Source organism: Adiantum capillus-veneris, chromosome 26 (genome assembly GCF_014529385.1).
Source record: "Adiantum capillus-veneris isolate H3 chromosome 26, ASM1452938v2, whole genome shotgun sequence".
NCBI lineage: Eukaryota > Viridiplantae > Streptophyta > Polypodiopsida > Polypodiales > Pteridaceae > Adiantum > Adiantum capillus-veneris.
This window is the reverse complement of record NC_140956.1, coordinates 103,315,514-103,387,602: the sequence shown is the minus strand read 5'-3', so window position 1 is coordinate 103,387,602 and position 72,089 is coordinate 103,315,514. Positions and strand designations below refer to the sequence as shown.

Sequence of the window (72,089 nt, the reverse complement as noted above, 5' to 3'; positions counted from 1 at the left end):
TTCATTTCCTACAATCTTACCCTCCACTTTTGCATTTTAAAACTTGCCCTTCGCTTTTTGAAGTTTAGATTAAATGTATTAATGTAAGTTTTTTTTTTTAAAAGTGGGCAGTGATTGAGACATAGAGGCCTCTCCTTCCTTGAAAATTTTAAGCTCCGTTATATATAATATAGAAGAAGACTGTGTGAGATTGTGTGACCCACTCCTCAACAGATAGAAAAGCAAATGTGAGCGCCTACATAAACACTTAGTTAATGCCCCTTTCACTAAAAAAGAAAAAAACAATCCATCATTATATTGGCTTGCCATTTTAAGTGGCATACAAACTTTCTAGATACCTTCATGAAGATTTCATAGCACCACCTTGTGGCACACAAAATTGCCAACCGTTAGAATTGGTGTTCGAGCACTAGTGCACGAACCAGATACGAAGATATTGACTTGACCAACATGCTGCAACAAATTTGATGGTTCCATTGCCATGCATTTTATTTTAAAAAAAGCTTGCTTCAGACCTTGCACCATGTCCTCTTCCTTTTCTCCTGCCTCGTGGGACCCCAACTAGTCTTCACCGTCTCGTGTGATGCCTACTGGCCTTCCTTTCTTCTTCATTTGACTTGCTTGATTACATTTTCATGCTTGCAAAATGTCAATGAGCCTTTGTAACACACACATCAAACCATAGCCCATTGTGAGAATTTTTGAATAAACTCTTAAGCACTCCATTTGGCATTAACTTGCCTACTCAATTAGATTGAGAAATTTTGAGATAATTGGTGTGCAGGAAAGCCCTTTGTTTCATTTCTTAAAGTAATCCTTAATTATCAATGTCATTAGAGGCTCTAAAAGCACCAACTACATTTAAGTGTGCGACTGTGTGTATTTGTATGTGTGTTTGCACATTGGTGGAAACCACCCTTCGGACAAAAAACAAGATTTTTTTGTTGTCCACTTGCAAGCATTAGAAGCTTCTTCCCACTTACGTTCAAAGGGAATTGCTCGTTATCATCGACTCATGCTACTCATCATCAACACGCACCTACTACAACTGAATGCCATGTACCAGCTTGCCCTCATAGGCCAAACGTGCTACGTTGCCCTAACATCTGTCGAGCTCTTGTTCTTGTCTATCAAGCACCCCTTCCCATGCCCACTACTCCTTGGCCTCATAAGCCCCTTCCCTATTGGTGCTTTTTTCTTTGGCATTAAGGCTAAACGATAGTTGAACAATAGCATCCCAAAGGATATCAAGCATTAAATCTCATTAAAATTTAAAAGCCTCCCAATAACTCAAATTTACATGGTGAGAAATCTTCATAGATTTTTTGGTTCTAAATCCCATTATGAATGCCATATTTGAGCTAAACAGACTCTACCCTACCACACTCTAAATTTATAAGGGGTAAGATGCTACCAAATCTATTTGGTAAGATTGCCCTACATGCATCATGTCTACAAAAAACATCAACAAATTCAATGGCGTCAAGTTTCACTCCAAGTAGACCAAACTAAAGTGGGTGCTCATGAAGAAGGACCTTTGGAGCATTGTAAACCACCATCCCATTTGGGGGATGCCTCAACCTGAACCTTAAGTACTCAACAACAAGCCAAAGATGAGGAAGCACTTAGAATCATCATCATGGCCCTAGAAGATGACTTCATCCACCACATTGATGATGCTATATCCTCTCTTCATGCTTGGAAAACCCTAAGCATCTATTTGGAGCTCAAGGTACGCATTGTAGATGAGCCTTAAAATCTAGCTTTATGGTCTCACCATGGAAGATCAAGATGTGGTGCTAGCCTTATCAACAAACTTAAGAGCATTTTAAGCCAACTCATTTATGTTGAGGTACAAGTTCTAGACAATGATAAATAGCCATCCTCCTTAAAGCCCCACCAAGTAGATTTGATAACATTGTAATTGTGTCAGTTATTGCTTACTTGATTTTGAAAATTCAACAATCCTACCAATGAAGTGGTAGCCATCAAAGAGGTAAAGCTTCACAAAACCTAATTTTGTATGCTCATCAACAAAGAGAAGTATCAAGCCTCAAGACCAGCCTTAAAAAGGCTAATGGAGCTACCATGCATGCAAACTGAGAGCTCAATATCCATAAATCCAACGTATAAACTGCACATGTGGACTTTACAATATAAAGTTGTAGATGAAGCTTATGCAAAATAGAATGCTTGAAGAAGAGGATAAGAAAGATAGAGAGAGAAAGAAAGAGAGAGGATTTTGCATGTGGTAATAGAGAGGTTAAAGCAAGAGTTGGCAGTGAAAGAGACGTGGGTGCCTCAAAAACCAAGCACAACTATGGATGCTTTGGTAGAGCAGCCAATAAATACCATGGGTCCTCCAATTTACTTGATTTTGGTGGCACATACATTCTAGCAAACGATTTATTTGTAGCTCTTGTAGAAAACAAAAAATTCTCGAGGATGAGAAGTATCTGTAGGAGTGTATCCAAGTTAAAGTGGATGACATTTTGACTACATGGAATGTGAGTTAAGGGTCTTACATTGTCATAAAATCTAATATCTACCTATCCCAAATGATTTTCTCGTATTGAACTAATCATTTATTGTGGAAAAATGAATGGGAACAAGAGTTAAAATACAAATATGTGCTTTTAGACTTATCTCAGCACAGGATCAAGGGAGAGAAAGCTATATCTCATTGAGGATGACCTATCGGAAGGTCCAATGAGAATTTAGATTCGATTAAAACATAAAGGTCTTGCTCTTAAAAGAGGAAAAGGAGGACATTTGTCCAAATGCCAAATATAAGAAATTAAGGTTTTTCTCTTAAAAGGGGAAAAGGTCTTTCTTTTAAAAGAGGAAAAGGAGGACATTTGTCCAAATGCTACAATTTAAGAAATTAAGGTCTTTCTCTTAAAAGGGGAAAAAGGAGGACATTTGTCCAAATGCTACAATTTAAGAAATTAAGGCCTTTCTCTTAAAAGGGGAAGAGGAGGACATTTGTCTAAATGCTGCAATTAAGTAATTAAGGTCTTTCTCTTAAAAGGGGGAAAGGAGAACATTTCATTAGGAAGAGGATGGGGTCTAGGAGGGCCTCTTTATTTGCCATGAGATTATAGAAGGAATTAACATTTTGACGAATATGTGTATGCCATGTGTGCAAGAATGGTGGGTGTGTAAGACATGTGTAAGAGTGGTCAAAGAATGCACTTTTTCCCCCCAAAAAGGAGGTGGAAAAATTTATGATTTTTGGTCTTCCATAACTCTTACATATGATCTCCAATTTGAGCGGAGATTATAGATCTATGATCTACACGCCGATCTCCTCCCATAGATATGTTACATGATGAAGGAGTACGAGCGGAAGTGCGACGCGAGAGAGAGTGCGAGAAGAAGAGCACGACGATATGGTGAACTCGCTCTACTGTAATGTGTAGAGCATAGTGAGTTCTTATTAGGTTTTAACAAAAGAATATATGTACATACTTGGCGGCCCGTCCACTTATCTGGGCGACCACATTGGGCTTTATACCCCAACAACCTCCCACTTAAAGTCCAATGTGGTACTTTAAGTGTGAGAGAAGCTCCTATACAAGCTAATATACAAGAGATGTAGAGAAGTGATGTACTACCCTACACCTAACTGCTTGCGAAAATGCACAAAGCTCTCTGAGGGAAGTCCTTTTGTAAGTAGATCAGCAGGATTTTCTGTGGTGTGAACTTTGACAAGCTGAAGTTGCTTATCCTCGAGCATTTCCCTGATGAAATGATACTTCACATCCACATGCTTTGTCTTTGAGTGATAAACTGGATTGCGAGCCAATTGTATAGCACTTTGACTATCACAATATAACACAGGCATCTCTTCTTTGATTCCCAAATCTGTTACTAGTCGATTAAGCCAAATTGATTCTTTGCATGCCTCTGATGCTGCAACATATTCAGCCTCTGTAGTAGACTGAGTAACACAATCTTGTAATCTAGAACGCCATGATACTGCTCCACCAGCCAATGTAAAGACATACCCTGACGTAGATCTTCGGTTGTCTAAGTCACCTGCATAATCTGAGTCTGTAAAACCCTTTACACTTAGCTCCTGACTCCCATAGCATATACGCATACTCTTTGTAGCTTTCAGGTATCTCAATATTCCTTTCACTGCCTCCCAATGTTTCTTGCCTGGGTTTGACATGTATCGACTTACTACTCCCACTGCAAATGCAATGTCTGGGCGAGTAGCAATCATTGCATACATCAAACTACCCACTACAGACGCATATGGAATCTTATCCATTTCAACCTGTTCTTCCTCAAACACAAGACAATCTTGTTTGCTAAGTTTCACATATGGTGGCAATGGAACACTCAATGCCTTTCCCTTCTCCATATTGAAACGTTGCAAAACCTTGTCAATATACTCCGTTTCAGATAACCAAATCAACTTCTTTGATCTGTCTCTCTCAATGCGCATACCAAGTATATGACTTGCCTCACCCATGTCTTTCATGTCAAACGATTTTGCCATCTTTGACTTCAAAGCTGAAATTTCTTCCAAGTGCTTGCCAGCAATCAACATGTCATCCACATACAAAATAAGGATCAACCAACAACCATCCTTAGCCTTCTTTGTATATAGACAGTGATCGAACTCACTAAGTTTGTAGCCTTGAGAAAGCATAAACTTGTGGAATTTATGGTACCATGCCCTCGGTGATTGTTTTAAGCCATAAAGACTCTTTAACAACTGGCATACCCAATCTTCCTTGCCTTTCTCAACAAACCCTTATGGCTGCTGCATGTAAATTTCCACATCTAAATCACCATGCAAGAACGCTGTCTTGACATCCATTTGGTGCAACACCAAATCTAATATGGCAACCAATGCAAGAAAGCATCTCAATGTAGTCATTTTGACCACCGGAGAGAAGACTTCATCAAAGTCAATGCCTTGTTCTTGCTTAAAGCCCTTGGCAACAAGCCTTGCTTTGTACTTTGGCTGACTATCATGAGCGGTGATCTTATACCTGTAAACCCATTTACAGGGTAGAGCCTTTTTGCCCCGTGGTAATTTAACTAGCTTCCATGTCTGGTTTTTATGCAGAGCTGTCATCTCCAACTGCATGGCCAATTGCCAATTCTCGGAGTCCTTCATTTGCACTGCTTCCTTGTAACATGAAGGCTCATTGCAATCAGTCAACATGACATAGTTCATAGATGGAACAAACCTATTAGGAGGTCGCGTGACACATCCAGATCTACGCACAATAGGTGGCTTAGGCTCAGCCACAACCTGTGGTTCCAATCTATCATGTCCTTGCTCCTCTTGAGCCCTGACATTTTGTCTTGCACGTGCAGGTCCATCTTCTTTGGAAGACAACTCTTCTAATCTCCTCAACCCTCTTTGGTTTACAATGATATTTGGATTCATTAAAGTAAACATCATTGCTGCGGACAACCTTTCTGGATTCGGGATCCCAAAGTCTGTACCCCATCTCACCAGAATTACCATAGCCTAGAAAGATGCACTTTCTACTCTTTGGCTCAAGTTTGTTCCTAAATTCCTTTGGAACGTGAGTATATGCCTCACAGCCAAAGACTCTGAGATGCTTGTATGAGGGCATTTTGCCTAACCATACCATCTCTGGCACTGAATCCTTCTGCAAAACCTTGCTAGGAGATCTATTTACAAGATGAAGAGCTATTGATACAGCTTCAGCCCAAAACCCATTTGGCAGCTGTGCATTAGACAACATACTTCTGACCTTCTCTTGTATGGTCCTATTCATCCTCTCAGCAACACCATTTTGAGGAGGATTGTAAGGAGCAGTAAGTTCACGTTTTATACCTTTTGACTCACAAAAGTCCTGAAAGGCCTTTGAAACATACTCTCCACCATTGTCAGTGCGTAAGCATTTAAGCTTCTTGCCACTCTGATTCTCCACAAGTGTCACAAACGTTTTGAAAACACTAAACGCTTCATCCTTGTGCTTGAGAAAGTAAACCCATACTTTCCTCGAGTAATCATCTATAAATGTCATAAAGTAAGAAGCTCCCCCTAGAGATAGGTTAGGCATAGGTCCACACAAATCACTATGAACAAGTGCCAACTGTGTATCTCTTCTACTGCTTCTATGCTTATGTGGCTGCTGTGTTTGCTTACCATACAGACAATGTTCAAAGAATTCAAAATCATTAAATGAAAATCCAGGCAAATAACCAGAACGAGACAAGATTTCCATTCCCTTCTTGGACATATGTCCTAACCGGCTATGCCACAAAGAAACGTTCGGCTGCTCGGTTACATTGATTACATTTTTAGAGACATTTGATACATAAATCATGTAAAGTCCTCCAGACTTTACTCCATGTGCTACTGTCATAGAACCCTTGGATATCTTCCACATGTTCTATCCAAAAATGGTGACGTAGCCAGCATCATCAAGTAAACCTGTGCTGATCAAGCTCTTTGTAATTGCGGGAACATGTCTCACATTCTTCAGCGTGAAAGAAGAGCCATTTGTGAAACTTCAATTGAACATCTCCAACACCTAAGATCTCACATGTCTGCCCATTGCCTAGCCGAACATGATCTTTAGTGGTCACATAAGAAGTAAACCACTCCTTGTTTGGAGACACATGAAGTGATGCCCCTGAGTCTATAATCCAGTCACTCAGTGCATTTCCATCAGATGCTGTAAGAAGAGCTGAGTCCATTGTATTCTTCAAGAAGTAGATGTCTCCTGACACTAGACTGTCATCCTCTGCAACAGTGTTTGTCACATTTATTTCTTGAATCTTCACTGAGGACTTGTTCTTCTCACCATGGTCTTCAGCTTTCTCTTTGCCTTTTTCTGCTTTCCATTCTCTGCAGTCTCTTTTCATGTGACCCTTCTTGCCACAATGGTAGCATTCTATGTCACTCTTGCCTTTAGCACTGCGGGACTTGCTACGAGACTGATTCCTCTTTCCACCTTTGTACTTTTCTTTGGTCCTTCCCCTGACAACTAAGGCTGTTCCTTTGCCTTTGTCCATTGTCTTTCTATTGGTCTCTTCAGTAAGCAGACTTCCTTCTACACCTGCTATGTTCAAACCATCTGGAGGTGCAGAATTACTCAAAGCTGTGCGAAAAGTGTCCCAACTTTTCGGCAATGTGATCAACAGGAACATAGCTCTAACAGGTTCATCAAACTTGACACCTTGAGCTGACAACTGACTATAGATTGTGTTGAATTCATTCAGATGATTGGACATAGGTTTCCCTTCTTTCATCTTCAACTCAACAAGCTTCTGAAGCCAGTATACCTGTGAAGCTGCACTCTGCTTCTCATAAAGATCACTCAGCTTTAACCATGCTTGATAAGCCGACATCTCGTCTGCTACATTGAAGTAAACGCTTTCTGCCAAAGTCAGCATAATGGTAGAAAGTGCCAATTCATCCATTTCGCTCCATTCATCTTCGTCCATATCTTCTGGTTTTATCCCCTTGAGCTTTATAGGTTTTATCTGCTTCTTTTGTACCAACACGTGCCAAATCTGCTTCTTCCACAATGGGAAATTGGTTCCATCCAGCTTCTTGATATTGTAAAGAGCGGTGTCTTGTGATCCAGCCATAGCTACACTTCACAGTAGTTTACTTTTCTGGGAAAAATTCGGCAGAGTTTCCCCTGTAAACTGACCTCTGAACCAATATCAACCTGTCAAATGAACCAAGAAAGCTTCAGATTGTGCAAAAATTTTGGCAGAGTCTCCTTTGTAAAATGGCTCTGGTGTACTAAAAAAACAGACCAAAAAACAGCTCAAAAAACATTGTCTCTCTGACACTGTAAGCTGCGGGTAAACCTGTTCTGCACCTGTACTGTCTCTCACTGTCCTGTCACTGTCCTATAAGCATAGACTGCGACAATGCCTCAACGGCAGTAAAGCAAAGATGCAATCCCAACTGTCTAACTCACAGTCAATACATCCTAGCTGCCTATCTAAGGGTGCTCGAGGGATCGCTCCAAGACCTGTATCATCGAAAGGATCTCAACATTCGAGAATCCCCCAGCTCAATAAAACCTCACTCGACCCTCAACAAAGGCTGCAGTAAATCTGACAGTACATAGACTTCCCACAAAGTCATACATCCACAAATTTCCCACTGTATGCTATAACCGCTGCCGCGGTTGTTTGCTGCGTGACTCACATCCAGCAAACCCTCAACAGACATACATCATCTCTGACAATACATCCCATGTGGAAGTACCTGCAATGTCAAGATGAAATCTGGAATATCAAGCAGCAAACACAAGCTACCCGATGAACTAGTGGATGTCGCCTACAGTCTGTGTGTAGATGCGCCCGTGTCGTATGTGACACGCCTCCAAGAACTGTGAGCCGTTCTTCGATGTGTAGACAACCACAAATCAGCACTCTGGGAGTGTCGATATCCTCAGCACCTGCAGTCGTAGACCGAAAACCCCAAATTTGCAGAGTCGGATCTACACCCGTCGAGACCACGTAGTCGAAAATGGCCTGCACAGACCTTTGTCGAAGCCGAACGGTGGCCGAGATGACCTCATAATGAAATTCTGAGAACACCAGGCCCTTCGGGCTATCCCACGAGATTTGGGGCCCTGTCTTTTCCTGTCGAATTTCACTCCAATCTGAGCTGGTGACTCTAGCCTCCTGCAGTGCTGTCCCGAGCCTTGATCTGAGCTCTGATACCAGTTGAAGGAGTACGAGCGGAAGTGCGACGCGAGAGAGAGTGCAAGAAGAAGAGCACGACGATATGGTGAACTCGCTCTACTGTAATGTGTAGAGCATAGTGAGTTCTTATTAGGTTTTAACAAAAGAATATGTGTACATACCTGGCGGCCCGCCCACTTACCTGGGTGACCACATTGGGCTTTATACCCCAACACATGATATGGTTTTGCCCACTAGATTTTAAATTTCATTTCGAGAGGGGAAAATTTGAATTCAAATAAACTAGCCGTATTGCGTGTTTGAATTCAAAAGCTATCCTTTGATTGCTTTCTTAATACTAGAAGTTTGAGTCCCTTAAACTGCCAAATAAAGAGGCCCTCCTAGACCCCATTCTCTTACTAATGGTTAATATGCTACAATTAAGTAATTAAGGTTTTTCTCTTAAAGGGGGAAAGGAGGGTGCTTGTTCAAATGCTACAATTAAAAAAGTAAGATCTTTCTCTCAAAAGGGGAAAGGAGGAAACTTATCCAAATGTTACACCCCTTGCTTGTTACGACTAGAACCATTCATTGGCTATCCCAAAATCTTGAGCCAAAGAGTAAAGTAGCAAAATCTAATTCTCTCTCTCTCTCTCTCTCTCTCTCTCTCATATACTCCACAAGCCCCACACACACTCTCCCATTTGTGTTGTGCACACAAGTAATCTCCTTCTCCAAGCTTGAGAAGTGGAGAGTCTACACAAACACCCTTGGATGTGGAATGCAAATCCAACCAAGAGTTATGCTCAAGGCGATGCTTATTGATCTCTCGATCTTCATTATCACTATACTAAGTTATGCTCTAAGAGTGTTTATATGTGAGGAGACTACTTCTTTCTCGTTGAGATACATCTTCTTCTCTTCATCTTCCTAACTCTCTGCTAGCTCTCTCCACCTTTGAATGTGTTTGAGGTCTTGGAATTGAGGCCCCACACAAGTTGATGTTTTTGCAAGTTAGTTACGGGCATAATATTGTTGCATGAAGCTTACCATCTTCATGGCATCAAGAAGGTCTCAAGAAACACAAAACGTGTATTATACCAAGTCTCTCTTCAATGGAGAATCTATAATACAAAAGCCTTTTGGAAGGGGGGAACGGCTCCAAGTAAATCCGGTCCTCAACTGTTGTCAAGTTCTCTAATTCTCTCTCTCTTTTGCAAGTGTTGTTCATGCGAAGCTAACTAGGTATAATGTTTATTTTTCTACCTTCAGTCAAGTACTCTCTTTATGTTCATTAAGAATCCTCTTAAGGAACTACTCACTATTGTTAATTCAATTCCGCTACAATCCATGTTATTAGCCATATTTCGTTACATACACTATACCAATATTATCTACTTGAATCTAGACAAGTCCACCAAAGACTACCACATGCCAAGATTGCCCTATCAACTTATTACAAGAGAGATCTTGTTAATAAAGGAAAGACTTCAACCTCAATGTCCAATTCACACAATCAAAGTCTTATAATGAAGTGTCATTGAACTTGACTAGGATACCAGCTCAATTAAAACAAACTAGTTACATCGAGAAAATTTTGACGAGAGCCAAGCCCAAATGCCAAATTATTCTATTGTATTGCTCAAAATTTTTGCTTTTGGTCCACCCATCCTTCTCACCACCAACAAACAAGGCCCACAAAATGCTACATCGAGGAGACATTGTAAGAGCTATTTAAAACTTTAAGGGCATAGTTGATCTAACTTGTATTATGATAAGAAAACTTGCAAAGATTTGAATTGCTTGTATCTAGAATTTTAATGATGATCATTAGACATGTCACCCCTCCACAAATTTGGATTGCTTGCATCTAGAATTTTAATGATGATCATTAGACATGTCACCCCTCCACTTTTTTTTTTGAAGGATAGGAAAGGGCTCTCATGGGATCCGCAACACAAGAAACTAAAGAATATCACAATGGGTTCAATTCTTGCTTGTTACTTCTTAGTAACATTTGAGGAAGCTTTAATACATGGTACTTTGAAAGATAAATCCAAATCTTCTCAATTTGTAACCAAAACTTTTAGAGACAATTTGTAGCCTACCAGTCCCAAGAATAGGAGATTCCACTACATGTGATCATTTGGGATGTAAAGACTCATGAGATAATAAAACAATACATAAAATTCATTAAGTACAACACTGCTCAAAAGTGACATCATCTCCAGGAGCATATCAAGATCTCCTCCTCCACCTCTTTTCAAGAGGCATTTATCTTGGATATCCATTTTTTCAAAGGAGCCTCTTTTGCCACTTATGGCATACTCGATTCACATTGTCACCAGAAGAGCCTCAATTCCAACAACTATATCCCTTGGAAATCCTGGCATCCCACACACTAAAAAATCACCTTCATACTTTTGGAACTTAAAAGGTACATCATTCGAGAAAGATCGCTTTCAGGCTTCATCAGTATCCGCAACCTTTTCTTTTCTAGACTAAGGGAAAAAGGCTACCCCCCCTCTTTGTTGGAAGCTTGCTTCTGTTTTGTTTCCTACAGCACCACACTTTCTCTCTTCCAAAAACTTCAAAGAACCAAGCCCTCACCTACCATTGTAAAAACTCCCTTTTCACCCTTTACTCGCATACTCAACCTCTCCCTCTCCATTAACAAACCTCTCTCTAGGCTTTTCAAAGCTAATCTCGAGTTTGCACACCTTCCAAAACCAATTGTGTGTTGGCTTAACGCACCTAACCTTGTTTCCCTTCTCTCGGAGAAACCCAATCGTGCCTAATGTTTTGTTTCCACTTTGGCTAGCTCCACCTTGCGTACTTCCCCGTGTATATTTTCCCTCTTAGAATCCTTCCCAACCCTTGTCTTAACCAAGAACCATAAACTTTGACTAGCCTCCAGCTTTGTACACCTCCTACCAAATCCCTCTCTTTTTCCCTCCTTTTTTGCTAGTACCTCCTATTAATTTGGGTTTAGTAACTCACCTTTACCTGCCTTATCCTCCCTTGAATGCAGTACTTTGTACAAAATTTTGATGAACCATGCCTCCCTACTTATATCCCCTCCTTCCTCCATGTTTTTGCACCACTGATGAACTTATCTAGCGAAACATGTTTGGTGTTTACATGGTGTTAACCCCCCCCCCCCCCCCCCCCCCCCCCCAAACCTTTTCCCCATCTCTCTCACTCCCTCTTTTTGCAAGTTTCGCTCGCTATGAAAACTTATTAAATCACTTTGATTGATTTTAAAACAGAGCACTACACATTTTACCCTATATCATTTGGTGTATATTCAAGAATATATTTTTCCACTTAATGTGGGGCTTCTCTCACTAGATTCCATTTAAAAGAGAAGTGACTAGGAGGATTGCACGAATGAAGCAAAAGATTTCCAACATACACTCTCTTACTAATAAAACACAGCTATCAAGCACTATAAAGAAGGAAATTCAATAAAGAGAGAGTGTCAATCACACTGCTGAGGAATAAAGGCTTAACAAAATATGTATGTGAGCTAGCATTTGGAACCCATGAATGTATTTCAAATAGTGGGTTTGGACAAATATGTGACAAGTTTCCTCGTACATAGTTTCCATACATTTTTCCCCTTCGGTTAGGTTTCAAGAAAATTGAAGTTTGCAATCCAAGGAGTAGTGGTTAAAGAAAATTACTGGTTGACTCGAGTGGATTGTCTTGATATGCATGGGTTGGGCTCAAGTTAGAAGCATAGGAGGTATAGTTTTTCAAAAAAACTCATATGGGAGAGGTATGGAGTCATGCTCCACAATTTTTCTCTTGAGTGGAACATCTAAACCATATTTGGGAGATTAATGCTTGTGAAGAGGGGGAAAGAATTCTATCTCAAGTGAATTTTGAGCTCGAGGAGGACAAGAGAGCTCACTTTTTGTGGGTCTATAGAGAGAAAAGAGATAAAGAGAATTCTTTTGGAAAAGACATGTCTTGACTTGAGTTTTTTGGGGTGCTTCATCTTTATCTATCATAGGTGCATCCTCAAATGTCAAAGGCTTTTAATTTTGAGACTCCATAGACATAACCAACTTTCTCTCCATCAAAATTCACAAAATCAAAGATGTTTTGAAGCTCCAAATCTGTGGTTTACATTGTGTGAATGCAGTTCTCTTTGTGCATATGGAGCTTCAAGTTTCATGGCTATGTTTAGCTTTTTCCTCATCACAAATTCCATACATGAAGGGGTGAGTGATGCTCAAAATCTCTAGTTTTTTTGTGTGTAGAAGAATTGTGGGGCAAGAAAGTGTTCAATCACCAATTTTTACCCCTTACATGGGCAAATTGGTGTCAACTCCATTAAAATTACGTCTCCATGTGAGCAAAGCTCCAAGCTCCATAGCCATGTTTAGCATTTCCTTCATCACATTTCACAAAATGAAGGTGTTCTGAAGTTCCAAATATTTGACTTTTTTGTGTGCAGAAGAAACATGGTAAGAAAGTGTTCAATCACCAACTTTGTTTTGTAAGAAAATATTGCTTTTGAAGGTTTTTTTAAAGCAATGTGCTGCTTCATTTTGTAGGATAATGAACAAATATCACTTCCATTTTTCTCATGAAATTTAAAATTGAGAGGAGTGTCTCTTTTGAGTCACGTCTATCTTTTCTTATCCTTGTGTATGGAGAAGGTGAAGGTTTACAAATATGGTGATTGCCTCTTCATTGTATGGACATATTGAGAAGTCTGTTTTTTTTGCTGTTGGATTTTGAGAAATCCACAAACTACGTCAAGGAGTTTCAACATTAGGTTTTCAAGTGAGATCTTTTCATTAATTGTCACTTGTGAAGTGTGTATGTGTGTTAGAGAAGGTCACATACTTGCACTCTTATAACGTCAACCATGCACGAAGTTGTGCACCTTCTGATAGTGTCATGTCACTGGTGTATCTGTCTTGAATAATTAAAAAAATCGCTGTTGAGTAACTATTTTTTATCGTTGTACGTTGCGTCAGCAAACATACTATGCTATTTTTCAAGACCTAGATATTGTTTCATTTAACAATCAAGAAGGTTCCCTGGTTTGTAGAAGTGTACACTAATTGCCTCACCAGATATGCTAACCTATTTAACACCAAATAGTAAGTGAGGTCTTGTTGTTTTTGAAAGAATTGCAAATCAAATGCGTTACCAAACACTATACTACTCTTCATGATCTTGCTGATACTCTTCTTCACCACTAGAATTGTGTTTCTTTAAGAACAAAGGTGGTCAAAAAGTGGTGCAAACATGAAAATCTTAAATCTGCACAATATTGACACAACGATGGAAAAATGAAATCAATGCAGTCAAAAACCCATTGGATGTTAAAACTACGATGGTATATGAAATCCATGCTTATCTTGTTCTGCTCACAATCAATGAAGGACCCCCTACTTGGGTGTTGATTTTCTTGAAAAGTCTATGCCTCTACATCGTGCATAAGTCTACACACTTCTCTTTACATCTTTTTATCTGAAGTTCCAATAATCAGCTTGGCTAGCAGCCAATTTCATACTACTTGCCAAGGTTTCAATCTCATTCCTACAACAAATGAAGTCATTTTGCACCTCTACAGAGGCACGCCACAGCCTACCTACCGTCTTCTAAGCTTTGTTCCAGCCATGAGAGCCCTCCTCATGACTGACAAGGCAGTGACACGACATAGAATCATACATTGTCACGCAAATTTCATTGCAAGGTTTCAATAAGATGCAAGACACAATCATTTCATTTCGTCTGAAAAGTTGCTACGCTCTGATCTATAACACACCGTCATCATTATATGTTGACTTCCTTTGTAGAGCATTTCAATGGCATAGGTTTGTGCCATTGCAACATCTTTCGACTTCGGAATGAGACTAAGGCACACCTCTGCAATACATGTTAGCTTGCGTCTCAATCCAGGCGTAACTTTCGACAGTTTGAAAAAGCATGACAATTGCAGAAATCGGTAAATTTTGCAAATGAGGAGCCACTAAAAAACTATACATATCACTTACATCAAGATGCAAACAGCATTCTCTGATCAATTTTCAGGACTTCGTGCTTAACTCTGTTGGAGTAGTTGCGTATTGAAACAGAAATGATGTGCTGCTTCCTGAGGAGATCTTCAGGATTGCATCTGCTCAAGCCAATCCTTCCTCTTCACCAGAGAGAAGAAACATGAACTTCACAATATGCTGTACTATATGCTGACAGATTGATTCTGCAGTAATATATATACACACTTCATGTTAAGAGAGCAGAAAATCCCATGCTACTGATGGAAAATTATGTAACATGCTATTTATGCCGAAACTGGGCAAGATGTTCCGGGTTTTTCCTGCACAAAAATTTATAAAAATGGCTGTGTTAACACGTTACTCTTTGGATTGAAGTGCATATACTAAAAGGATGTGGACACATTTTGCACTTGAGTACCTGTAGCAGTTTTCACCATACTTGCACAAGAGCTTCTCCTCTCTCTTCTTTGCACTAGCCTTTGGCGCCTGCTGCAAATCTTCGTCTTCATCAGCTTCATCAATTTCATCATCCTCACTGAACTCTTCCTCATCATCCGCATCATCACTCTCATCTATCGGATCTTCTTCATCATCATTTACGATAAAGCCACCCAAAGTCTCGTCGGCCTCATCCTCGTCTTCTTCTGACTCTTCTCTTCGACTCTTAACCTTCCTGCCACCAGTTTGCTTTGTTTTGCTCATTGACATGTCTCTGATCTTAGATGTGCTTGGCTCATGTGCTCGTAAATTCAAGTTGGCACCCAATTTGCGATCCTTTGCACTCGCAACAGCCACCTCCTCTTGTTGATCATCTCCTCTCCATTCTTCATCATCCTCCTCTGTTCTTGACTTTCTGTTACGTTTGGGAGTACACAAGTTCTCAACATCGTCATCACTTGAAAACTCTGCGTTAGCTGCGGAGGGGGGCCATAACCATCTGCCTCTATTTGCCCTGCGATTAGTTTTGTACTGATCAAATTCTGATCCCTCTACTAAGAAGCCAAACTCTGTCACAGCAAAGGATATGAAATGAAGCGTGAGATGGTCAAAAGCAAGAAGGCAAAATATAATACAAAATCCAATCAAGACACTCGCCGTCTTCATCACAAAAGCGCAGTGATAGTGTGGAAACAAACAGTATTCTAAGAGAGACTCTACCTTCTACAGGATCAATATTTTGAGTTTTTAAGAAACCATCTTCTCGTTCATGAACCTCTTGCAGAACGTCAGACATATCCGCTGCCTCTTTAGTCCGCTCATCCTGCAGCTTCTGTGCCTGTTGCTGTCGGCGCTCAAGAGCTCGCTTCTGCCTCCGCGCTACTGCTTGAGCAATACCTTCTTCTTCATTTGCAATATTGTCTCTATTTTCTGACAAGCATCTGTTTGTTGAAACCTCTGAATGCGATGTATCACAATAAACACTTGGTCCAGCTACCTTTACGCTTTTCCTACCTTTCCACTTTTGCAGCAAGTCATCTTCAGCAAGGCTTCCAGGCATGTCTCTGATAAGGGGGCTGAGACCATCCGTCTTTCCATCTCCTCCTTGAACCGTAAAAAACTGAGGATTTTTTAGAGATAAAGAAATTTTATCCCCAACAAACATAGTATCCTTCTCTCCCTTCTTGAGAAAAACCACTTTCTGAGTATCCCTTTCACCCCCTGTTGATTGTTGAATATGTAAAAGACAAACAGGATTTGCACCCAAGACTTCTATCAAGAGTCCATATAATGAAGAATCTTGAACTGCTGAGCTAGATTTCTCCCTTTGCTCCTTTAAATCCACCAAAATTTGATCACGTGATACTGTTATATCAGATATTGCCAAGTCCGAACCCCGGCCCAACTTCCTCTTGCAACCACTTGGTATAGAGACAATGCAACCATTTTCTCCAACTAGCTCCATCCTATAAGCACAAGATCATGATAAGTACATTTTATCCAGGATGAGAATTCATCAAAGAAACAAAGCTACGTAAATCCAATTGTATCCAGTTTTTTGCCCTAAACTGAAAACCATCATTATATTAAAGCAATAACTACACTCCACAACTATTTTGAGCCACTAATACTACTTGTACGTGGATGTTGCTTAGTACAATGCTGAAGCTGGACATATAACAAGAATGTCCTCATAAGAATGCTAAAATTCCTGTTTGTAACAAAAAAACATGCAGCAAATTTTCCCAGAATCCTTAGTATTTAGTGGCTACAAATGGGCACAACCATACATCACAAATGTCATTTCTTATTATCTATCAAAAGGGCAACAAACACACCTATACCTAGATGAATCCAAGATCTAGGAAGAGCCCAAATTGTCACACACTGATGATGTGGCAGTACAGACAGCAGAGCAGTACGGAACCCCCTGAAATTGCGTGACATGCTAACGTGGCAGCAGTACGGATTTCCGCTGGTTGGTGCTGACGTGCAAGCTGTATGGATTTCCGCGATCCACGCTGGCAGCTTTTTGGGACCTGAAGCTTTTGAGTTTGCAGCTTTTCATGTAATTGCTTTTGAGTTTGAAGGCCAAGGGCCTATAAATATGAACCCAAGGCCACTTATTCTCTCAGTTTGCTGACCAACAACTGAGCAAAGAGGACCCTCGAACTCTGTAAATTTGCTCAAGCATTAATATAAAAATAGATACCGAAAGGGGCGCCAGATTTTGGGGCCGATACCTCTAGGCATGGAACTATGTTGGGCCGTGTCGACTCTATTTTAAACTGTGATAAAGTTTGTGAAGTGTTTTTAAGTGATTCTCTCGTGTGTCGTGCCAAATTTCCGACTTGGGGTGTCCAAGTCTGTAACAGTGGTATCAGAGCTCAATCGATTCTCCTTCCACCAGGAAATCCAATCCTTTTACCACGACACACATGGATTCAAGTGACAAATCCCGCAAGAGTCAGACGAACCCACCCCACAATTCCAAATCGGGTGAAAGTACGGGAAATTCAAATGGGCAATCGGAAGAAGAGTAGGGGTCTCCACGGCGTACGAAGTATGAACAAATGGAGATGCAATGTCAATAGCGCGTTGATGCTTGTGCTAAGCAGATGCTACAGTATTCGAAGGATCCCCAATACGCAAAAATTTTGACCCGGCACCCGATTGATAAGATGCATTCCCGATGGCGTACGGCCATCGATTCACCATTAAAGTCCGCATTGAAGAAACCACTTGTCCCACGGATGTACACTGAAGATGATCTTGATGATGTGATCAAACGACGAGTCAACCAAATATTGAAGACTACGACGCATTCAAAGAGACGCAACAAGGGAACTGATTACCCTAGTTATTTTGGCCGACAGTCTTCTTTTGCAAATGCACGAAAAGCCAAGAAGTGTGTACGCTTTGAGGGTGTGTCCAGTTCGTCCTCATCCTCTTCTAATAGTTCCGACAGCTCTTCCTCTTCTGATTCCAGTGATGAGGATAGAAAGGCCAAGAAACGACGAAAGACCCAGAGACACGGAAAGAACAAGAAGAATGCCAAGAAAAGCAGATTCCATCGAATATTTTCTGAAAGTTTTGAGGAGAATTCATCCTCTTCTGAGAGTTCAGACTCTGATGACCAGATGTTTCATTCAAAGAGGAAGCACTTTTATAGAGCCAATCAACACGACTTTCTCAAAGATAAGAGCAAGACGACCAAAGAATTCAAGGAGAGTGGACAAGCACTAAAATTTGATGCCTTTTCAGGCTTTCGAGATCCTCACGAGGCCCTTGCTTTTATTCAATAGTTTGACATAGCTTTTTCTGGAGGCCGCTACTCAAAGCACTCCAAGATCAGGAGGGCAACATCCTATTCAAAAGGAAATGCACGCACATGGTGGTCCACACTTCTGTTACAAAAAGAAGCACAGACAAAGTGGCTAAAGTTCAAGAGACTTTGTATTTCCTCGTGGCTCACTCAAGAGTCCGAACGTGACGTGATTACCGCTTGGAATCATTGGCCAAGGTAGATACTTTAGATACTTATTGCAAGAGATTTTGGGATGTTTTTCTATCCACCTCATCTTTTAAAAAGATCAGTTTTAAGCAACAAATCGAGCAATTTTGCTATGAACTTCCCAAGATTACTGCTTATTACACAAATCTGAGTCTATATAGCAACTACAGGGACATGCTAAGCAAGCGTTTGCTATGCATTCAGGCAACTCGACTTATCCAACATATCAGAGAAGAGGAAAGAAAGATGCACGTTCTCGACTGACAGAGGAACAGAAAGACGAATACCTCAAAACGGGGAAGTGCTTTGATTGTGGGGAACAAGGCATAGTCACAAGGGACGCATTCCGGGACGGGGGAACGGGGGACGGGGGACGGGGCTGAAATGGATTTTTAGTGTAAAAAAGAGAGCGGGACGGCAAGTGGGGACGGAAAAGTGGGGACGGGAAGCCCGAAAAAGGGCGTCCCCTGTTACTATGGAACAAGGGCATATATATATGCACAGTGCCCCAAAAAGGCACAAGAATGAGAACAACCAACAGACTATACGCGAGGAGATACTCGCTCCAGAACAGATACTGGAAAGGGAACTGAAAAGGATACTGATCAAGAGGAAATGCAAGGTGCCAAGTAAACAAGAGCTTGATCCAGTAAAGAGCTAAATGATTCATCATATTGAGTCAATTTTTGATGCTTATAAAGAGGAATGTGAAAATGAAGAGTCAAAACTTGCGGTGATTTCAAACCCAATTATACCTAAGGTAAGACATTCATTTAAATGACGATGGGGATGAAGATATTGTGCCTAGGAGTCACTTTTCAAGGACTCACTGGGCTAGAGCACAACGAAGACTATTGTGAAGCTTGGTGACCATTATGTACTCAGACGACGAGAGTTGTATAGCCATTCCGAGGAACCCGGTGTTCCATGCCCTGACCAAGCATATTGAGATACAATACCATTTTGTTCGTGAAAAGACCAAGGATGGCTCTATCCGACTAGAGTACATCCCGACTTCTTCACCAAACCTCTTCCATAGGCGACATTATCCTCTCATGCCAACTCCCTTGAACTCGTTTCCCGTCCAAGAGCTGAGAGGGGGTGTTAAGAGTTTATATTCGTGTCCGGTGGTAGCTTCAGTATCTCCCAGGAGCAATTTAGGGAGTGAGGGTTATTCTGTGGTTGTGCTCGGCCGTACTTGAGGTAGACGTACCTGTTCACGGCGGTGCACTTCACTGTGTTGCTCACCCGGTAGGTTGGCATGAGGCAAGACCTCCGTTCCTAGGGTTACCCAAGGTCGGTGTGTCTAGCTCTCTGCATTTCTGCTACTAAATATGTGTAGCAGGTCACTTTCAGTGAGTTTACATATTTATTAGCATTTTCCGAGTCATTTAAGGTCATGGGGTTTTCTGCCAGGAGGTAGGGCAATTTCCCAATTGCCTTATATAGTAGGCAACCCCTCCCCTTGTATTCTTGGTATGTTGATTCAGTGCAGAGATCCAGTGTTTGGGGCACTCTCTCTTCTTCTTCTCTCTCTAGCGTTTCTATTGTGCTAGCGTTTTGGTGTACAGACGACCAACCTCTCTCTAGCATTTTCTCTCTCCACAGCGATCTCTCTCCTCTGACGCTTTTCTCTTGTGATCCCCTCTCCTCTTACTAGCGCTCCCTTCTCTCAATGTGTGCACACCCTCTTTGGTGTGCCACTACCTATGGTGTGTGCTCGTGCCCGTTCAGTAGGCGGTGTCACGAGGAGGTGTATTTTTCCTGTTGCCTTCTCTAAATATGTACTACATATTTTTATTTATTTTATTTTCACTTGTTTTCCCTGGAACCCTTGAAAAGGTGAAGGGGACATTGCATGGCCAGTGTGAAACGGCTACGGCCGAACAGGTTTGCACTATGAAGAAAAAAGAACACAGATGCATCCAACGACTAGAATGTCACTGTGCACACGAGACCGACACCCTGTAGGCCCCAAAGACTCGCGCCCCTTTCGGTATTTCTTTATTCAATTGAAAATAGACGATCCGCACACTTGGATCACACTCTCACAAAGCTGTCCAAACCTGGCGAGGGCTGAAAACGCAGGTTTTTGACCTGATTTCGGCAACATAACGGTGCCAAAACCCCTGTAGGTCAAAAGTACCTGTCTAAGACGGATTCCCTCGCAATTTAGGAGCTTTCTGGTGAACTGTAACAAATTTTCAGCATGCTGTAATTCCTTGTTTTTTCCACTATTTGGTGCCCGAAACCCGTACACGCATCCCAAGGCTTTTCTGGGGCTCCCCTCGCGTTCTCTTGCAGTTTAGGTGCAAAACCCTAAACCTGCAGAAAAACACAACAGGCTGTAATTCTCTGTTTTGGATCGTTTTTAGCGGAGCAAACACGTCTACACGTGTCCCAAGGACTCCCGCACGCAATGGGACAATTTCCTTGTAAATTGGACAAGTTTTCGTGCGAGGAAACTCTCCAAATTCGCGATCTTTCGCGATGGAACTGCGCGTATGAGTGGGGGATTAGCAATTAGCTAATCCGGTTCCTGTTCAGAAGGCTCTTGCCTTGGCAAACGCGCATAAAACCCCCAAAATTGTACATGATCTTCTGAATAGCCCAACTAGTGGGGCATTACCATATGTGCAAAGGGAAGAGAGAGATGCACGAGAGCAAATCATCACGCTAAGTGAGACAACGGAGAAGGCAAGCTTTCCATTAAAGCTATAAACTTGCACTCACTACCCACACAGACACTGTAGGTCACATGAAGCAAAAATCAGCCTCCACTTCAAAATGGGCGTCCCCTCTTGCTGAGGTGTCCTCCAAGTTCCTCTCCTTGTGCCAAGTGTCCAGTTTGCCCCTTTGAGTTAATTCCCTAGTTCCCACCAACTTATAAAGATGTAACTGACTTGCCGAGTGGCCTAGATTTCATTTGGCACACACAGGCTTCTATACTCATTAGAATTCAGTGTCCGACCAGTCCCAGACTGACCGACCTAGACTCCCAATGGTGTAACGTTAACATGTAATTGAAACAGTACCGCCCTCTATTGTGTAGAGGCTGGTTAAATGGTTCCGGCGGTACGCGCTAGGACCTTGACAATGAGGAGATCCATCGCAATAGATACGAGATCTATTGGCTGCCCGTTCCCAAGAGGAGGTTTGCTCGCAGTTGCAGACAAGTTCATCACATGATTCACCCTTTTCCGTTGCACCTTTGACAGTCCCAACCAACCCTCTCAAGGGCCCCCCACACTGTTGTCGATGTGGTGCTTTTGATTGTGTAAATGGAATGTCCCGCGGTAACTCCTCAAGATGAGGCACCTCCGGGGCTGATTTGATGCACCTTTGGATCCTTCTCGATGTGGAATTGTGGATGTGTCACAAAGTGATGACGTGGCGGACAATAGAAACCTTAATTTCTGCCAGAAACCCTAAAATTCCTGCAAACCCTAATTTTTGCCAGAAACCCTAATTTCCGGAAATCGCGGAGGCTGAAAAAAAAATGATGAGCGATGCGAATTTCGCTTTTGAAGAGAATGCTTTTTTTTAACAAAAAAAAAGGAGAACTTGAGAGAGAAGATCTTTTGAGCTCTTATGCTTTTTATTTTAAAAGCTTTTGGGGCTCTGCTTTTGGGCATTTCTTGTACCTTTAAATATGTGCAGAGGGCTTCACTTCTCAGAGCATCTGGACGCAGAGTCTGAGAGTGAAACCCTAGCCACACTCTTGTACTTTGATCTGATTAATATAAAGAGAAATACCGAAAGGGGCGCCAGTCTTTGGGGCCAATATCTCTAGGCACGGAACTCCGCCGGGCCAATGTACATCTATTGTGATCTATGACTTGTTTTGAAGTGGTTATTTGGTGCTGTCGCCGTTGATTCTTGACTTGGAGTGTCCAAGTCTGTTACAGTGGTATCAGAGCACGGCCGATTTCTCTTCTACGGGAAATCCGATCCCCGAATTTTTTTCCGCGACACCTATGGCTTCAGGCAATGATCAGTCGACTCCCTCTGCATCTAGAGATGTGGGCAGGGATCACAACGAAGATTCCGGCACGGAGTATGGCCCGCCTAGGCCTACTCCAGCGGAGCAGCGAGAGATGGAGCGTCGAAAATTGATTGATGATGCAACAAAGATGATGCTCAATTTTGCCAAGGACCCGAAGATGGCAAAATATATGAACCAGACCTCTTTGGAAGAGGTACAGACAGAGTGGCAGAGACCACAACACCACTCCCGAAACCCGCTCTCAAGAAATCTGCTACCTCCGAGAAATATACGGAGAAGGAACTGGAGAACGTAGTTGATGCATGGATTGCTCAGCTTTTCGACGTGCAAAAGAAGGACAAAAAGCACGGCAAAAAGCAGAAAAAAGGCACTGACTTCCCGGGATATTTGGGTCGTCAGTCGACATTCGACAAGGCAAAGAAACTGAAGAAGCGCGTCAAGTTTGAAGGCCTACCCAGTTCTTCTTCTGACAGTTCTTCTAGCTCTTAAGACTCGAGCAAAGAAGACAGGAAAAGCAAAAAGCGAAGCAAGAAACAACGTTTCGAAAAGGCAAGGAAGTCTAAGTCTCGCCCAGTGAGTGACACTTCTACAGAGGACTCGTCTACAGACACTTCAGACTCTGACAATGGGAACTTTTATGCGAACAAGAAGAATCTTTACAAAGCCAACCAGTATGACTTTCTCGAAGATAAAAGCAAGAAAGTCCGAGAGTTTAAGGAAGGTGGCCAAGCACTTAAGTTTGATACTTTTTCGAGATACTCCGATGCTTCGAAGGCTTTGTCTTTTATGCAACAGTTTGACATCGCTTTCGCGGGAGGACGCTATTCAGAGCACTCCAAGATTCGGAGAGCTACCTCTTACCTTAAGGGGAATGCTCGTACTTGGTGGTCCACGCTTCTTTTAAACAGGAGTGCGCCAGTTAAATGCCTGAAATTTGAAAAGCTTTTTGTTTCTTTTTGGTTGACGCAAGAATATGAAAGAGATATACGAGCTGCTTGGAACCATCTTCGGATGACCAAGAAAGACACAATCAATGCTTATTGTGAAAGATTCTGGAGCTCTTTTCTACCCGCCTCTTCATTCAAGAAGATCTCATTCAGAGAACAGATTGAGCGGTTTACCTTGGGTCTACCTAAAGAGATCCGAGATCACTGCTTGGAACAGAAGTCAGCTTCTATTCAAGAGTTGATGAGTCATGCGAAGCGGGGCTTTGCCATTCACTCTAGCAGTCTGACCTACCCCACAGATGAGGCCATGACACAACGAGCCGAACAGACTTCTGGGAATGAAAGTAGAAAGAAAAAGAGCAACCCAGAGAAGAAGGATGCACGACCCAAGCTTACTCCTCAGGAGAAAGCTCGCTTCATCAGGGAGGGGAAGTGCTTTGGATGCGGGGAATATGGACATATCTCCGCGAAGTGCCCTAAACAGGCACCGAAAGAACAGAATGATAAGAACGACGACAGGCCTGAGAGTTCGAGCGCAGCTGAGGAACGTGGCAAAAAAGGCAGATAGAAAAGCAAAACTGGTACCACATGGCGTGGGACATGCACCGAATCTAATGAATGAAAGTACAAACTTTGCCGCTTTTGGGGCAAAGTAAAGGATCAGGAAGCTCTTTTGAAGGAGCCAAGGCCAACTTCTTTTCACTTGGAATTGGCGGCTCGATTTGGAATTACGCCCGACAGACTGACACCACAAGCGGAGGTAGTTCGACTAGCACCCGGATGGGATGTTGCATTACACCGAGCATTGGCAAACTTCGTTTGCAATGACAGGGTGGTTCAGGGCACGCGAGTGACGTTCTACTCAGATCCCTTGGTACCACAAGAACTACGCCGTGGTTGACTACCGAGCCGAGAAAGCGACTTTGATAAATAAAGGGCTTAGAGATTGTACTTGATGAACTTCAGTTTCTTACTCATTCTTTTGGGAGAGCACTGAACGATGGATAAAGGTTGAATATGTTTTGACCTGATCAAAAGAACGCCAAGATTTTTCTCCACACTCATGCCGATTGCTTTTCAGAGGGCCTGAAGATCAAACCATTGATCTAATACCTTGAAGCACGCCACCGAACCGGCCACCTTACCGTGTGAGCCGAGTACAGAATGAAAAGATTATGAACCCAGTGAAAGACCTCTTGGAAAAGGGTCTTATCCAGCATAATACTTCACCGTATTGCTCTCCACTGTTGTTGGATTTGAAGATAGACAGATCTTGGAGAATGTGCATCGATTATAGAACTCTCAACAAAATCACCATCAAGAACAGATTTCCGATTCCTAGGATCGATGATATACTCGACAGGTTACAGGGATCCTCGTGCTTTAGCAGGATTGACTTGAAGAGTGGATATCATCAGATCCGAATCGCGCCGGGAGACGTCTACAAGACAGCCTTTCGGACGACTTTTGGGTGATGCCTTTTGGCTTAACCAATGCTCTTGCGACATTTAATCGGATGATGGACATGATTTTTTTCGAGGGTACACGCTATTTGTTGGCACTTTCTTTGATGATATCGTTGTTTTCTCCAAGAATGAAGCAGAACACAAAGATCATATGCTTCAGAGATACATTTTTTTTGGGAAATTTTGTCTCAGCAACAGGAGCGCAAATGGACCCGACCAAGATAGAGACTATCCGTGATTGGCCCAATTTGAGGAATGTCCATGAAGTTAGAAGCTTCTTGGGACTGTGTTCGTACTACAAGCGGTTCGTACGAAAGTTTGCACAGGTTGCTTCCCCTTTGCATATCTTGACACAGAAAGGAGTACCTTTCTCGTGGGGACCCACAGAGGTGACTGCCTTTCAGACATTGAAAGAGAAATTGACTACAGGAGCTATTTTGACTTTGTCGTACTTGCAGAAGTCATTTGAAGTATACTGTGATGCTTCTGGTCGTAGTCTGGGTGCGGTCTTGATGCAAGAAGGCCATGTCATAGCTTACGAGAGTCGTTTGTTCTCTAGGCTGGAGATGACAGCACAGATTCATGAGAAAGAGATTTTGGCGGTTATCCATGCTCTTAGTCAGTGGCGGCACTACCTACTCGGAGCGGATTTTACTGTCTTTACAGACCATCAGAGTTTGCGCTACTTCTTGTCACAGAAGCAGCTTTCGGAAAAGCAGATGCGGTGGGCGAACATCTTGTCACAGTTTCACTTCCAGATTGTCCATGTCCATGTGCAGGGACAGAAGAATGTGGTGGTAAATGCTTTGTCTCGGAAACCGTTGGTTCTGGCTATTTCCGGGATACATCATAGGAGCTTCGAGGATATGGTCGATCAGTATGCCACAGCTGCAGATTTTGCAGATATTTTCACACGGATACGGGATGGGGAGACAGTAGTGGGATGCTCCCTTCGGGAAGGCTACTTGATGAGAAAGACTATGTTGTGCGTTACACAGCCGTTGTGGGAAAAGGTTATGACTGAATGCCACTGTCCACCTTTTACGAGTCACCACGGCATTGCTACCACCATGAAGGGGGTAGAGAGATACTTCTTTGGGCCGAGACTCAAAAAGGACGTGGAAGAGTTTGTGCGTAGTTGCTTAGTATGCCAGAACGTCAATTTTGACAGGCATAAGGCACAGGGATTGTTAAAGCCTTTACCCATACCCACCCGCCCCTGGAAAAGTATGGAAATGGATTTCATTTTTTATCTCCCGATTACACAGAATGATCACGATGATTTTCCGATTACATGGCACGTCTAAGACGATTGTCTCCGACAGACACCCCAGATTTATGAGTTTGTTTTGGAAGGCAATTTGGGACAACATTGGCACGCAGTTGCAGTTCTCGTCATCGTTCCACTTGCAGACTGACGAGCAATTTGAGATTGCCAATTCAGTGATTTTAGATTTAGTGAAGTCTTGTATCTCGGATCAGAAGACTCAATGGGAAAAGAACTTACCTTTGGTGGAATTTGCCTACAATAACACGATACACTCTTCGACGGGGAAGACGCCTTGTGAGATTGTTGAAAGTGCTGCGAAGGTTCCATCCTTTCTGAGCACGAAAGATTACATATTTGAAGCGGATGAATATTCGCGAGATTTGGATACCGCTATTGCCAAGGTTCGCGAGACTTTGTAGGAGTCTCAAGAACGACAGAAAAAGGCAGCGGATCGCCATCGTCGCGACTTGAAATTGAAGGAGGATGATTGGGTGCTCTTACGTTTTGAGAAGGCACGCCTACGAAAGAAAAAGGGAAAGGAGAGGCTTTTTCCAAAGCTTAGTATGCGATACTACGGACCTTTCCAGATCACTGACAAGATAAATGATGTCTCCTTCCGATTGAAACTGCCAGATACTTGGAGGATTCACAATGCATTGCATGTGAGTCTCTTGAAACCTGTTAAGGGTGATGTGCCTGATAATGGGAAGCCTGATGAGCAACCCGCAGTGGAAGAAAACGAGGAGACCCTTGTTCCTGAATAGATTTTGTCACTTTTTACTTTTTACTTTTTTGGGCTAGAGCCGGCAAGCCAGCAAGGAACTGCCTTTGCTTCGCGTGCACGCAAACGAGTCAAAGACAAGTTATCTTGCGGACTTGTCGACAAGGGGAAAAGTGCCTCCATGCCGTATCGTGGCATGTCAACGGGGAATGGAAGCAGGTTTCCCCCTCGGGGGAGTAAAAAGTCTTTTCATGCCATGTTAGTCAGTCCATGTTCCCTTGTTAGTCACGCCACCCGGGGGTAACGTCGGGAAATCACCAAACGAATTCAGTGATGCATTTAAGGACCAAGGCTAAGAGAGAGGGACAGACCCTTGTAACTCACAGACCGTGTTGAATCCTGCCCAGGTACTCCAGGATTTTCGCCTGGTAGAAAAAGGCCCCCGTCCAGCAGATGTCCGGTAGGACTGCCATACCCAAAGTGGGCGTCGGCTCATAGGAGGCATCCCGACAGATTTTGTCACATAAGGATACGAAGAATAAGGGTAAAGTCCGAAGGCGGTTCTTGGTTAAGTTAAAGAATTATCTGCACTTGATGCGAAGTGGATGGAGGAGGAAGACCTAGCAGATACTCCTCAGATTGTGAAACTTTTTTTCCGAGAAAAAGATCCTTCTATTAGTTAATGAAAACTGCCCATAGGACTACATCCACCTCTGCAGGAGAGGGCTACAACAAGCATGATGGGGAGACTCTCCCAATGAAAAAACAGCATATATACAATGGGGCTAAATCAAGAGATGGGAGGAGGGAAGAGCCACACAGGTGGACAGTAGTGCCATCTGAGCACCCCCTGGACCATGGTGTAGAAAGGCCCAGGGCGCCAAAGTCGAAGGAAAGCTTCGCGGCGCTCCCGCATGCGGTCGGAGCTGCCCTGTAGTCCCTCAAGCTCTCCTCTGAGAGTATGGATCAGCTCTAGCCAAAAGTCACGAACAGTCTCTGCTGGCGGCACAGGGCGAGCCTCAAAGATGCGGAAACAGCGGGCCCGCCAGATGAACCAGAGAGCTAGGCCACTGATGAGCTCCCAACACTCCTCTCTCTCACTGCACCACTCCTGTGGAGTAAGATCTGTAGCAGGCTGGAGTGTAGGTCGCCCCCCCTGTATCACTATCATCCTGCTGGTGGAAGATAGCTCAAAGTGAAGTGCCGGGCCCGTGAGGGTGGACCAAGCCGCTGCCCCCCAAGTGTATTGTCGAGCCGTGGAGAGGGCAGGCATCAGCCGAAGAACTCGTAACCACACCTGCTGGGCCGAGGGACAGTCCCAAAGACAGTGACGCTGACTCTCCACCAACTGGTCACAGGCTGTACATGCGGCCGAGAGAACACTATGCACAAGCCAGCTCCCTACTGCTGTGGCTCTGTGTGCAACCAACCACTGGAACAAAGTGACGCGCCTCGGCTGTCTGGAGTCCCACAGCCTCTGCCAAAAAGCTGCCAAGAACTCGACTGTGAGGCCCTCCTCCTGCCAATGACGTGCTGCAGTGGGGCGGGCCTCTCTGTGTGCTGCAAGTATATGACGTCCAAGCCGAAAAGTGTATTGAAAGAAAGGGACTCCTGGGCGGTCTGCAGAAGAGAAGGGGTCCCTCCATAGCCACTCACCAGGATCCTACTGTACTCGTGCCAGTGGACAGCACTCCCAAGCCCATAGTCTCCAGTGTCCTGCCTCAAGAGCTGCTGGGTCAGGGTCTATGACGCAAGTCCTCCCACAGATGCCCACAACTCGGATCCTCTGGAAACAGCACTCTGCTACCTGCGGGGCCTCTACTGCAACTCGCTGTAATCGTCCCCCACCCTGATGCTCGAAGAACAGGGCTGGGACAGTCTCTGAACAAGCCCTGACTAAAATGAGAAACTCCAATCGTGTGAAGGCTCCCATCCATCGGGGTGCTACTGGCTCGAGAGGCGTGAGCCACTCAGTTGGAATTGACTCTAAGATGTCCTGACACATGCTCTGAACCCCTCTCATGCCCTGTAGCTGGACAGCCTGCACCTCCTCTGACAAACCTGTAAACTCTAGCAAGTCACCTAGAGAGCGCGCTGGACCTACTGCCATGGGACCCCAAGAAACATGAGGCCTACTCCCAACCAAGTGGCCTCTCTGAGTGCTAACCATGGGGTTCCAGACGAGGGGCTGCCGTAGGCGCTCCTCCGTGCACGTCGGCTGTCTCTGCTCAGGCCACGCCGTAAGAGCTCCCAAGAACGAAGCAAACTCACAGCGAATCGGTCCTCCAGTCTCCTGCTCAAACCAACTCGGCGCAACTCTGTAAAGATCCATCTGGTCGAAGGTTGCCAAGGGCCTCCTGACTAAGGCACCCTGGCACGAAGCCTCTGCATCAAGAACTCCTTCCAGGGCTCCTCGCCTAGAAGAAGTCCTCTGATGACGAACTTCCCAAGAAGGGCTCTGCTCTGCTGTGCTGGATCAATGATCCCAAGCCCTCCCTGAGAACAAGGAAGTGTGATGACCGACCAAGCCACCTTGGCTCGGGTAATCTGAGTGTCGCGACCTGACCAAAGGAAGTTCCTGATCAGCCTCTCTCCTTGGCTGATACAAGAACTCGAGAAGATCCAGCAAGAAGTGATGTACCACATAGTCGCCAACAACACCTGGTTGGCAACTACTACTCTACCAGCCAGCGAAAGTCGTGTTGAGCTCCAATGTAACAGCTTTCTCCTGATGGACAGGAGAAGAGGAGCAATCTACTGCTCGGGGGACAAATCCAAACCAACCTGACAACCCAAGTATCGAACTGCAGTCCCTGGAGGAATCCACCTGAAACCCTCTCCTGGCATCCAATCTGGCACAGGAGCACTGCCAATTGAGAAAGCCACTGTCTTTCTCCAGTTGATCAGTGCACCCGATGCACAGCAGAAGGTCTCTACAGCCTGCCCACATCTGTGTAAATTGGCCTCCTAGCCCTCTAAGTACAAGGCCGAGTCGTCGACAAACTCAGCATCCAGAAGCTCATCTCCTTGTATAGGGAGTGCTAAGCCCCTCAAACCAACCTGCTGTGACACCAAAAATCTGCTCATCGCCTCCGCATAGAACAGAAAGAGAAAGGGGGCAAGAGGACAACCCTGTCTAACCGATCGTGTGAGCATGAAGCGCTCACCTCTACCTCCTGCCAAAAGCACCTGACTGTGAGCCTGTCTGTACAAAGCTGACACCCCTCTGATCAAAGCATCTGAAAAGCCCATCCTGCGAAGCGTGCCCTCTAGAAAGTCCCAGTCAACTCTGTCGTATGCCTTCGTCCAAAAGCAGCTGACCAAAAGGTATCATAACGTCCACGCAAAATCTGACCACATCGCCGAATGCGGCTCTCAGACAAATGGTGCTCCTGAAGCATAAGGAGATCAACCTCTCCTCCCACAAGGCAACGCTGAAGCTCTTGACGCAATCGGCCCCGCTATCGCTAAAACTGGGGCCCACCTAATCCTTGCACGTTCCACGAGACGATCCTCATGGGGAGCGAGAGAGAACAGATGCTGCCGCAGCAGCAAGACGGGCTATCTTCGAGGCAGGCTTGGATGGGGAGTAATCCGCATCCGAGCGTCCTCTAGATAGGCGAGCCTGTAGTGACTGCCTGGCCCAAGCCCAAGCAGAGCGAGCCGTGCGTAAAGCAACCTCCTCTGTCCAGGAGTCCTCATGTATGTATACATAGCAAGGCAAACACTGCGTATCAGCAAAAAAGTACACCACAATGTGCCTACATCCTGCTGAGTCTGGGGGTGTCACCGCAAACTTGGCCAGTGGCCACAAAGTCTGCAGCAAATCTGTAACTCCAAGTTCTCCCATGTGGTGAGAGAACTCGAGAACCTGTGTATGCAACCATCCCACCACTGAGTCGAGGGACCACTCTGTCTCGGTCCTACCACAGAGGGGAAAAGAGAAACCAACTGTTGAGTCCAAGGCCTCTGTCCCCCTAGCGGCGAGGAACAGAGCGTGGACCCTGAAGCAGGCTGCCTCGTGGTCTGCTGGGGAATCGCCGAGAAAGCGAGTGAATCCGTAATCGAAGAAATCCCATCGGCGTCGGAGGTCAATGCTCCTTAGACCACGAGGGATAGCTGCAAGGGAAGATGTCTGAATCTGCAAAGGGGGCCGCAAGAAGGGCTGACCCTCTCTCGCTAGGCGACTCATGGCAAAAGCGCTGCCAAGAGATCTCCTAGCCGCCGGTGAGGGACCAGTCTCCTGAGCCGATTGTGGTACTGGAGCAGGAGGCAGGGGAGAAGGAGCTAGGGGGGGCGGAGGAGAAGAGAAGCGGGGTGGGGCGATAGAGACAGGGGGGCGAGGTGGGGAGTGGGCGGGAGCAAAGGGCCGGGGAGGGGATGAGGAGGAAGAGGGGAAATCTGAAGGTGGGGTGGCTGGCGAGGGTGAAGCAGAAGTGGAGACTGGCGTAGGGGGCTCCTCCTGCTCAAGAGGACCAAAGCGGTTCCCTGTGGGAACCCACTGCTGCTGAGTAGGCATCTGAGTGCCAGGCTGTCGCTGTGGCCCCTGGCGTCGACGGCCACGGGCCTGCTGCTGCCCCTCCTCCGCTGGAGCCCCAGGCTTGGAGGGTGGCTCAAAATCTGTGCGCTGTGCCGCTGGCTATGGCTGCGGCCCAGCCTTGGCAGGCTGGGGCTGAGGCTGAGGCTGAGGCTGAGGCTGAGGTGCAGGTCGAAGCCTCCTCCGTGGACAGGCCTTCGCTAGGTGGCCCATCTATCTACAAATGAAGCACTGGTTCGGGAGACCCGAGTACTCCACACTGTCTAAACCAACCCCCACTCACCCGAGGCAGAAGGATGACCTTCGGGAGCGTGTGGGTATCTCTGACCAAACCTCGAACTAAAGGGATGCCGGCCGCCTTGGCAGCTACTGATGCTGCCGTACGAGGTGTCTCCAGAACAGTCCCGATGGCGGAGCCAATCCTGGAGAGAAGTGGAAGGTACTCCCTCCATAAACCCAGAAAGCAGACTGAGATGGGGATGTCTGCCTCCTCTACTAGCACATCTGAAGTCAGGTCAAAACCATGTCGCCACTGTCGAGAGTGGGCGCGTGATGCTCGGATAGCCAGTGGACTCATAGCTATGACCTTGGAGGCCATCTTGGAAGTCTCGAACTCGATCTGGTAGTACCCCCATTCGAGGATCTGGACATCCAAAATCTTGCCCACCTCTGCGAGAAGGCGGGCCTGGAGAAGGTCTCGCACCTCTCCTCTGCTAGGACGGGTGCCGAGAACCTTGCAGATGACAGAAGTCGCCTGCAAGCGCTCTACCTCTGCGGCAAGGCTCGCTTGCTCTGTCGGCGAAAGAGCAAGTCGAATGGTGGGCTCAACGGGGTCGGGCGAGGGGGCTTCAGGCGAGTCCCTCTGTGGCGGAGCTAGAGCCTCCATCTGTGTCTACTGCTGAGTCGAAGAAGTGGACGGTGAAGATAAAACTGCAACTGAGTGCACCGAACACTTGTTCGAAGAAAAAGTGTTGCAGAGCCAGGCGTAGAAAACCTTCGAGGACAAAGAGGACAGGGAGGGGGGATGGAGGGAAGGATAAAGTGGCGAGCGAGGGTACAAAAGGCTGCGCGGGGGGGGGGGGGGGGGGGGGGGGGTCAAGCTGTTTCGCCAAAAAACAGCCAAGGAATGGGGGGCAGCGGGCGGGCTAGGGCAGCGAGCAGCAGGGGGCAGTGGTGGCGGGCTGGGCTGAGCGAGGGAAACAGCGCGAGGGCGAGAGGGGGCAGGGGATGCAGCTCGAGGGCGGGGGGGGGCAGCGCGGCGAGGGATGGGGGCAACGTGAGGGCGAGAGAAGAAGGGGGGTGAGGGGCAGCGATGGCACAGAGAGGGGGGGGGGGGGGGGGGGGGGGGGGGGGGGGGGGGGGAGCGTGCAGCAGCAGCGAGCACCAGCAACTGAAAACTGATTGTGAAACTTTATCTCGATGCTTTTGGTTTAGCATAGTCTACTCCAAATGGAACCCAGAATTTAGCTTGGCCGGAGATCTGGTGCAGTGGGATGCACAAGAGGGGAGTCACTCCGCTCCTTTGTCAACAGATGCCTCGATTTTGATACTAAAGTCACTGATGTCTCTTTGAGCTTCAAGGATACTGAGAGCTGACAGTATTCTGCTGGATGACTTTATGAAATGGAATTCCTGATAATGATACTGATTTGTTCTTGACTTCTTGTGAGTGTAGGAACTGATAGCCGAAATGACTGCAGCATTTTGGTCTGATTGATCTCGAATAGACATGGTTGCAATAGGGGTTAGTCAATCGGACATCGATGAGGTCCCGATTGGACCTAGATGTGATTGCTAGCTACATTGCCGATAAATCATGGTCTAAGATCCGAATGAATGTTGAATGTCATGTGATGTCCTGTGATGTCATGTGATGTGACTGTCGATTTTGTACATGTGCTAGATGTGTGTTCCTAGTACGTAGGTACTAACAGTCAGTGTCTGCTAAGACGGTTTATGGCTTTTGTCGGTTTTGCAGGCGTAATCGCGGTCGATTACAATGCTTTCAAGAGAGGGGTATGTCCCAAAGTGATGACATGGCGGACAGCAGAAACCTTAATTCCTGCCAGAAACCCTAAAATTCCTGCAAACCCTAATTTTTGCCAAAAACCCTAATTTTCGCAAATCATGGAGGCTGAAAAAAAAAATGATGAGCGACGCGAATTTCGCTTTTGAAGAGAATGCTTTTTTTTACAAAAAAAAAGGAGAACTTGAGAGAGAAGAACTTTTGAGCTTTATGCTTTTTATTTTAAAAGCTTTTGGGGCTCTGCTTTTGGGCATCCCTTGTACCTTTAAATATGTGGAGAGGGCTTCACTTCTCAGAGCATCTGGACACAGAGTCTGAGAGTGAAACCCTAGCCACACTCTTGTACTTTGCTCTGATTAATATAAAAAGAAATACCGAAAGGGGCGCCAGTCTTTGGGGCCAATATCTCTAGGCACGGAACTCCGCGGGGCCAGTGTACATCTATTGTGATCTGTGACTTGTTTTGAAGTGGTTATTTGGTGCTATCGCCGTTGATTCCTGACTTGGAGCCACCAACGGTAGATCTGAGGCTGATTTGCACTCCCGATGAGAGAGGAATGAAGGGTTGAAAACGCAGATCTTGATGACTGCGATGATGGACAACAATGGAGCACTGGATGCAATGGGGTAGATTTGAGGCTGATTTGCACTCCCAATGTGAGAGGAATGAAGGGCTGAAAATGCAGATCTCGATGATGGCGATGATGGAAGCAATGGAGCACTCGATGCCGGCGAAGAAATTGCCGAGAGGAGGCTCGATGGGCTGCCGAAGTACCGGACCGCAACGAGAAGCTTGCGAGAGCAGACCCGAGCCACCTTCCGATGAGGGAGAGGGCTGAAATCTGAAAACGCTGAGACTGATTTGCTCTTGGAGCTAGCGCCACGACTGATGTAGCGTTTTTGGGCCAAAACACTAGGACTGATGGCTGTTGTTGAAAACATTGGCTGATCTCGGAGCAAAAGGCTGAGGTTGATGTGCTCCTCCACTTAGCGCTCGACAATCTGAGAGAAAATGCTAGGCTCTTGGCTCCCTTTATAGGTGAGATTTGAAGGTTATAAATCAACTAAGGCTCATTAGGGCAAAACCTCAATCACACTCCTACAAATAAATCATAAAATTGATTTATTAATAAGTTTGACCAGGGGGTCAGTTTCTGGGTGAAACTGTCACACATCTACCCACTCGGAATCCGATTGACGCGGGGAATGAGTCGTTGAATTCCTCTAACTTAAACATCTGATGGACTTGTCTAGACATGTAGAACCTACAAACAAGCTCACAAAATTGCTAAGACTAATCCTCCTCCTAGGATTCTAGACACGCCTATCTAGGAAGAAGGGGAAAATTGGCTTTGAAAGTCGATGAAGCATGTCAATGTGGCACATAAAGCCATGTGCATGTGACATATTGGGCTAATACTACTCGCCTATAGGACTTTGACCTATTTACATGAAGGATTGTTACAACATTGTGAACTCTTCACACTAATTCAACTTTCTATGAGCCAATAGTACTCGCCAATGGGGGTGTGTTTGACATATGTACATAAAGTATTGTTCCAACTCAATAAAATCTTTACACCAATTCAATTTTCCATGAGGTGACTAGTGTTGAAGATGGCATGGACAAGTTGCAGTTGCATTCTTTGAGGTGTATCCAATAACAAATCATTGTTGGGGTGTCCATCGTAGCTTGTTCATCGACTTGGTCTTCCAATATATGTCCATTATGAGTTGCAAAGAATGTGTTCCAAAGACTTTGTCAACATCGAGTTGAATCAGTCCTAAGGCTTCTTTATTACTTTGCCTTAGATTCTCTCTTCCTTATTTCTTGGGAGGTCTCCTCTAATCCTTGTCTTTGTTAGGTTTGGGGTGGATAAACGAGAGTTGCATTCATATTAATAGCATGCTAATTACAATGTTAATTGCTCAATGTAAATTGACTATAGTGTAAACACAAAATGAACTTAATTACTTGGTAAAAATGAGTACAAGAGGGCTGCTTAAATAGCACAACGGAGGTAGCATCTGCTTACCTAATACATGGCAACTTGGAACAATCTATTCTAAGAGCCAAACTCGAAATTGCATATTTAGGGGGTTTTATTCATGCCTACATGTGATATTATGCTCCAGAAATGTTCCACATGGAATAGCCTATGACCAAGGTCTCTTTTGGCAATGCTACACATGCAATATGTCATTGAGGATGGCCAGCAATCTAGGGACATGCTCCATGATGACTCTAGGACAAAGCCCACAAGCCTTACAACCCTTCCCTTGGGGTTTGGACTAGACTGACAAACTGAAGATACAACCAATATCGACACAAGATGACACTATCCACACAACATGAGAAAACCTCCCCTTAAACTGGAAAAGGTATAAATCTTCGTAAAATGTCTGCTTCATAGATGCCATAGTCTTTTTGTCACAAGACGGGCACCACGTGCCAATAGAAAAGAACAGATTGAACAGACTTTTAGCACTTCAATAACAACCGAACTGAAAGAAAGAGACGACACGCGACACGGAGTGGCGTAATTCCACCTCAGAGAGTATTGGCCCCAAACCTTGGCACCCCTTTCGGTATTTCTTTATATTGCATCAACACAGTACAAGCCGTACTAAAGACTCGGCACCTTCTCCAAGAAGCATGCCAAAGAATGAGCCCATGGCCTCACATTTAAAGGCCCTAGGCCCCAAAAGTAGTTTACAGTGAAAAGCATTCAAACTCAAAAGCATCTCGTCTAAAAGCAATGCCCATAAGCTGCCAACGTAAATCACGGAAATCCGTACAGTCCTGCCACGTCAGCACTGCCAACGTAAAAAGCAAAAATCCATACAGTTTTGCCACATCAGCACTGCCAGCGTGAAAAGCAGAAATCCGTACAGTTCTGCCACGTCAACAGTCAACGGAATTTTCGGGTTTGTGTGTGTGTGGATCCTGCTTTATTTTAATCCTTTATGTCACTTCGGGCCCCATCGGACAGGATCCCCATAACTTGGTAGGACTTCTTCTTCTGTTACTTGTTCTCCTAGGGTATAGGCCCCTCGGTCGGCATCTGTAAGTTGGCTCCATTCTTCATGGCTTTGACACGTCAGCAGTTTGTGACATCTCTCCTTCTTGAAAGAGAGTAATCGTCCACGATTACAGCATGTCTTCAAAACAACTCAAGTTAGCTCAAAAATTTAAGAGGGTCACTCCGAGAGAAACAAAGGGACAATCAATTTGCTCTTTTTGTTAAGGAGTTAGCTTCTCCTTTCAGCTCTTTTAATCAAGGAGTTTGCTTCTCCTTTCGTCCATATCAGAACTCTTGATATTCTGGCGTAGTAAAATTAACCATCACACCCATACCGTACTGATCTTCCACGGATAACTTGATGCACTAAAATTACATACCCAGGCAATCTCATCCAATTAGGAATATTCAGTGGTTGGCACATCACAATGCAACACAAATGCTCACATATGCATGTTACAAGACATAGAAACATAAAGCCGTCGATGAACACTTCCCCCGCAAATAACCATCCAGGTCCAGGCCATGAGCTGTTCAACAACTCCCTCATCACTCCTCCCGCAAATAACCTAAAAAGGTCCGGGCCATGAGATATAGAGGCCTTTTACAACCAAACGCCCCCCAGACCGCAGCCTGCGTCGTTTGGAGGTGCTGAGAGTAACCACTGCTTAGACTTCTTAATACTCCCCCCGTAAATAACCATGCAGGTCCGGGCCATAAGTGACAACAACAATACTCCTCCCGTAAATAACCACAAGGGTCCGGGCCATGAGTAAAAACAACACTTTTCAATCATTCAATACTCCCCCTGCAAATAACCACAAGGGTCCGGGCCATGAGTATGAACAAGCATTCTCAAACATCATTTCTCACCCTCCACACAGGAGTAAAATCTGCGATCATTGAAACCAGTATTAAAACCAAAGTCGAACATTTCAAATCGGCACCAAGACAGGTTCAAAACAGATACCATCCATTTCAAACAAATTTAAAACAAAGTTTCAAACAATACTTTCTCAAACAAAGTTCAAAAGTATCTGACTATAAAACAACTATAGAGTTCATTCAGGGTTTTGTTCGGACAACTGAACTTTGAGGACAACTAGCTTGTCCTTCTGCATCACGGTGATGATTCGGTTCCGAACTTGAAGAGTCGCATCATTCTTGTCATGCCAAGGCATGCCTAATAGAACATCACAATTGCCCAACTTCATAATGTGGAAATCGGCTTTTCCATGATAATTTTGGATAGTCACTGGAAGAGCACCAATGAGTGGTATCACTTTCTGAGTTTGCCCTGTGGCTAGCTCAGCTTCAATTTCTGCACCCTCTTCATCATAATCAAAGTACATTTTCTTCAAGAATTGTGGATGGATGAAGTTCTCTGTAGCTCTTGGGTCAAAGAAAATTAGGGCTTTCAAACCGTTGACTTTGCCATATGCTCGACACAATTTATTTGTACTTTCAAGGCGTATGCCATAGATGTCAGGTACTAATTCAATGGCCAGTTTGGCTCGTTTGGCTGGAGATGGTGCTTGGTTTTTGTGGATCGTCGACACGGGAGTCGGCTCCGCATGTCTGTCAGTGCGTTGGGGACAACCAAAATAGTTGTCCTCTTTGAAAGCATCCAAAACATCGGCCTTCTTGTAGTAAGGTGTCTCGTTGTTGAGGTATCAAACGAGGCTTTTGTGGTTGACTTTCACGAGACTCAAGAATTTGTTCTTTGTTGGCGAGAGTTGTGGTTAGTGGCTGGAGGTTCTTCTGTGGTAAACTCTAGCTTTCCCTTCATCAGTTTGTAGCCGACCACGGCATGGTCCATAAGCTCTTGCATGGTAGAGACTTGCTTGGAGAGACAATATTCCTACAATGGTGATGGTAGTCCTGTTGTAGCGCTTGCATTGGTCCTCCAAGGAAATGAACTTAAAGGACACAGAAAGGTACACGTCGAGAAACCTTTGGTTATAGTCGTCCATGGTTTCGGTGGCAAGCATTTTCAAGTTGCCCCACTCTGCAAAAATCCGGACTTCAAACATAGAAGTCATGTAACTGCGTGCAAAAACTGTCTTGAAAGCTTGCCAGGTCCTTGGAGCATGCGGTTGTGTCGCGATTAAACTACACCATTGCATAGCATTATCTTTAAGAAATCCCGCTGCTCGAGAAATCTTGGATTCTTCTTTATAGTTGCCCAAAGCATAGATGTTGTCGAATTGCTGTAGGAATTGTAATGCTTTCTTTCGATCTTTCACCACGGAAAAGGTAAAAAATTTGATTGTCGTGCCGCCGTCCTTGAAATCTTTGGGTTGGTTAGGCGGATATCCCGGGTATGGATAATCATTGTAGCTTGGTGGCGGTGGTGATGGTGGAGGTGGGGACAACGGCGGTTGCAAAGGCGGTTGCACTGGATCGGGTCAGATGGCTGAACCATATTCCTGAAGACTCCCGCGATTGGAACAGACAGCTGGGAAGGTTGCCGGTTGGAAGCTCTCGTACTTTCTGGTACCGGAGATGGAGGTACCACCTAAGGCATCAAAGGGGGTAACATGTAATTCAAAAATTGCTGAAAACTTTACAACATCGGAAGATTCTGCTGAGGATGCCACGAAAGGATGTCTTGAAGCTCGTTGAGCAAAAACTTCCCCATCGAAGAGTGTATCCTATTGTTGTAGGCAAATTCCACCAAAGGTAGATACTTTTCCCATTGAGTCTTCTGATCCAAGATATAAGACTTCGATAAATCTAAAACCATTGAATTGGCAATCTCTGATTGCCCGTCAGTCTACGGGTGGAAAGATGACGAGAACTGCAACCGCGTGCCAATGTTCTTTCACATTGCCTTCCAAAACAAACTCGTAAATTTGGGGTCCCTGTCAGAGACAATCGTCTCAGGCATGCCATGTAATCTGAAAATCTAGGCCACGAACAGTCGCACTAAGTGATCCGGCTTGACTGTTTTCTTCACTGAAATGAAATGAGCATGCTTGCTAAATCTGTCAATAACAGTCCAAATATCATCGTGACCACTCTGTGTTCTCGGAAGATCAAAAATGAAATCCATTGTAATACTTTCCCAGGGGTGGGTGGATATGGGCAAAGGCTGTAACAATCCTGTGCTTTATGTCTGTCAAACTTGACCTTCTGGCATACCAAGCAACTGTGCACAGAGACTCTATGCATGATTACAAACATCTTTTGTGAAGGCTCACAGAGTTTGGATCACAAAACAGGCCAACAAAAACTTGACAAAAACTGAAATCTGTACTGATTGTGAGAAATTGAGTTTGACTTGATGAATCTTGTTCAAATTAAGTTTTAACTTGACTCAGAGGCTCAAAATAGATCATAAAAAGACTATCCACTGAAAAAGTTGAAAAAAGTTTTCATTTTAGGTCAAAAGTAAATAATCACGATTATTTACTTTTAGCTCAAAAATTACCAAGGTTGATACCATAGACTCTAAGCATGATTGCAAACCTCATTTTTTGTGAAGGCTCATAAAGTTTGGATCACAAAACTGACCAAAACCTTCATAAAAACTGAAATCTGTACTGAATGTCGCGAACTTGAGTGTGACTCGGTAAATCTTGTTCAATGGGGGCACCAAAATGATGTTAGTATGCAAATGACAAGAAAAAGGAGTGCCTCTATATTCTTGCACAAGTCACACCGGCCAAAAGAAGTATCTCTCTATCCCTTTCATGGTGGTAGCAATGCCGCGGTGACCCGTAAAAGGCGGACAGTGGCATTCGGTCATAACCTTTTTCCTCAACGGTTGTGTAACGCACAACATGGTTTACCTCATCAAGTAGCCATCCCGAATGGAATATCCCGCTACTGTCTCCCCATCCCGTATCCGTGGGAAAACGTCTGCAACATCTCGATCTGTGGTATACTGGTCGACCATATTCTCGAAGCTCCTATGATGCATCGAGGAAATAGCCAGAACCAACGGCTTCCGAGACAAAGCATCTGCCACCATATTCTTTTGTCCCTGACCATGGACAATCTGGATGTTGGGTGCAGCGGAATGAATGTTTGCGCTTTGCTCAAGATGAGTGCTCCGAACTGTGCTCAAGGTTCCTTTTGTTCTTATGGAAGGTAGAGCCTTCCATTCTTAATGAGAGAATGCTATGATCACAAACAAAGTGAATGGACATTGTGCGTGCAAGTGTATGAGACTGAGAGATAGAGAGAGAAGAGAGGTACGACACCAGAGACGACGTAAAACCCTCCTCCGAAGGCCCCACTCTCGTCGACGAGAGTGGTCTACTTATGATTGCACAATCTGGTACAAAGTGAATGCATGTGACTGATGCAAGTCTAGGCTATGTTGACGACGACAACGGGGATAACAAGGCCGACACTAGGGCTGAAATCTGCAATCTTTCTACTGCTGTCCAAAAACACTATGGGCTAAAATCTGTTGTGGATCCAAAAACGCTGATTTTTGGGGCTGTTTTTGTGGGTCTTTGTCGCTGAAATTCTGCAGGTTTAGGGCTAAAAACAGAGGTTCTTAAGGGCTGAGAACTGATGGTCTTTCCGGGCTGAATCTGCTACCTTCTTAGGACTGAATCTGCAACTACTTCATTGCTGAAAAACGCTGCAGCTGTAGCTCTTCAAAAACACTAGGCATGCTGAGTTTCCAAAAACGCTAGGGAAGGTCTTCTGCTGATGCAAAAACGCTATCTGCTGGGGTCTTCTGGCGATGGCAAAACTGATGCAAAACGCTAGGATCTGGAACTGGCTGGCGATGGCTTGTGGTAGGAAAAACACTAGGCTTGTGGAAGGAAACGCCAGTGATGGGGGATCTTTGCTTGGAGAAAACCACCAAGGCTTGGTCTTGCTGAGAAGTTGCCTGTAAGCTTGGCTCCTGTTGCCTCTTCTGCCATTTAGTGCTAGCTCTAGTTTGCTTATATACAAACTTAGCAAAATTGCCCCAACACAAGTCACTTAAAAATAATAAGTGAAAAATGTCAAAAATAGGTAAAATAGGCTAAATGCACTAGAAAATTCCCCTCATGGAATCTGATGGATTCTGATGGGAATACTGATGATCATGTTGTGTGCACCAAAGGATATGCATCTATACTAAGTGACTGGACATACACGGTCTACGAATAGAATCACAAAAGTGCCAGATCACTTCTAATCTAGACTGACTGGACTGATTGAACCCTGATCATGCTCTAGCTTGTCCACGGACACATAGGGTTGGATGTGTCACGTGACATCCCCTCCTTTTCAAAGTGAGGTACTGGTACCGAACTATATGGCGTCGAGGGAGATCGCCAATAGCATCCGGAATCTTAGAAGGGACTCTTCGCCGGCCCACTCTCATGTGTGGGTCGTGCGGTACTTGAACTTCATAAAGCTCTGCAACGCTTGCTTCTTTGGGCCGCGCCGAAAGAGACACAGAGTCTTCTGTGGCTCCTTTGATGCTTCAACTTCGTCTAGAGTCATGCTTCTTTCTTCTTCAAGAATCTCCATGGCTGAAAATTCCTGAAACCAATTCCAACACAAAACCATGAACATACCCATTCCATGTAAAGTGAGTGGAAAAAATCTTGTCGTCCTAATAGACTGTGCATGCAATGTAGATGAACAAAGAGACGGAGTGCTAACCCGTTCACCACACACACGCAAACAATGAGATCGAATCTTTCTCTTCTAATCTAAAGCAATCAACTGTGGCAATTCACAACGGAAATGCCCATGCTCGATGCTCATACTTTCATGTGCTCGTGCTAAGAATATGTCATGCCAAGGAAGAGACATGGAATGTGACTTCCTTGAATGCATACTTTTCAGCTTTTCATGAAAAATCCGCATACATCTGTGCTCATTCATGAGTGAGACGTTCCCAACGTACAATATGTCATGCCTAGGAAAAGGGATCACATAAAGACGCTGACTAAATAACAGAAAACGATCACGAATGAAACACTCGAACAATGCGTGCATATCAATCATGCGAACACATAATACTTCCTGTAATGGTTCTTGGGACCTAGGCTCGAGAGCCAAGATCGGTTCTTCCTGAGGGGGTTCTTCAAACCCAGGCTCGAGAGCCAAAATCGATCCTTCGTGATTGATCGAATCTGCACGATTTTCCTTGAGAGCGCGCCAATCGTCCTTCAATCATGCGAGGTACTGAGGTGGCATAAACCGCGCCTTGAGCTTGTCTTGGAAATCAGCCCAATTGAAGGAAAGGGGCGTGAATTCGTCAGCTTCCTCTAGGTGCGCGGCTAACTGTGCCTCTTGCCATGCGTGGTACCAATTAATGGCATCACCGGTAAGGTACATGGCTGCCGTCAAAACTTTGCTATTTCCCGTCTTCTTAGTTGTCGCAAAATAAGCATTAAATTGATACAACCAAGAATGAATAGCCATAGTATCCATCTTACCATCATACTTACTGAAAGTCAACTTCTCTATGACTACATGGTTGGAATCCGCATGATTCATGACTTGCGCCACTTGAGGAACTCCCACAATCTTTAGCTGGTTCGGAATTCGAGGCAAGTACTTGTCGAATCAATTCTTGAGTGCGTAGTTCTCTTTGAGCCTCACGCTCGATCTCCAGGGCCACTCTTTGAGCTTCACGCTCGACCGCCAAGGCCACCTTTTGAGCTTCACGCTCGGCCTCCAAGGCTGCGCTTCGTGCTGCCGCTTCCTCCTTTCTTTGTTCTTTTCTTTCTTTTCGTTCATCGCATTCGCGTTCCAAAGCAATGCGAGTCTCTTCTTGTTTGGCCATCATGTTACGGCGATTTGCTTCTTGTTGTGCAGCAATTCTTTCGTTTGTTTCGTCGCACTCACGGTCCTTAGCTTCCTGTTGTTCTGCGTTTCTTGCTAGTTGTGCCAACGCAACTCGATTCGTCTCTTGTTGTTGTGCCATCATGTCCAACATCGACTTGACCATCTCCTCCATAGAAGTTGGTACAACTCGTGGCGTAGATGGCGAAGAGAGAGGGTCGTAAAAATCTCTTGGTAGGGAGAACTCTTCGTCACCTCTCTCATGCTCACCACTTGTATGCGAAGTATCCATTCCGCTTCGGGTGATGACCATGCACTAGGGTCTTGGGTTCTTGGGTTCTTGAGGGTCTTGAGGTTCTTGAGGTTTTCTTTCGCTTGCAAACCGCGTTTGAGAAGAATCTTCTCTTCACCCGAGTTCTACTCCTTTCCGTGGGCGCACCCCTTGGCGGCCTTGCGCTCACACAAAGGTTGCTTTTTCCTACCTCACGTCGATTGGCCGGCCGCTAAGTGCACAGTCCGCTCTCAATGAGTGAAAAGAGACACAAGGGGAGGCTGGACAAGCCCTTCTTTCTTGGGATTCCTGTCACTCTTCAAAAACACGATTAGGAATCGACACGCCCAAGCGAACTTGGGTTCGTGCGACCGCAACAAGCAAAAAAAATTCTTATGGTTCTTTCCTTAGTGATACAGAACACTGCCAAAGCTCTGATACCAATGTTAGGTGCAGCCGAATGAATGTTTGCGCTTTGCTCAAGATGAGTGCTCCAAACTGTGCTCAAGGTTCCTTTTGTTCTTATGGAAGGTACAGCCTTCCATTCTTAATGAGAGAATGCTATGATCACAAACAAAGTGAATGAGTGCAAGTGTATGAGACTGAGAGATAGAGAGAGAAGAGAGATACGACACCAGAGACGTTGTAAAACCCTCCTCCGAAGGCCCCACTCTCGTCGGCGAGAGTGGTCTACTTATGATTGCACAATTTGGTACAAAGTGAATGCATGTGACTGATGCAAGTCTAGGCTATGTTGACGACGAGGACGGGGATGACGAGGCCGACACTAGGGCTGAAATCTGCAATCTTTCTACTGTTGTCCAAAAACGCTATGGGCTGAAATCTGTTGCGGGTCCAAAAACGCTGATTTTGGGGCTGTTTTTGTGGGTCTTTGTCGCTGAAATTCTGCAGGTTTAGGGCTGAAAACAGAGGTTCTTAAGGGCTGAGAACTGATGGTCTTTCCGGGCTGAATCTACTACCTTCTTAGGGCTGAATCTGCAACTACTTCATTGCTGAAAAACGCTGCAGCTGTAGCTCTTCAAAAACGCTAGGGAAGGTCTTCTGCTGGCGATGGTTACTGATGCAAAAACGCTATCTGTTGGGGTCTTCTGGCGATGGCAAAACTGATGCAAAACGCTAGGATCTGGAACTTGCTGGCGATGGCTTGTGGTAGGAAAAACGCTAGGCTTGTGGAAGGAAACGTTGGTGATGGGGGATCTTTGCTTGGAGGAAAACCACCAAGGCTTGGTCTTGCTGAGAAGTTGTCTACTGAGCTTGGCTCCTGTTGCCTCTTCTGCCATTTAGTGCTAGCTCTAGTTTGCTTATATACGAACTTAGTAAAATTGCCCCAATAAAAGTCACTTAAAAATAATAAGTGAAAAATATCAAAAATAGGTAAAATAGGCTAAATGCACTGGAAAATTCCCCTGATGGATTCTGATGGGAATATTGATGATCATGTTGTGTGCAACCAGAGGATATGCATCTATACTAAGTGACTGGACATACACGGTCTATGAATAGACTCACAAAAGTGCCAGATCACTTCTAATCTAGACTAACTGGACTGACCGAACCCTGATCATGCAGTAGCTAGTCCACGGACACAGGGTTGGATGTGTCACGTGACACTGGAAGTGAAACTGTTTCAAGATGTTCGCCCACCACATCTGCTTTTCCAATAGCTGCTTATGTGACAAGAAGTAGCGTAAACTCTGATGGTCTGTAAAGACAGTAAAATCCTCTCCGAGTAGGTAGTGCCACCACTGAGTAAGAGCATGGATAACCGCCAAAAGCTCTCTCTCATAAATCTGTGCTGTCAATTCCGGCCTTGAGAACAATCGGCTCTCGTAAGCAATGACATGGCCTTCTTGCATTAAGACCGCACCCAAACTACGATCACAAGCATCACAATATACTTCAAATGACTTCTGCAAGTCCGGCAAAGTCAAAACTGGTCCCGTAGTCAATTTCTCTTTCAATGTCTGAAAGGCAGTCACCTCTCTGGGTCCCCACAGAAAGGGACTCCTTTCTGTGTCAAGATATGCAAAGGGGAAGCAACCTCTGCAAACTTTCGAATGAACCGCCTATAGTACGAACACAATCCCAAGAAGCTTCTAACTTCACGGACATTCTTCAAATAGGGCCAATCGCAGATAGTCTCTACTCGGCCGGATCCATTTGCACTCCTGCTGCTGACAAAATGTGTCCCAGAAAGTGTTCTCTCTGGTAGGAAAATTTCACTTTTCTTCGCATTAATCACTAACTTGTGATCTCGTAATGCCTGAAAGACCTGAAGCAGATGATCTCTATGTTCTGCCTCATTCTTGGAGAAAACAATGATATCGTCAAAGAAAGTGCCAACAAATAGCCTGTACTCTCGAAAAATCCTGTCCATCATCCAGTTAAATGTCGCACGAGCATTGGTTAGGCCAAAAGGCATCACCAAAAACTCAAATAACCCAAAAGTCATCCGAAAGGCTATCTTGTAGACGTCTCCCGGCGCAATTCGGATCTAATGATATCCACTCTTCAAATCAATCTTGCTAAAACACGAGGATCCTTGTAATCTGTCGAGTATATCATCGATCCTAGGAATCGGAAATCTGTTCTTGATGGTGATTCTGTTGAGAGCTCTATAATCGATGCACATTCTCCAAGATCCGTCTTTCTTCAAAACCAACAACACTAGAGAGCAATACGGTGAAGTAGTAGGCTGGACAAGACCCTTTTGCAAGAGGTCTTTCACTTGGTTCATAATCTCTTCGTTCTGAGCTCGGCTCACACGGTAATGTGGCCAGTTTGGTGGCGTGCTTCCAGGAATCAGATCAATGGTATGATCTTCAAGACGAGCAGGTGGTAACTCGCCTGGCAGGCCTTCTGAGAAGCAATCGGCATGAGAGTGGAGAAAGTCTTGGCGTTCTTTATCAAGTTCATACATATTTGTCCTATCCTCATCACTCAACTCTTTCATAAAGATCGAGTAAACAAACAGACTGGATTTCATTAACTTTGAAATGGCCGAAGCCAATACAATAGGGACAGACTCGCCCTTAAGTTTAATATCAAGTACAATGGTTCTGCCCTTCTCTGTTGTCAATGTTGCTTTCCTCGCCCGATAGTCGACCACGGCGTTGTTCTTGTGGTACCAGGGAATTCCCAAGAGGACATCACAACCTTCCAAAGGCATTATGTAAAAGTCCTCATGCCCCAAATACCCCTAACAATGCAATCGAAGTTTGCCAATGACAGGTGTAATGGCTACGTCCCTGTCGGGTGCCGCTAGAACTGCCTCCGCAAGTGGTCCCATCCGATCGGGAGTGATCTCGAGCCGCGCCGCCAATTCCGGTGAAATGAAGTTGGCCTTGGCTCCTCCATTGAAGAAGATCAGGGCTTCTTGGTCTTTCACTTTGCCCCAAGCTCTGCAAAGTTCTGTACTCTCGTCCAACGTGCTGGGATCGGTACCCACGCAATCTGGAACCAGTCTTGTTTTCATCTTGCCTTTTCTTCCACGTTCCTCAGATGCTCTCAAACTCTCAGGCCTCTCGTCGTCCTTGTCGTTTTGATCTTTTTGTGCCTTTTTTAGGGCACTTCACGGAGATATGTCCACTTTCCTCACATCCAAAGCACTTCCCTTCCCTGACGTAGCGAGCCCGCTCCTGAGGAGTAAGCTTGGGTCGTGCATCCTTCTTTTCTGGGTTGCTCTTTCTCTTTCTCTTTCTACTTTCATTTGTCGAATCTGTTCGGCTCTGTGTCATGATTCATTAGTGGGGTAGGTCAGACTGCCAAAGTGAATGGCAAAACCCCGTTTCGCATGACTCATCAACTCCTGAATGGAAGCTGACTTCTGCTCTAAGCAATGTCTCGGATCTCTGTAGGTAGACCCAAGGTAAACCGCTCAATTTGTTCCTTGAACGAGATCTTCTTAAAAGAAGAGGCGGGTAGAAAAAAGCTCCAGAATCTCTCGCAATAAGCATCCATTGTATCCTTCTTGGTCATCCGAAGATGGTTCCAAGCAGTTCGTATATCACGTTCATACTCTCGAGTCAGCCAAGAAGAAATAAAAAGCATCTTGAATTTCAGCCCTTTAACTAGCGTAGTTTTGCTTAATAGAAGCGGGGACCACCAAGTTAGAGCATTCCCCTTAAAGTAAGAGGCAACTCTCCGAATCTTAGAGTGCTCTGAGTAACGCCCTCCCGCGAAAGCGATGTCAAACTGCTGTACAAAAGACAAAGCCTTCGAAGCATCTCTATAACCAGAAAACGTGTCAAATTTAATTGACTATCCACCTTCCTTAAACTCTCGGACTTTCTTGCTTTTGTCTTCCAGAAAGTCATACTAGTTGGCTTTTTATAAAAATTCTTCTTCTTTACATAAAAGTTGATGTCGTCAGAGTCTGAACTGTCTGTAGACGAGTCCTTTGTAGAACTGTCACTCATAGGACAAGATTTAGACTTCTTTGCCTTTTTCTTGCCCTTTCCGAAGCGTTGCTTCTTGCTTCGCTTTTTGCCTTTTCGGTCTTCTTCGCTCGAGTCAGATGAGCTAGAAGAACTATCAAAAGAAGAAGAACTAGGTACTCCTTCAAATCGTACACGCTTCTTCTGTTTCTTTGCCTTTTCAAATGTCGACTGACGACCCAAATAGCCCAAAAAGTCAGTGCCTTTCTTCTGCTTTTTGCCGTGCTTTTCAGCTTTGTTTTGCGCGTCAAAAAGCTAAGCAATTCGTGCATCAACCACCTCTTCTAATTCCTTCTCTGTATACTTCTTGGGAGCAGGAGGTTTCTTGAGAGCGGATTTTAGGGGTGGTGTTGTGGTTTTCTGCCACTACGCGTGCACCTCCTCCAAAGAGGTCTTGCTCATATATTTTGCCATTTTCGAGTCCTTGGCAAAATTAAGCATCATCTTTGTTGCGTCCCGATCAATCGTTGACGCTCCATCTCTCGACGCTCCGCCTGAGTAGGCCGATGCAGGCATACTCCTTGCCGGAATCTTCGTTGTGATCCCTTCCCGCATCTCCGGATGCAGAGGGAGTCGACTGATCTTTGCCTGAAGCCATAGGTGCCGTGGAAAAAAAAAATTGGGATCGGATTTCCCGTTGAAGAGAAATCGGCCGTGCTCTGATACCACTCTAATAACAGACTTGGACACTCCAAGTCAAGAATCTACCGCGACAACACCAAATAACCACTTCAAAACAGTTCACAATTCACAATTTATTCAACATTGGCCCGGCGGAGTTCTGTCCTAGAGATATTGGCCCCTGAGACTGGCGCCCCTTTCGGTATTTCTTTTTGTATTAATCTGAGTTCAAAGTACAAGAATGCGGCAGGCGCTCACACTCAGACTCTGCGTCCAAATGCTCTGAGTTGTGAGGCCAACCCGCATATTTAAAGAGTACAAGGGATGCCAAAAGCAGAGCCCCAAAAGCTGAAAATCAAAAGCTTTTTCCCAAAATAAAGCAAGCCTTCTCATAAGTCATTGCTTGATTAAAAATAAAGCAATGAGACTCTCTCTTTCTCTTACGTTAAATAAAGCAGTATTGTGTAGCATAAAAAAAACACTGAATTGCGTAGCATAAAAAGCACTGCATTGCGTAGCATGAAAAGCAAGAACTGCCGCTGCTTTTCTTTTCCTGCTGGCATCCGTACAGTGCCACGTCATCACTGCCGCTGCCAGCCAGGTCATCATTTTCGGGCCTGTCGTACAAAAACCTATCACGTCAGCCATTCAAGATTTCCTGCAGAGGGTGTGTGTGTATAGCGGGCAGCCACGTCCACTTTGTGACACTTCTTCTTCTGTTACTTCTTCTTCTTAGGATTTAGGCTCCTTGGCCAACATCTGTAAGTTGGCTCCATTCTTCACGGCTTTGGCACGTCAACAGTTTGTGACACTTTTACACCATGAACAAGGTTTTTTTGCCTTCTTTTTCTGCTACGTGTACCGCTCCTCTCATTGGTTGCTTACCTTTGATGTTGCTGCTACCGCTACTGCTGCTTTGCTCCTTCAAATAACATGTGGAAGAAGGATGGCCCTTCTTCCCACATTTGCTACAAAATTTGTTGATCTAGCAATCCTTTGCTACATGCCCAATTCTCCCACAATCGTAGCATTTTCCAACATTGGATAACAACGCAAAATATAAGGATGGTGATGATGGTTCTTCTTCCCTAAAGGATGATGCGACATAAACTCCTTCTAACGATATCGACGAGCCCTTTTGTTTCGTCTCCTCGACTTGAAGAGAGTTGATGACGTTTTGAAATGCTCAGGCTGGATCTTTCTCCTCAAGGATGGTGACTAAGTGGTCATACGAAGGTGGAAGTGCACTCAAAATGATGGCCACTTTGTCATCTTCGGGGACTTCACAATTGATGTAGGTAAGTTGGGTGATGATGCTCTTAAGACTCTTAACTAAGCTAGCTATGTCCTCCCCTCATAGTTGCCCAGAACAGGGAACGGGAAGGGGAACGACAACAGGCATGAAATGCCATTCCCTGTTACAGATACTCACGTCCGAAACACGGAATGGGAACTTGGAATGGGAAGGGGAACGGAGAACTCAAAATGGCCATTCCTTGTAACTATGCCTCCCCTACACCCATGGTAAGTTTGTAAAGTTTCGGTTTAAGGCTAAATTTGCTCTTTTAGCTCTAGCCCCAAAAATTATCTTAAGGGCAACCCATGCTTCATGCACGGTTTTGCATTCATCAATGAAGTGAACGCAATTGTCGTGAAGTGAGGTGATAGGAATGCTTAGTGCCTTCTCATCTTTTTCTACGTTTATTGTGACCATGGCCCTAGTTTGTGTGCCTTCTCATTGGCCGATGGTGGTTTGACTACTATCTATAATGTTTTCTTCATCAAATATCCTCTGATCTTGGTTTGCCAAGTATGAAAACCCTCGCTGTTACATTTGGCAATAACCTTCTCCTCCATTGTGCCTTGAGGATGGTTTTATCTCAAAGACTCTGCAAGAGAGTGTCTTTATCCTCTTACAAGTGCACAATTACCTCTTAGGTGATAATTAAAATACGTGTTGCAATGTGGAAGGGCACAGAATGTCACAAAGTGGGTATGGGTACAAGACTATAACCCTAACCCTAAGTTCAAAGGATCGAGAGGGAGCAATTGTGAGAAAAGCAAGAGATAAATATGAAATCAAAGCAACCCCAAATGCCCAAAAAACATCGATCCGTACATCCATATAGATCTTTGCATATCGTCATGTACATTGTGATGCACCCCTCAGTTGAGAGTAAAGAAAAACGGAACACTTTCTCTTCTTTCCGTGGAGATTTCCTTTTGATTACACCTTTCGAAGTCCCAAAGTCTTTATTGACTTCCTGCTACATGTGGGCACACTCTTCTAACAAAGGGCAATACGACCTTGTGAGAATGGCCTCTTAAACATTTGGCATTCGTTGCCTTTGTACTGTGAGTGAGCCCTTAATCTCCTAGGGCTTGGCCCCTTGGTGCAAAATTACCACGCGGAAAGGGGGACCCTGTCTGTGGCGGATCCGAAAAGGTAGTAGTCTACAATCTAGAGTGCTTGTAATGCTCGCAAGTGCAATGAAAAAGGAGTCATTTCACACGTAACACCCCTAGCAGACCCGAAGGCCCAAAGGCTCAAATTACCAAGTTTGAGCTCAACTTTGAAGTCTATCCACTCCTCCACACCAAAAATAGGCATGTTGAACCCACACCCCCACAAGAGTGAAGACACTAAAGTTGGTAAGCTATACCAACTCACCCACGTGCCTTGTGTATATGGAGAGCCTGAATCGGCGAATAGAGAATGATAAGCTCTGTTTTGCAGATTTACAAAGAGTGATTAGCCACTCAAATCATCTCCAAAGGAAGTAGTTAGAGGCTTGTTTGGAAACTCTATGTGAGGCCTTCTTCCACACACAAGTGATACTTCAAGTGCACACTAGTGGAAAGAGTGATTGTAGCTCCAAAATATGCAAAAATTGAGGCCTTTTCTGCTTCTACATGCAAACGCAAGTGTGTGATTAAAAAATTAACAATTCCTAATGCTAATTAGGCATTCCACTAGCCTTTGAGTATTGGCCCAAGAACCTATAAACTGAAGGGCGTGATCAAGGTAGCTAGTGGAGCACTAACTAGGCTTGGGAGGTGAATTAAGAATCTAATAGTGAGATTAGGAAGTACTAACCTCTATCAAGCTCTAATACCGTATGTTAAGTTTAGGGTGGATTCATATTAATAGTATGTTAATTACAATGCTAATTGCTCAATGTAAATTGATTAGAGTGTAGACACAAAATGAACTTGATTGCTGGTGAAAATGAGTATAAAAGGGATGCTTAAAGAACGAAAAGGAGGTAGCATACCTCATGCATGACAATTTGAAACAACCTATTCTAAGAGCCAAACTTGGAATTTGCATATTTAGAGAGTTCATCCTTACATGACTCCTACATGTGATATTATGCTTTACAAATGCCCCACATGGGATAGCCTACGACCACGGCCTCTTTTGGCAATGCTACACAGTGGCCACCAACTACAGACACACCATGTTCAAGACTACTTTTTTCATACCTCCGTTTCCTTCATCGTTGGAGATAAGTCCTAGCGAAGACTGCACACTAAAAATCACAATAAGACACATGAAAACTCCGTCCAAACATTCTGCTAGCTCATGAACTCATTATCACCAAGGTGTCTCAAATTCTACGAACCATGTACCAAAGACCCTGACGTCCAAGCATTATGCTAGCTCGTGAACTCGTCGTGACCAGGTGTCTCAAACTCACGATGCACCAAAGACTCAGGCACAAGAATTATAAGATACTCCATTTCATTTCACAAGTTTTTCTAACCTCACTGGTGCCCAGATCTTGCAAAAGAAGTTCCGCCCTTACAAGCCCCACATGCCGAAACTGTCAAGCGTAGTACAAAGCCCACAGTACCCACACAAGCCCAGAGTGGACTCTTCTCACTAGCTGGCATCGAGCCGAGCCCACACATGAAAACACTGCTCGATCCGCACGATTGTTGCCGTGTAAGTATTTGTGAGTTGCATGCGCGCGGGCGCGTCTGTGTGTGTGTGTGTGTGAGAGAGAGAGAGAGAGAGTCTACCTGCGTCACGTCGAAACAATGCTCAGCGTCGTTCGAAAAGCTAGTCTTGAATAGTCAATTCCCCGTACAAAACTTAGAGAGGCCAGACTCTGAGCTCCCAACCATTTTTTTAGCGGATATAGAACTAGCGAGTATGTCGTCACGATTTTGGAAATTGTTTTATTAGTGGGTATCTACCCGAGATACCCTCAAACCGAAAGTCGAGAACAATCGGGTATGCGAGGTAGGAGGAGGGATGGGGCAGGGCTTGACGTAGGCGATGGCGGATTGTCAGTTGCTGACAGCCGAGCCAGAGTCACAGACGGTAGGGGGTGGCATGAGCAGCAGGCTGGGAAGCGAGCGCGCGACGGTAGGGGGGCCTTCATCATTTTTTTCAAAGATTGGGTGTCTGGTCATTGACAACATTGATGCCCGTTCGCATGGCTTAGGCGAAACGACTTTTGGGATCGTCCAGATCCCAGGTTCGAATACGCCGCTTTGCATGTTGATTTTGGTGAGTATTTTACTTCATATCGACTGGCTAGGAATGGGATCTTAATAGATTCTCCAATAAACTTGAGAAGCCACCAGTATGTGCCAAGCCTTTGTGCAGCTACAAAGGCGTGGTGATACCCTTTTGATTTTAGTTCGGACCAAGCATTTGAGTCCATCAACCACAATTGCAAACAAGAGAGGATCTTAGAGTAATCAAGCAATAGCTACTCTTGCTCTGACATTGTCAAATAGGGTCTCAATATACCTAATGAGAGGCGAGATAGACACTACTACAGAGATAGAGAGAAGTGCAGCTACAAAGGCGTGGTAATACCCTTTTGATTTTAGTTTGGACGAAGCATTTAAGTCCATCAACCACAATTGCAAACAAGAGAGAATAGCTACTCTTGCTCTGGCATTGTCAAATAGGGTCTCATTATACCTAATGAGAGTAGAGTTAAAGCCCTTGTGTTCAAGTTCAGGTGTGTGCTCCGCACCTTCTATATTGCCTTAGGCTCTCAAATAAACCATTACAAGGTTGGTGTCTATGAGAGGCATACCATGGTCCCTGAATGGCTTCTTACTGTAGGTTGCTCCACCATAAAACACAGACAAATCTTCACGCATAAGAGGATACCCTTGGGATTTGAGTATCCCTCAAGGAATAATGGGATTGGACATGCAACAATTTCATGTCTAGGCTCAAAGATGGGATAGCTAGGCTTTTAGGGGTCAATTGCTGCAAGAGTTATCGTTCTTCACCACTTTCAAGTTCCTCTTGGCCTATTTAGTGTTCTCCCTCTCTTATTGGAGACCACCTTACTCTCATCTTGATCAAATTACCAATGTGTGTAGAAATATCAAGTGGACAGGGGACCCCTTCACGCACAAAGCAAACAAAATCACTTTGTTGTATATCACGTGAGAAAGGTGGGCTAGGGATCAGAGATATTCAGTTCTTGGCAAACAAGCTAGCAAGTAAGGTAGTCTTAACTAGCATGATCTCTCCTGCAGCTAAATGGGCACTACTTCTTCTAAGACATTTGAAGAAGTCCCTAATTCCACCATTTTCTTCAACAATTCGACATCTCTTCTAATTGGCTCAGATTTTCTCTAGTCTATTTAGTAGGCATGGAACAAGTGTAAGGACAAATTAAAGGTTAGCTAGGTAGTCAATGACAACCAATGTTTACCCCGGGTAAATTGTTTGTGGTGGCTCTCCTTAGACATCCCTCAGGTAGGAAAAGGGCACCTTGGGTAGGCACTTCATCTCCACAATAAACGAATTTGAACATGGAGAGATATTTAGAACCCAAACACCTCTTATGGGCTTCCTTAGTTTGACCTATCCCTTCAGTTTCAACTTAGATCATGTGAAATTTCACAAAAAGAAGAGAGATCCTCCCTTTCCCCCCATGAACTTTCTTGGACATCACAATTTTTATCTTGAAGGAGGGGATCAAAATCTCCCACCCAAATGCATCCCTAGACCCTTTACCCTCTATAACACCATTCTCTACAAAAGATGGCAAACATGTTTGGATCGCAAACAATGGCCTTTCAAGTTCAAGAGAATCTAGACCCAAGCAATTTACCTCAAGAAGCCAGTTCTTCTTTGGTTTATCTTACACAGAACCAATATAGACAAGCTCAAAGATAGCCAAAGCAGCCATTGGAGATGGCATCTACCCAAGATGTATGTGGAAGCTATGGAGTGCAAGGGAAGTGAAGTAGAGAAGGGAAGGGGATGGAGATCAGACCTTGTGTTTGGTGGATCTTGTGAGAGAATTGACTCTCACTCTCCTTATTGTCATTATAACCATAAGAGAATAAGTGAGTGGGTGCCCGACCACGGAGCCTGAAACCCAACAATCTCCCACTTGAAGGCCAACGTGGCTAAAGAATGTAGGGCCTACTATGTACAAATATACAAAAACGTGAAGCATGACCCTAGCTTCACCCTACGCCCATCATCTTTATGCAATGTGCGAACCGCTTTGAAGCTAAGCTCTTCGTTAGAGCACCCGCTGGGTTTTCATCCGTGTGAAATTTGACTAAGTCAATGCATTTTCTAACCAAAATATCCCGTACCATATGGTACCTGACCTCTATGTGTTTCGACTTGGAGTGAAAGACGGGGTTCTTTGCTAACACAATCGCACTCTTGACTGTCGCAATGTAGCACTGGAGTCTGGTGTATACCAAAATCTCCCACTAGACGAGATAACCACACAACTTCCTTACTGGAACTAGAAACTACAACATAGTCTACCTTCAGTAGTGGAAGATGCAGAGCATTTATGGATACATGATCTTGAAGAAATTTCCCCTTCAGCAAACAAGAAAACGTAGCCAGAGTGGATCGCCTAGTGTCCACACTACCCGCATAATCTGAATCAATGTATCCATGTATAGATGCATTATTGTTCCCAAAGCGTAAGCACTTGCTAGCTGAGCCCTTGATGTATCTCAAGATGTGCTTCATTGCTTCCCAATGCTTTCTGCCTAGATTTTCCATAAACCTATTGACCACTCCCATTGCATATGCAATGGAACACGTTCAGACATTGCATATGCAATGTCTGGCCGTGTCTAACCATGGCGAACATAAGAGTGCCAATTGCCGAAGAATACGGCACCTTTGCCATCTCTGCCTTTTCAACATCCGATTTGGGACAATCATGCTTGCTAAGTTTTTCGTATGTTGCAGTTGGGGTCTCAATGCTTTCCCCCCTTGCATATTAAAAAGTTGCAAAACCTTGTGAATATACTCTTCCTGCGAAGGTTCAAGTATACCACGTTTGCGATCTCTCTTGATACGCATACCAAGAAAGTGATGTGCATCACCCAAATCTTTCATAGAAAACTGCTTGCTTAAGGCATCCTTGAGAAGTGAAATCTCATCTTTTGACTTCCGGGTCATGAGCATATCATCCACATACAAGATCAGAATGATGAGGGAACCATCGTTCAACCTCTTCGTGTACAAGCAGTGATCCTCTTGGCTCCGTATGTAACCTTGGGATTGAATGCACTTATCAAACTTGATGTACCATTGTTGTGAGCTTTGCTTTAACCCATACAAAGCTTTCTTGAGTCTACACACCAGTTCTGTCCTTGATGGCTTCTGAAGATTTATCGCAAAACCCTCTAGTTGTTTCATGTAAACATCTTCTTCAAGATCCTCATGAAGAAACGTTGTCTTCACATCCAGACCAATTCCAAGTCCTCGATGGCTACTAGACCAAGCACAAGATGCAATGTAGTCATCTTGACCACTGGAGAAAATATTTCATCAAAATCCACGCCTTTCATTTTCTTGAACCCTTTGGCAACCAATCTTGCCTTGTACTTAGGCTCGGAATCATCTGTAATATACTTTTTTCTTGTACACCCATTTGCATGTCAACGCCCACAGGTAACTCTGTCAATTCCCAAGTTTCATTTGCTAAAATCGAGCTATACTCAGATTGCATAGCCTCTTCCCACTTCACGTTATCGTCCATTTGAATGGCCTCTTTGTAGCAAGTGGGTTCACCGCAATTAGTGACTAGCAAGTAGTCTAATCCTGGCTCAAACCGCTCAGGTGCACGAGATGTACAAGTAGATCTCTAAAGTGCCCGACTGGAGGATTCCGCTCTCTCTAGAGCAACCTGTGTGTCTGTACTAGTGGAGGTGCATCACAAGCACATCCAACATTCTGTGTAACTGGAGGTGAGGAAACATCCTCAATCCGTACTCTGCGATACTCAATGTATTTCACTGGCTTTTTATGCATCTTAGACTTGTTGAATATCACCTGTGAGCTGCGTATGACCTTGTTAGATTCCGGGTGCCAGAGACAACATCCCATCTCTCTACACCATATCCAATGAAGATGGACTTGTGTGATTTGGGGTCCAGCTTTTGTCTAAGCGCTTTTGGGACATGTGAGAATGCCTCACACCCAAACACACGTAACCTGTCATAATTGGGCTCGTTGCCCTCCACATCTCCTGCGGAACCTTGTACTTTAGTGGTGTACTAGGCGACCGATTGATCAAGTAAACAGACATCGTAACAGCTTCTCCCCAAAATTCTTGGCCGTAGACAACATAGAAGTGACCCATTCCTGAAATTATTCTCTCAGAGCCACCGTTTTGGGTGGGTGTCTAAGGAGTGGTAAATTGTCTTCTATTGCCTCTTTTAGTGCAAAAGTCCTTGAACTCGGAGGAGATGTACTTGCCTCCATTGTCACTGCGCAAAGATTTAAGCTTTCTTGTTGATTGGTTCTCTACCAATGCTAAAAACTTTTGAAAGACACTAAAGACGTAGCTTTTCTACTTCAAGGGATAAACCCACATCTTTTCTGCTCTGATACCAATTGTGAAAGATATGGAGTGCAAGGGAAGTGAAGTAGAGAAGGGAAGGGGATGGAGAGAAGACCCTGTGTTTGGTGGAGTTGAGAGAATTGACTCTCACTCTCCTTATTGTCATTATAACCATAAGAGAATAAGTGGGCGGGCGTTCGGTCACAATCCTCGGCCACGAGGCCTAAAACCCAACAATATAAATATTAACATATACGAGCTAGTGATGTGTGAACACACTTAGGACAATCGGGGCAATTTTTCCCTCACTAGGAGGGTTTTTCCCCGTGCATTGTATATACACCCATCACTCTAGGGATATCCTTATCTTTCTGTCTGTGCACTAAGTAATATACTCTTTGTTGTGTGCCTTAAGCTTATTCATCTTCTCCAAGATTTGTGTGCATCCCTGCACCCCTAATTCCAACAATTGGTATCAGAGGGGATGGATTTGAAGCAAGCTTTAGAGCGACTTCCCCCCCCACCCTGCCACTCACTACCATCAGATGTCGCCCATTGCCACCTTTACCACTAGTTTCAATGGGACGTTCCTTTGAGCCACCACAATCCCTTTTGATCCTCCACATTGCACCACCGACCTCCCACCCCCCCCCCCCGCTCTCTGCCTCTCCATCTCTTCTACAACCTCTCTCTCTCTCTCTCTCTCTCTCTCTCTCTCTCTCTCTCTCTCTCTCTCTCGCTCTCGTATCTCCCAACCTCCAACTGCACTCTCTCTCCCCCCTATCCCTCTCCATCTCTCACACTATCTCTCTTGGTTTTTATTCCCTCTCTCTCCCTCTTTTGTCATCCTTTCTCACCCCTTTTGTCTATCTCTCTCTCTCTCTCTCATACCCTATCTCTCTCATCAGTATACATTATATCTTCTTCAAAAGCATCAAAAAGGTTACCTATAGCAAGGACTTTGTATTGGTTTAGTGCATTTACACAACTATTCCCAGTGGTCCCATCTACACGTGTCTCTCTGTGAGAAAGTGTTACATGTAAAAGTTTGAGTCAAATGCATATAATCTTCTAGCAAAACAAACACATTTTTCATATCAACTAAAATGCTAAAATTGCTTTCTCAACCTTGTACAAGTAGAAATTTTACAATGAAAAAATATTACATTAGCCTCTTATCTTACAGCAAAATGTTGAGCTCATGATCGTTCAAACTAAATGGTGGATGAAAATATTGTGATTTATGTTCATTTCAAACATTTGCATGTGTTTGCATGCCACAAAGGTTGGGCCTTCCCCCACTTGCCGATGAAAGTTGTGATAGGTGCAACTAGAATTTTTTGCCATTGTAAGAACGTAGTTTTTCTCGTGAGGCTTTGAATTTTTTGTCTCCACTATGAACACCTCGTGCTTCCTTTCTTGATAACTTCTGCTTGCTCAATGAGCATTGTAATCCCTAGAGCAATGTCAATTATTTTTGAAGCCTCTTCAAAAACTCCTAGCCTATATCTACCTAGCTGTCTTTGCCCTTCTACCTCCATGACTTCTATAGTCGAATGAAAACCAGCAAGTTGCAATGCATCTATCTCCCTAATTGGCAAGGCTGTTCTGCGTGCCATTGGACATTCAAGTGGAGGTCTAGGTGGTCTCATGACAAGGTGTGGGAAAATTTTCCACATGTGCCTCACATCTTTGCTACAAAACCAAACCCATGTATCTATGTTGCATCCTTCCCAACTTCGTTTCCCAAAAAATGATGGCGTTGTAGTTTGTTCCTTGCACACGTTGACTTTCTTCTTGCACTTTCCTCCCCCTAGAATAATTCCTTGGTGCATGAACCTTGCATCGAGCTTGCATCTTCATATGGCCCACGTGCTATCACTTATTTCCATCTCTAGGCTCGTCTCCGTTTGGATGGGTCCTCCTCATCTCCAAAATTGAGCAATTTATGCATGAGATGGTCCACCAAAAGATAACTTGCTTGCTTTTATATTTCAAAGGGCATTGTGAATCATATACTCAGTCCTATGAGAACTATTTGCCTCCACCTCTGTCACATTGTCAACACTTTTGCGACATTTGGTTATCATTACATTGTCCCCTTTAAAATCGAGGCATCTTTGGGGGGCATGTGCTTTGTATTGCATCGTTGATTATATGGCTACTTTGGGTTGGGCTAGGAGTATGAAACCGTCGCGTTGCATTATCCCTCATCTTGGCTATGCTTGGACCATTTTCAATATACTTGCCTTCTGTATAAGCCATACATTTTGCTTGCTGGAGCAGTGTGTTCCCAATATCAGATATAGTTGCATCATACAAGGATATCTTCTATTTGTAACCTTCATGAGAGAGCCATGATGCATGACGTGACTCCAACAAGTTTGTTCAAGGGACCACTTCCTCACAATGATCATTCAATGTCTACAAGATAAGCACACATATTTAAACCGCATTCATAATTTCCTCACCAGAGATAAAAATGGAGTTGGATAGGACCTACCCCCACAATGTTTTTCTTCCAATGTGGATACCTGCCACTAGCTTAACCAATAATCCATAGGTGCTAGATTATCATCTGTCACTTTGCATGTTGCCCACCATGACCATATGAATCTATATTGACCCTCAACTTTCTCCGAGGATGGCTCACAATGCCACAAACAACAAAGCCGCTTATGTTCATCCTAAAAAGAATTCACAACATATTTTCTTGTATGAATAGCTAAACTTTTTTCTCAATAGAAAAGGCATGATCACTCACGCCCTTCCATCACTTTATTGGACCCTGCATTGAAAATTGTGCGTATTGCATTCCAATTTGTTTGGCCTTTGTCAGCCAGATGAATCTGGCAATGTCAGGTGCCAGAACCTCGTTGTGTTTGACCACTTCAATGAGTTGTTGTCACAACTCCATGCCAATGAGAAAAGTTTACTTTTAACCCTAAAAATCCACACAAGCTTCAAAAAAACAACATGGGAGGCCGATTACTTGTTCTTTTGTACAAGAGGGGTAAGTTATTGCAGAAGCATAGACATATCAACCAAACTAAGGTCATTTACATCATCTTCATCAAATAATAGCACGGAATGTGACAATTGCTTGATCACCTCCATTTGGATTTGCCTGTGGGCCCTCCCTTATGCCAAGTACACTAAGACTTGCACCTTCTCAATAGCTCCTTTTGAAGAGCCAAGCTTAACATCGTGGTCTTGAAACCCTTGGTGCACCATTTCACAGCTAAATCATGTGTTTGTTGGCATTATGTAGTACACCCGACAGTCACAAGTCTTGCAAAGAAAAGGTGGGTTGCTAGCAATAAAAGCATTTCAATGTCCCATAGTTTTGCACACCTGTGTGAAGCGTAACTTTCCTAAAACAAAATATAGGCAACAGTTTTTCACTGCACCTTTGCATCTTTACATGGGTACAAAGGGAAATATAACATACAACATATATGTTCCCATGCCAATTTGTTTGGTGTCCCTCTAGTAAAATATGTCCACATTCATCAAACACACATTCAAAATCCCCCCCACAATAGCTTTTCTGTATTTTTGTGTTGAAAATGTGATATTAGTGGTTGTTGGCTTTGTCCACATGTCCATCTACGGCTTGCTCCATTCCTTCAATAGATGTTGTCTTCACACCTAGTTGCAACGATATCTCAAAGACAACATTTCCATTATAGCGACATGGGATTTCATTCACTCATTTCCATGTGCACGGTTCTACCATTCTCTTCAGCTTGAGTGATCTCATGTCTGGATCTAATGCTAATTTAATGATGCTAAATTATTGAGGTTTTACTTGTTAATTACGTGTATTTTGCTTTGGTTCAGGAGAGTTGCAATCGATTACTTTTAGCGTTGTCACCTTTTGGGGTTCTCCTTGGTCCTTGTTGCTTGCTTCATCTTCAAAGGTGAGATCAACAATCATTACTTCCTCCTTCTTTTGTGCAGGTGGTGATGTGGATGATAAACCCATGCAATCCACAAATGCCACATATTTGGCAGAGATTTTGGCATCTAGCACATACAATAGAGATTTTTCATCTTTGCCTACATTCTGCAATGGCACCGGATTAGGCTCTCCATTGTCGTCATAAGTGATTGCATAGACATTAAAACTAGATGGTGTCTCAATGTTTGATTTTTTTCGAACAAAAAAAGATCCTTGTATGTTAAAACGGCATGATGCAACTTCTCCTATACCTCTCCCATGCACCAGGAACTAAGAACTCGCCGTAAGAATATGTGAAGGATGTAAGTAGTGAAATGTTCGGAAAGAGGTGAAGGAAGGGTGAGAGGGATGAGAGATATAGATGGTAGAGGGGTGGCGGGTGAGAGGGATAAGAAGAAGAGGTTGGAGGGAGGGGATGTATAGAGGGTATAGAGTAGAGTGGAGAGAAAAGCATATTAGGGAGTAGAGAAGTAGAGGCTAGAGGGATGAAGGTGAGAGGAAAAGAGAGGTAGAGGTAGAGAGAGGAGAGAGGTAGAGGGTGGAAGGAAGAAGATAGAGAGTATATGGAGGAGAGAGGTAGTGAGGACATTGGTATAGTAGAGGGTAGCGGTGAGAGAGTTGGGGTTGATGGGAGGAGAAAGAGGCAACTGTAGATAGAGGGATAAGAGATAGATGGTTAGGGGGTTGCTAAAAAAAAGAGATACTAGATGCAGAGATGAATTGCAAAGCTGACCTTAAGGCTAAATAATACATTGTAGACTCCATTCCTCATCATGCATGATGCATGTAACTTCTTTTTGGAACATATATTACTGTAGCATGTATAATGCTATACTAATATGGAACGATAGTTTTGTAGACTTGGTTAGCTTTAAGTCAGCTTGAGAAAGAATGTGGGCACTCCTAATTTTGAAAATTGAAGTCAAGTCAATGGGGCATAATGCTTTATCGAAATCCCTCCCTATGTACCCAAGGGATGTTGGGTGCAACAATGGCTATGGAGGGTGTTACCTCTCGCAATCCATGGAGTTCGAGAGTGTGTGTAATAGAAGGGTAACGAGAGAGGAAGCATAACTTCAACGACCAAAAAACAAAGTGCTATATTGGTTTATTGAACCTTTACATCTATAAGAATGCTAGGCTAACAATAGCCATTGCTTTTGACCATGAAAACTCCACCTAGGAGTGGTATGCAACAATTAATGATAGGGAATGATCCCACATGGGTTGGACACATTAACACGCACTTGAAACCCAACAAAACCTCCTCAAGCCCAAACCACTGACAATGGGCTGAGTAGAGACCATGGAAGAGCTCAACCACCCAAAAGAATGAGTAGAAGCCCCCTCTCCCCCCCCCCCCCCTTCTTGACAACAACATTGGGATGTGTGTACTTCCCTTGGACAACAACCAAAGTCGAAACAACAAGAACTCAACCAGACATAAAATAATGGGAGGTCTTACTGCTTTTCTTTGTAGCAATGTCTATACGTGTACAACTCTGACATGGAAATAACTAACATTTGATAAACTAAAACAAGGCTATAACATGGAACATAAAGATATTTTTTGAAGTCTGCATACATTGATGTACCAGCTTGTTGTAGCAAACCTTCAATTTCTATGCTCTTTATCTTGAGCACCGACTCCAATTGTTTCTTCTCATCTTCTTTCAAAAGCTCTGAGTAATCTTCATACATATGGTCACCTTTTCCAGAGCAACATGTACCATCTGGTCAATCTACATTTGGTCTTGCATACCTAAAAATTCTAGAAACTCTTGCTTGGTTATCTACATTTGGGATGCACAAAATCCAAAGCGACGGTTGACGAAGGCAAATATTGAGGGTGTTTTAATATGTTGTTGTTTTTGCCAAACACCATGCACATGGAATCTCTTGCTTTGTTGGGATGTGTTAGCGAGACATCAACATTTTGATATGCCGCAAAATCTGTCAATCACCTTACTATGGTGCACTGCCAATTAGCACCCCTTTGAAACCGTTAAGTTCACCAAGACTATAACCTACCGTCACTAGCGTTTTGGAACGCTCAATATAGAGCACATTTGCAGACAAGGGGACCACCAATATTTGGCAACATTTCAATACACTCAGGACAGACTCGTCAATAAGGAAACATTTTAAAACGCTTGCTCTATGCTAGAACAAATGTCAGCATTTCAAGACACCGTAGTGTGGGCAACTCCCTCCTTGCGCCTTGTTGTAGCCACTGCCTACACACCATGAACTCTAGCAGCATCTTATAACATCATCAACAAGGACTCCGTGGCACTCTGATACCACTTGTTGGGATGCAAGCTATGGAGGGGCAAAAAAAAGCACTATATTTGTTTATTGAACCATTTACATATATAGGAATGCTAGGCTAACAATAGCCATTTATTTTGACCATGCAAACTCCATGATCCCACATGGATTGAGCACGTTGACCAGGGCCTGTAACCCAATAAGGGATCACTATTTGAGTCTCCATTGGAGGCTCTTCTTGCTATATGGGATGTGGGTCATATTTTGATGAAGCTATAGTAGATGTGTTCTTGTTGACTTGTCTCCATGTTTACTAGATGACACATGCTTAAACCATGGTAATCTTGTGGTAATTGATTATAGTGAAGCTTTGCCTGGAAGGGTGTTATATATGCAAAGCCTATTTTCAAGTCTCTATTCAATAATGATGTCAAAGAAAGAAATCCACCATGGTAAGTCCTTTGCCCCATGTTTATGAAACCATTAAAAGATATTGGCCAATAATGTTTCCTCCTTTAATCTATGGTAGATAAAGAAACATGAAGGTTTGTGGGTATAGGGATGTGTGAGCCACCTAAAAGTGCATTCATTCAAGCAGCTTCCGGTATACTTTTACACTCCCACTTGCATGTAACCAAAAAATTTCTTTAAAATAATTATTACTTACATGTTGTAATGGAAATAAAACAATTTTGAAAGATAGCTTTGAAGAAGGGTTTGGGTTTAGAGAATGCGGAAGATGACATTGTTGCCCATGCAATATAGATGACAAGTGAAGTCCAATCCTCCATAATGGGTGAGTCCTCAATGAAGCCAATGGAAGAGGGTGAGGGGCGTGACATTACTCCTACTTCAAAGAAGTGTACAATGTTGTAGATGGTGGGAAGAGTCTCTTACAAAGAACACTCTCATACAAAGGCGTGGCAACAACTCAATACTGTATGTTAGAGAACAATCAGTCAAACCCCAGTGGCAACACATATAACTACGGCCAACTACATTCATTTTGGGACTTTTTTGCCCTTGCATTGCTGAGTTGAACTTTGTGATCCTTGTACCACTCCTAGAAGAGCTTAGGAGAGGCTATTGACAGCCAGCTATATCATTGTATTACCTTGAGTTGTAATATGAGCCCAAATCATCATTTCTAGAGTTTTATTGTATCATTGAGCTTTGTATCTAAATCTAAATATGAACCAGTTGTATCCCTCTTTAATTCGAACAACATTTTGAGCTTCCTCTTATTTAGTGGCTCATAATCTGAACTTGTCTATTCATTTCAGTCCAATCATTTGTTTGAAGTTTGATGCCATCATCTGAATCTGTTTATCTGACATCTAACCATCTGACATTTGTGTCTCAACCTTTAGCCAATACTGTAGTTATGCAATAGCTGACATTTGAGTATCTATCATTTGACCATTTGACATTTGAAGTTTCAACCTTTAGCCAATTGATACTCAATTTAGTCACTCCGAGTCTAATTTTGGAATAGTAATAAAATGAAGCTCCAAGTCATTCCATTTTTGGCAATCATGGTGGTGAGCTAAAGCTCTTGACAGGAACCAATCTCCCAACGTAGGACTCATAGTTAGCTAGCTATTGAAAATGCTTGCACGACGCCCAACATGAGAAAGGAGAGCCCCTAAAGCACTCATTAAAGATGGGAATCACATTAGTACGATTGCAAAAGAATCAGAGTAGGGCTATAATGATCTTCAGCCACGTTTTGAAGGTGAGGAAACAAAAATAGACCTAGACATTAGAGACGTTGAAGCACATCAAGCTTGTGAGCAGTCAAAACATTCAAGGAGAAGGCATGCAATGAGGTATAAGAGATGCTCTAATTCACACAGTTCTTAGAATTTAATAAGGAGGAGCAAAGCTAAGGTCACTACTGATGCTAATGATGCAGGGAGACATAAGCACAAGCGGTCTGAATCAATGAAAAAACCTCATAAAGGAAAGGATCTGGAAACAAAAACAGAGACAATTGATGATTACTATGCCAAACTTAGGTGTTGGGAGACAAAAATTGATTAACATGTCAAACCCAGACATTGGCATACAAAAGCTAATCACCATGACAAATCTAGATGCCAAGAAAAGACTAATAACCTGAATATCGCATTCCCGACATTCACATGTAGCAAAAGACTAATAACCTGAATTCGCATTCTCGACATTCCCGGCATCTGAGATGATCTTAGGAAGTCCTTTCATGAGGGAAGCAAAAATGGTACATGGCTGGTCTAAAAACTATGTCTACTTGCAATTCCAAGACTCTGTCATTCGAGTGGATCTTGTAACTGGTCGAGCACATCCTCTAGGAAACAGGTTTATAATTGATCATAGATCTGACACCACAGTTCACTCGGCCCCATTGCAGTATTGTTACACGTGTAAAGCGGACACTGATGTTGGGGAAGATTCTCCTTATATGGATGTACTACTTGGGATGACTGAGTTCACTCGGCCCCATTGCAGTATTGTTACACGTGTAAAGCGGACACTGATGTTGGGGAAGATTCTCCTTATATGGATGTACTACTTGGGATGACTGAGTCGGACAATGTGGATTGGGTCCACCTAGCAGCAACCATAAATACTTGGGGAAATAGGGGGACGACCTGGGTAACACCTAAGGGGGATGAAATGCCACCACTTGCACCCTTAAATATGCTACAAGCAATGCAGATAGCTTCTGACAAGACTCATCCTAATATAACAAAGAAAACATACAAGTGGGTCCCTAAATCTTCTTTAGCGACCATGGTTGATGCTAAAAAATAGAAGCCTTGTAAGAAACGTCCCACTCGCTCCAAGAAATGTAAGGAAATGTGGCAGTGGATTCCTAAACGACTATTGGAAGCCCAAGGCTACTATCAAGGAAATGATCAAATCTGGGTGCCAAAACGTAGATTGTGTTCTTACCTGTCACCTGACCCATGTGAGCCCAATCCTGTAGCTCCAAAATGAATTGACGATCGTGGAAAGAAAAAAATCACAGAATGCTACACACCCGCTCCAGAGCTTGTTTGGGTATCAAAGAAAGAACAATTTGTTCCACCTAGCTCAGGAACAGGGAAGTCAATTGAAGCTTCCATCTCTTCATGTAGTTTCTATACGGAAATAGAAGCTTTGACACAACCTCCACCTACCATTGTATATATCCATACAAACAAGAAAGAGTTTGCACCTCCCGTTGTAAGTTCACCACCTACAACAAGGTTGCAAATAAGATCATGGGAGAGTACCTTACCACCCTTGCAACTAGATGAAACGCATAGGGCTGTCGAAAACTATTGGTTAAAGCCTTCACCCATAACAACTTGGAACAATTGGTTTCAAAAGGTGACGGCATCATTCCAAAAGGTATGATCTACCCAAGGAAGGGGGGAGTGTTTGCTGACATCCATCATTCACTTGCTTCCGTCTCAACCTTCCTCCCTGACCTCTCAATCTTCAATCTTAGGGAATGTATATATAAAGCCTTATACTCACAAAAAACAAAAATAAGAAAGAGCAAGAGCAATTAGCAAATGAGTATGCACAATAAAAGTGAAAACATTGATCCAGACCTACACATTCACATTCGGTACACTGAAATAGAAACCTATGTCATAAAACACTTTTGATCCTCATCACTCAAGTGATGGAGGGTAGGTAGGACTAGTACGATAGGAGTGTTTTTGTTTTAGAGTTTAGTGATTAGCAAAGTTCTTTCTTTCCACTGATGTGCCTCCTAGAGGTATTCTTTGTGTTTCCTAGTGTGTACAGGAACGTGCTGTTGTTGTTAGGATTTGGACCTTCATAGAATCTTTCTCTCGTTCACACTTCAAATCAAGCACGACCATCAACACAAATAGGTGTTTCTTTTCCATTAGCGTTGCCCCTTATCTTTTTGCATCCATGTTTGTCTGCTTTAAATGTGATTGGTAGCATAATATTCAACACATTTGCTTAGTATCAAACATTAAATTCAATGTAATTTTTTGTCATAATCACTTGTCTAGGTTTAAAAATCAAGCAGTCTGACTAAGCTAGTTTGACCAAGTTAGGTGTTAGAGATCTTCTCTTAATACCATGGGGAATGCCTTCCTAATAATTAATGGTTACTTAGGTTCGTAATTTGATTTAGGCAGCATTGTGTGAAATGTACTAGGGCTTTCTAGTGTGCTTAGTCTCTATTGACCTTTAGCTTAAGTATTATAGAGGGAGTTTACTAGTGTGATGAGCTTAGGGAGGGTAACAATGATATATGACCCCCCAAAGTTACAAAATCAAAATGTTGAAAACGAACAAACAAAAAAATCAAAGTGCCACAATGTAAAATCTTAAGCTAGAAGAGAAATGTCAGCTTGATTTGGTACTTCACCCACATGTATCGCCTATGGTACTAGAGCCCTAGAGGTTCCCAGTGTGGGCACTTTTCCTTGAAAAGCAAAAAACCCAAGGCATACAAAATAAGCACGCACATCAAAATTGAATCACTGTGAAAAGACTTTGGGGGGTCAAAGAAAAGATAATCAGTCAGGCGATGATTTCATGATAAATTCCTTTTATCGTAGCTTAACTACAAGGTCTTCTAGGTATAGCCTCTAATTAGCCCTTGGACATGAAATGCTTGGCTCTCGCGATTAAAAAACTTAATTGACCAGAGAAAATTGAGAAGCTTACCCATGGTATTAATAGTCGATCTTTAGTGCCTTTCGATCGTTAAATTAGCGACCCCGAACTTGTTTAGTTTTTTACCTTTACAATTGTTTATGCGTTTGATTATATTGCAATTTAATGTTTATTGCTGACAAATGGTTTAAAATTCTGTTACCAAATTGTCTGCCTACAACTGCATATGTTTTTTAATTGTTTATGAAAATGCAATTACTGTGCCAATGTTGTTTGATTTTGGAGTGACTGAAGAAGGCTAAGGACATTCATCTCAAATGCTCTTCCACCTTGACAAACGAGCTTCAACTCAATAGCTTCTGAGGACGGAATCTACATCAGGAAGGGGGGCATGTTAACCCTCACGTACATTCCTATCACCTAAGACGGACGCCGTACTATTTATTTGGTAGTGTCAGGTACCGGGCTTGTCGGTCCAATAGGAAAAGGGTAAGAGTGATCGCCGATGAGAGGTGTACTCTAACTAGAACATTCAAGGGATTAGTTGGCTAAGCATGGGCACCCAAGTGTGAATGGGGCAAGCTCATATAAAAGTCAACTAAACCTAAAATTCACTCATTCTCTCATTTGTGCAATTGAAGAGTGCTCTTGCTCCATCTCCATCTTCTTCTTCTTCATCTCCTTGTGTGTGTGTGTATGCATGAGAGAGAGAGAGAGAGAGAGAGAGAGAGAGAGAGAGTGCGATCGAGCATTGCGGAGGCATGACGGTGGCGAGGTGATTGAGCATGGCGTAGCGGCATCTCCCTCTTCTTCGCGGCGAGGACTCCTCCACGACAGCAAGCGTAGAGCGATGAGTGACACACCATCGTCTTCTTGAGCTTACTAGTTTAGGCTAGTTGCATGCTTGGAGCCATCTGTGGCTTGCACACAGTGTATCGGCAAGTTCCTTTGCATTGACACGTGCGAAAAACGCGCACACCAACTAGAGTGAAGAGAGCAAGTAGTGGGAGAAGCAAAGGGTAGTGTAAAAATCTAAAGGGAAAGCCAAAGAAGTGGATGAGTGGCAAGAGCAGAGGGTTTTGACTGCTCAGATCAATCAAGATTTGGAGCGAAGAAAGCCAGAGAAACCACAATGCCAGTAGCTTCTGTGGCGTAAACAATTGGAATCCCAAAAATTAATTTTAGTGTGAAGAGTCTTGAGAAGACAAAAAAAATTAGAGTGCTTGGTTTTGATATGAAGAATCCTGAGAAGGAAGTTTTGCAAGTCAGAGCTGACTTGGAGAATGCTAGTAAAAAGGGTCTAGAAAAAAAAATGTTCTAAAAAGAATAATCTAATTTTCCACAAAAGGATCCATTAGCAAGGAAGCAGAGAAGAATAATGCAACCATGGTATTGCAAGGATAGCTACCTGAAAACGAGCAAGATTAAATCTATGCAAGGGTATGCAAAATAATTGAGAGGCTCTCTATAGAACTAGATGACATCAGAAAGACTCTGCCTGAGGCCGTCAATTTCTTCAAGAAATGAAGGAAGAAAGAGTATAAGCAATAGACTGGTCAAATACTAATGATGATGAAGTATTGGTCATCTAGATAGACTACAAAGTCCAAAAGCAATGGGCGCCGCTATCTGGAGTAGTTGTGGATAGAGAGCTGGTGTGAACATACTTGGCAGAGAAATTGAGGATTACTCAGATAAAGCATGCACCATTGAAAATTAGAATGGTAGACCAACAAATAGTGCAAGCTAGTGGCCTAGTGGAGAAACTTCAGATCAAGGTTGGTTTTGAAAAGTTCAAGATAAGTTTTTAGGTGATGGATGCACAAGATGCTTACAATATGCTATTAGGAAGACCATGGCTAAGGAGTGCAGGGGCCGTACATGATTATGTTGGCCAAACACTCACGATGCAGGGGCCAAACAAAAGAATTCAAGTCCAGTCAAATAACACTAGACATAGAAGAAAGCAATGTGACATGAAGAACTATGTTGGAAGTATGGCACGAAGAAGATAGAAAGGATGCTAGCCTCATGAATATATTCCCCATAGATGAAATTGATCTAAATGTACTCCTTTTAGATAAGAAAAGGACTCAAAATCAACAACATCAGTACCTTGAGACCTTTGCTAAATTTAATCGAGGGGAATGACCAATAAATATAGTTGGAAGAGCTTCAAAAGAGGTAGGGAACCATACATCTCATAGGGCCAATTTAGACAATGCCATAACTTTAGAGAACACCCCACCAAGTATGGCCGGAGCAAATAGTCCTAAAATGGAGTCTAAGAATTAAAAATGCAGACATCAAAAGGTGGTGTTAGATGGTATCTAAAGAATATCAGATCCCAGCTGGTTCAGACACCCCTTCCAATGAATATGCAGCTCTGATACAAACAAAAAAGGAGGAAAAATCCTCGGCCAAAAGAAAAGGAGGGTGAACACCCAGTTGGTTGTTACTAGATGATCAAAAAGTGGAAGAGTGGAACCTGAGCATGGAATCAAATCCAAAAATCATAAAGATCAACAAGCATCTCAAATTAGAAGTCAAAGGAAAAGCCAAACAACCTTGTAGAAGTGTAGAGATGTTTTTGATTATCAAGAGATAGAGAAGGAGAGAGCTTGAGCTCTTGCAAGCTTGCATGCATGCGTGCACACACACACACACACACACACACACACACACACACACTATGGTACTTAAATATAGTTTCTGCCCTTTATTTTTTAACTTCACGTCCTCACCATGGGACTAGGCCCGTATCTATTACCTGCAAGTAGGTTTTTACTTAGTGGTTTACTACCCTACTACCATTACTTGCCGTGAAGGCCCAGGGGCTCTCTCTCTGCAACCAAAGGTGGCCTCACTGTCGCGGAATGCAGTCGGTACACTCATGGCAATTCTACTCATGACTATGATCTAGCGGACTACCTCCCTCCTTCCTCTATATAAAGAGGTGAGGGCACTTCTCTAGCCTTCACTTAGATTTGTTTTGTTGTTGCCTTGCCTTGAAAAATTTGCGTGTCATTTTGACATTGAAGCATGGAGCTCACTACTTCTAGCACACAGGTCTGCTTCCTTGGCCATATGTTTTTTGTTTCAGGTTATAAAAAAGGAAAAAGGGGAGCATTATTTTGAAATAACTACTAATGAGGATGGTTTTTTAAGCACGTTGCTCTTGCTCTAATACCGGGTTATGATACTCTCTGATGAGAAGCATACATGGCTAATCATGCTATGACATGGTGACTATGGTAATGTTGCGGGCACTGTTAATGATAAAGGTGTTTTCTGGTTGCCTATTACATGAGGTTTTTTCTGGTTATTTTTTATGGGGGCTCTTTTCTGCAGCTTTGCTGAACCTGACTGAATTTGGATTAAGGGGTACTGAGCATACCATAATGGCCTAAATAGGCATCAGCATACTGCATGGATTTAACCAAAATTGTCGTTGCTTTTTGCTAATGGTCGTATAAACTGTCTTTCTCTGACAGTCGGGTATGTTTTTCCAACTACTGGGCCGCTTGGTTGAATTCTGTCATCAACTAGGATTGAGTATATGACTCCACTATAGCAATTGGTTGTCCTCTTAGGATTTCCGCTGTGTTACCTTGCTTAACTGAAAAATCTCGAAGGAGAATTGATACTGAAAAAGGGCCTGTCAAATACCTGTCGGTACATAGATTTGGTTAA

At 43.8% G+C, this 72,089-nt stretch overlaps 1 protein-coding gene across 5 annotated transcripts; it reads right to left on the bottom strand.

The window, feature by feature from the left end:
* Positions 1-14,337: 14,337 nt before the first annotated feature.
* LOC147423926 (SMAD/FHA domain-containing protein) lies at positions 14,338-52,863 on the bottom strand. 5 transcript variants are annotated; one of them, XR_015186654.1, is made up of 5 exons: positions 52,490-52,740; positions 15,834-16,579; positions 15,094-15,682; positions 14,673-14,995; positions 14,338-14,544 (listed from the first exon to the last, which is right to left on the bottom strand). XR_015186654.1 is itself a non-coding variant. In XM_086502008.1 (5 exons), exons 3-5 carry the CDS (start codon positions 16,576-16,578, stop codon positions 14,956-14,958), a joined length of 1,374 nt encoding a protein of 457 aa, XP_086358134.1. In that variant the 5' UTR covers position 16,579; positions 52,209-52,255; positions 52,349-52,448; the 3' UTR covers positions 14,644-14,955. The 5 variants fall into 5 exon arrangements, 4 of the variants coding, with proteins under 4 accessions (XP_086358134.1, XP_086358136.1, XP_086358135.1 ...); XM_086502008.1 differs by lacking the exons at positions 14,338-14,544; positions 52,490-52,740 and adding exons at positions 52,209-52,255; positions 52,349-52,448 and having other exon boundaries at positions 14,644-14,995; XM_086502010.1 differs by lacking the exons at positions 14,338-14,544; positions 52,490-52,740 and adding exons at positions 52,209-52,248; positions 52,349-52,422 and having other exon boundaries at positions 14,644-14,995.
* Positions 52,864-72,089: the final 19,226 nt, after the last annotated feature.

Excerpts from the sequence above, each read along its gene's own strand:
- LOC147423926 (XM_086502009.1), bottom strand. The coding sequence starts at position 16,578 with ATGGAGCTAGTTGGAGAAAATGGTTGCATTGTCTCTATACCAAGTGGT. Across the intron at positions 15,683-15,833 it reads AAATATTGATCCTGTAGAAG|AGTTTGGCTTCTTAGTAGAG; the intron begins GTAGAGTCTCTC and ends TTGCTGTGACAG. Across the intron at positions 14,996-15,093 it reads TATGGTGAAAACTGCTACAG|GAAAAACCCGGAACATCTTG; the intron begins GTACTCAAGTGC and ends ATTTTTGTGCAG.